Here is a 72,089-nt window from a genome sequence, read left to right on the forward strand (position 1 = left end):
GCTTCATGGGTATCATTCTGTGGGTCAGTGTTAGATGCACATGCCTATCAGACACTGCAGGCAGGGGTAACTTCTGTCCCTCAGTAATTACTATTATGATAGGCATCATGTGTTTCTATTTGTTACCCATTTACTGTAACATTGTCACTTAAGTAACATATGTTAAGATTATCTTAATATATCTCAATAATGACAATGTATTTGCACACACATTTATTAGAACTTTAGATTCATCTCAAATTATCTAGTAAGTTGAATTGACAAAATTGATATGGAAATGTACTTTATTGTTAACATTAATTAACTGATGGAAACGTGTTTCATACATCCACTGATATTTGGAGATATATTAATAATTAGCATAATTAAATGTATAGTATTTAGTCCGAACACAAATATGAATCAATTTTTATTAATAATGGACATAATTAAATGTATAGTATTTAGTCCAATCACAAATATCAATCCATGTTATTAAAAAATTGTTTCTTTAAAGAAAATATCATAAATTTTTTAAGACAGCAATAAATATTCACGATTGTAAATGTAATAAAATAAATGCTTTAACATTGTAATAATATGCAAAATATATGCACGCCAGCTGCACGCTCATCATGAGTACACGCATGCGCAGACATCCTCCGGAGCCTTGTTTTATTAACTAAAATTAACTTATTCTGCAACATAACCTGCTCCGGAGCAGGTTATCTTCAGAGAGACAGTTGCTATGATTACTAACACAAGTTACCTCCGTTTTTGGAACCGAAAGCAGAGGTTATCCGCTTACACCTAAACTTACCCGGGTAAGTCACATAACCTGCTTTCTGGAATACACCCCTGATGTGCAGCAAAAGATTGTTGAGCTACACAAAATAGAAATTGACTTTAAGGAAATAGTTAAATCATAAAAACATCCATTTGCACAATCAGTGAAATAATGAACATGTTTTAATTGACTGGAAATCTGCCTGAAAGAGGACATGTGTCTATATAATTTTAATGATTGGATAATAATTTAAGTGGACAAAGACTCTTCTGCGGCCATATGAAACATAAAATAGTTTTTTTGTCAGCATTACCATAAGATGGATTGGGTGCACACAGGTATTAAAACCTGCTCTATGTTATTGTAAATTGTAACAGTAATTGTTTTGAACCTAATTTTGTAACAGAAATCCTGGACATATTATGATGCATTGCTTCAAGGATTATATCAAATACAAACAGACAGAAAAGTCAAAACCTGACTTGCTCTGCTGTAAATCTTATAATGGGTCGTGATTCAATCTTTCTTCAAGACATTGGTTCAAAACAAACATCAAAATAAACAAAAAACAAATGGGTCACCAAGCACAAAATCAAAGTTCTGCCACAGCTATCACAGTTCCCTGACCTGAACTATACAGAAAATGGCTAAAGAGGTGAGCAGCAACATATGAAGGGTCTGGAGAAATTCTGTATGGAGAGATAATCTAAGATCACCTGCCATTAATTCTTCAACCTCATTAGACATTATATGAGAAGACTCTGAGCTGGTATCCTTGCAAATGGAGGTGGCAAAGAGGATTAAATAAAGGAGTGACAATAATTGTGTCCAGTGTTAATGAGAAAAAGTGATTTACTTCATAATGTAATTTCCCCTTCACTTTTAAATGTTTTACTTCAATGAAACATCATAACCAATCGATATCACTTTGTTTATGTAAATGAGGAAGAGTCGTATTGCTTCCCGGTTAAATACGGCGTACCACAGGGATCAGTTTTAGGCCCTATCCTATTCTCATTATATATGTTACCTCTAGGAGACATTATCAGGAAACATAACATAAGTTTTCACTGCTATGCGGATGATACCCAGCTTTACATCTCGTCACATCCTAGCCAAACCCAACAGTTTTCTAAGCTAACAGACTGCATTAGTGATATTAGAGACTGGATGGCACATAACTTTCTTATGCTAAACTCCAATAAGACAGAGATACTTATTATTGAACCAAATCGCTCCAAACATAATATGTCAGATTACAAGTTGCCCATAGATGGCTGCACGGTCGTGCCATCTTCCACTGTTAAGAACTTAGGCGTGATGTTTGACAGCAATCTATCTTTCGATAGCCATATCTCCAATGTCTGCCGCACATGATTCTTCCATCTGAGAAATATCTCTGCACCAGATGCAGAAAAGCTTATCCACGCTTTTATGACCTCTAGAATGGACTATTGTAATTCGTTGCTCGGGGGATGAATATCAAAAGTGTCTAAAGGTGGTAGATCCTTCTCCTATTTAGCCCCTAAGCTCTGGAATGATTTACCAAATAATGTTCGAGTATCAGACACAGTCGATCAATTTAAAGCTAAACTTAAGACATTCTTCTTTAACAAAGCATTCACATAAAATGTCCAGTAAATGTACTTATACACCGCAATAGTTAGTTTGACTAGAACAAAGCACTCACATACCTCATACTGGGTAATATACTTATGCCGCAATAGGTAGCCTGTCTGGAACCGAGCTGACTTAAACCACTATACTGTATGACACTTGCATTACATGTGAACAGCCCCTATGCTAATAGGATTCTGTTTCTCTCTCCCTGTCTCGTCCTCGACCCTGAGGACAATGAGACATACAGACCCAGTTCCTTCAACCGTGAAGGTCATCACACCGCTGATCTACTGACCGTCCTTCTACGAGATGCCAAGCCGATGCCTGACCAGCGACCACCGGCGGAACCAGTTTAATTCTCTTAGCCGTTCACATACCCCGATAGTATTTATATATATATAAATATATATGTATCTCTCTCAAGGGTTTCTTCCCTCCTAGGAGTTTTACCCCGGACTAGCCAGGAGGGTTTTTCATCCCCTGGAGAGTCCGCCACCTTTGGCTTAACTTACTACTTTACTGTATACGTTACATTATTACTATGCTCGTTTTTCTCTGTTTCATACATCTATTAATGTAAAGCTGCTTTAAAACAATTAACTATTGTGAAAAGCGCTATATAAATAAAATTGAATTGAATTGAATTTTTGTGATTTTTTAATTTAAAGCTTAAAAGAAGACACATTGTATAGATTGTTTATAGCTTTCTTTGCTTTACCAAGGGTGATAATATTTTTGGCCATGACTGTATGTCAACGTCTGAGACAACATAATGATGAAACACGCTCTGTGGAAGAGTTTGTCTGTTTAAGGGCTACTATACACATGATTATCAGTAATGTGACCTTATACATCATTCCAGTTGCCCGCCTCCATCTTGAGTACCTACCGAGTACTGTCTATAGCTAGCTTGCTACGATTTACAGCATTTTTTCTGCCACATATCTTATTTTCTTGTTTTAAGTTAGTATATTCTATGCATTAGATTCATATAGCCATAAATATGATGATGCATTTACATGTCATGTCATAGAAAAATAAGCCAATGTGTCGTGTCTTAGATCACTGTTATTTTTATAATCAAAAACAGCTAACATGAAAAAAACTGTAAATATATAATGAACATAACAATACAAACTTACTTTATCCAAGCGCAGCTCCACAGTCCGGCGCACCTCTGCGACGCGATTTCATTTTTATACAGTCTGGTATTTTTGCACCTCGATCAAGCTCCTTATCACCTTTTCCAAAACACTCTCAACACAAAAAGAGTAATCTGCAGTCGACGATCCACAATGGAGATTATATCTAATCTCTGGAGAGGTTTCTATGCTACTAAAACAAAACATTCGGGTGCGCAGACTGTGCACGCATGTATCTGCATGTGTAAGCGCAGATTTGCACAGAACTACATTTTACTGATGTAAGTTGAATCCTTGTAATCGTTTTATGATTGGTTACTACCCTCATCAATCAAAACGGATAGGTAATGGCTGGCTTCATTTTGGCTTCATAGTCAAATGGCGAAGGTGCGCAAAATGACACCTCGCTTACCCAATGTGCACTTCCAGGACATTTTAAGTTCTCAAACCTTATCTGATTGGACAAAACAGAAAAATAATGCGTAATATTTATCGGAACAGTCTAACGAAACAGAAAGACATGCATTTCAGTGATCGTGAAACATGGTTGTAAGCGCACATGTAAACAAAGGTGGATCTTGCGGGATTTTTCCCTATTTCTCTTTGTTTTGGATTAAAATGTGGGATGCATTTTGAAGAGTAGACCCTTCCATTGCAATGTACGCTGAAGTTTTTTGGATATGTCAAAAATGATTAGAACCATATATGCAGTCCGTCTGCATTTCATTTAATTCTTTTCACTCCAGTGTATTGATGGCAAAAACAAGCTCAGAACATGAATCTTGAGTGTTTTAGCTGTCATATAATGCAAAGTTTATGATTGAATATTTGATGTAAAACAAAGTACAGAAACACATAGACTGACTTATCGATCTTGCCTAATCAGGTACTCAAGATGGCGGCAGACGAGTTTAAGAAGTGAGTGACGTACGCGGTTGACGTCATTTGATATTCATGTATAGAAACATGGTAGTGACTTCTATGTAAGGGGACCCGCCGTGTATATAGATAAAAACAGCTCACTCTAAGGTAATTGTAATGATCTCGGAACGCAAACCAGTTAAGCAAATCGGTTGCATTAGACCATTTAAGTTTTAAAACACATACATCTAAGCACCGTGAACCCGAGTCACGCGCAATTATGCACTTATATTTAAGTAGTGTGAACTTCAATATAAGTGCATAACTGCATATGACTCAATTTGTTTAAGTCCACAGTACTCAAATGTATGTGTTTTAAAGCTAATGCAACTGGTTTACTGAAATGGTTTGAGTTGAGTTAACTTTTAGGTTTTACAATTTTAAAGTGATGTCTTTAAACTCATGTGTATATTGCCCTTGTGTTTCAGTTGTTCTTTATCAAGTATTTTTTGTTGTAATGTTGGTTCTGTTCCATGTGCCTCTCCTGTTTGGATTATCCTGTTCTTGTTTTGTTCATATTAAACACTTTCTGCATTTGGATCCGCTGCATATCTCCTTCATTACGGTAATAAAAACAATACAGTTCAGCATATAAGGTCTTTATACACCACTCATAATATAGTAAAAAATTTGAAATGAAAACAACAAACCAAAAATGGTTTACACATTGGTCTGAAAAAGAATGATTCGGCCTACTAAAACATTACATAACAGAAATTAATGCTAATGTTAAATCTTCTTTTTAATGACAATTAGAAGTAACTTTAGCAGCATTTGGACAACCAGACGAGACTATCCTGAGCCATCTGTTTAACAGATTTAACTCCTGTTACTAGGCACTAGGCATGCATGATGACACGACATCTGTCACTCACTGAGAGGGCATTAGGCAGTTTGAATAGAGACAGATGTTAGTTTTTTAACCCCTCATGTCTAAGCCCAACAATAACTGGGAAACTTGAATGTATTGACCTCTCTCACTATAATAGCAAATCCTTTGTTAAACAGAACAGGTATATAAAACACAGAATTTGTCATATAAATTATTATCTGGGTCTTTCCACATACTGGTCTCTTCCGAATTTTAGAGCCCAGTATGACATTATGAAAAAAAATGGGAGGGAGAGAGAGAGAGAGAGAGAGGGAGGGAGAGGGACTTGGGGGAAGGGGTGGTTTGTGATGGTAAATACCCCGGCTGTAACAACACACCACCGATAAGAAAGGCCAACATTTATCTTATGTTTGTGGATTAACGTTACAGGCAGGACTGCAGAAGTTCGTGCTTAATTCAAGATGGGAGATATGTAACTTAACATTAGCTATAAACTATAGCTTATATATCGATGAGATACAGGTAGTTAATCATGCTATAGATCTGCGTGACTATATTTGTCTGGATTAGGGCTCTTTAAACTCAGAGAATTAGCGTTTTTACGTCGGATCATTAATATATTAGTGCTGATCTCGTTTTAAGACATTTAAGGATACTGTTTGCGCGTGTTTTAAATGAGCTCGCGAGCTAACAATAATAGTGCTATCACAACCGGCTAACGTTAGTTAAACACCGGTGCCTTTAGTCGTTTTATTTAAACTACATAAACGATGGACATCACAAGGGATTTACCGTTATTAGTAATGCATTAAGTCGGAAGCTAGCCTTGTAGATAAGTTATATCAAATTATCAATGGGTTTGATATCATAGTTAGATGTGTAGCTTCACATTAGGAGTTAGCCTGTTAGCATTAGCAGTTTCTTTGTTATGAACGCACTGGTTTGGTTGTGACTGCTTTTGAATTTTATTAAGGGAAATTATAGTTTACATAAGTTTATATTGATTATTTTAATATTTTTAACTAAATCATTAACTACCCTTATTTCGTTACAACCTCGATTTAAGTAACTTTGTTATTAGTGAGGTACAGACGAAAGGAAAGGTTGGACGGTTAGCATATTTTAATAAACGTAAACACACAAGTACATACAGTGTATCAATAACGATACAGAGTAGCAGATTTTATCGTTATATATTGCTAGTATGGCATACACAGCGAGCTTAAAGAATATCAGTTTGATGTCGGCACATCTAATCTTCATTTTCATAGGTAAGAGACTGTTTCTGTTTTTTGTTTCATAAGATTTGTGTAACTGTTGAGGATGGTATGATTCTTGTGTCACAAATGTTAATACTTCTTAACGCAAACTTCATTGGATGTATGTAATTTAATGGGAGTGCTTCAATGGGACAATTATCACAATAATCTGTTGGTATTGTTTTCATACTGTACACATTGTGGTCTTTCTGATGTTAAAAATGGGATTTGATTTGATTTAATTTCTTTCATTGATGTATAGTAAAGCCTTCAGTTTAACATGTAAAAGAAGTAATGATAATAACTGAGTTAGAGATTAGACCATTGTAAATAAAGTTAACAAGGGTTGTTTACAGAAACCTACAACAAGTCTAAGTCTTTCCAACCATGTGATTGAATCATATCAGACATCCCCATCTCTGCATCTATTATGTTATTGGCTTTTTCTTTTACATTTTTTATTTCATAAGGTTTTTGCTTTTTCCTTTTACTTTTCATTTGTTTGAAGCATTCTCCCTTTCTAACTTTCCCTACCACATGATATGATGTTAGCATTGAATTGTATGGTGTTTTGTAAAACCATTATTGACAAACAGGGTGCTGGTTTAAAAGGAAAATGTTAAGTTAAAATATCTAGTTGTTAAATGCATTCCGGCTAAGGATTGCGTTTGAAGTATCCTACAGGACAGACCCACCTGTTCAACAAATCTGTTGCAAGTGATAAAGTTACAATAGGTCTATTGATATAAAGCCTCATTTGTATCCATCAGTTGTTGAACATTTGTTCTGCAGCAGGGTTTCATGCCGGTGTTTGCATGTGGGCTGTTGTCCCATAATGTAGTCAGCTGCCAAAACATCAGACAGAAGTTAGGGAAAACCCAGTTATTGCAACGTGTTTGAACAACATGAGCTCTTCAGGGCTTATCTCGCAGGCCGTTATTCAGCTGTTTGATGACATTCAATATTTCTTTATTTTCTCTGAATTTAATTGTATTTTACTCCAGCCAGAGAAATCATAATTCGGATCAAACATGATCCCTTTCACACAGAGATTCCGGACAATACACAGATAATTGGTTCTAGGATTAATCACAGGATCATTTGATTTTGGTTCATTCGTTCACACTGCCAGCGATTTTTCGGGAAATGTGCCCACACATCCTGTAAAAGATATGTAACATTAGGGTGTAACATGTAATGTAATTGTGCAATTTTTCTGAAGCGTCTTTAGTTAGATCTACGATTTCTTTCTTGAGAAATCTAACCATGCTTGTGCATTTTTTCTGGTTTGATAATAAATTAGCGCATGCCGTACTGTTCAATTAAGCTGGTGAATGATCTCAGCGGATAGAGAAGAGCTCTATGATCTCTGAAGATCAGAATTCACACAGAAGGCACTCTATCAATTTTATGTGTTGTGTGAAGAGGTTATATCAGACTTAAAATGTTTAATGGAGGATAAATCAAGCCATGTTTTCTGTAGCCTACATCTTCACAAAATTAATACTTTCATAGTAATTTAACAAAGGTATTATTATTCCCATGAAACCTGCAACTGATCAGTTAGAACAAGTCTGTGTATCAGCCAAGGGTTATCCAGGTGTTTTGACACTAATGGCTTGATCTCCCACATTCTTGAATACGTTTGAAGCGAGGCCGCTTGGTTCCCCAGTCTGCTGTGATCAGGGCATGAACTTAACACCCGACCACGCGCCAAATGCGGGTGGATTTTGCAATTGGCGGGTAACACTGTCAATCTACCAGCCACATTGGCGGGTAGCCAATGCGAATCAGTGATGCGCGGGTCATTGTATAAACAACCCACTCCTGACCGACATTTTCAACTAACGCGGCCGCAATTGTTCAAAATAGTCTTTAAACTCGACCGACTGACCGCGGCCCAAATATCATTAAAATATTTTTGGATGACTCGTAACCGCCACCCGCTCATTTCTTATCAACCTGCGCATATCGCCGATGCAAATTGATGGATTCATTGAGAGGATGCGACTGCTGTTTCGCAACGTTCATGCGATTGGAAAGATGATGAGGCACTTCTCTGACTACGTTTGGATGTGCGAGTAAGTATTAAACTGTTGGTGAAATGGGATGAGAATGCAATGCTGACATAGGCTACAGTACAATCGCAGTTGCACAGATGTGTAGTGCTGTGACGGATCAGAACTCTTTGATGTGTAAACTTTAGAGAGAGTTGCGCTACTGTGCCTTATACTGTAGTACATTAACATACATTTTGCGATTAGAGTAAATGAAAAACAACGTATGTGTCTCTGTATACTGTACAGTGCATCGTGAATGTGTTAGCATTTAGCCTAGCCCCATTCATTCCTATGGTACCAAACAGGGAAGCCACCAAACACTTCTGTGTTTTCCCTATTTAAAGACTGTTACATGAGGAGTTATACCAGTAAGTATGGTGCCACAAAATAAAACTTTATTTGGTGCCATGGGAATGAATAAGGCTAGGCTAAATGCTTACACATTCACAACGCGCTGTACAGTGCCCGCATTTAAAAAAGATAGGTATGTATTGGTTCGTCTGGGTTGAGGTAATAACATAGTTTAATATGGCAAAAGGGTAGACTATTCCTTTAACTGCTTTTCTCATTCGCTTTCCATGCTGAATAGTCCTGCAAAACACACACACACACACACATCACATAAGGAGGAACTGTAAGGTTAGCAACAGATTTGTATACTACTAGTTGATTGGACGGGTGCTTTCACGTAAACGCACGCAGAGTGTATTCAGAACCATGCATTAGCGGTTATATGCATTGTTTTATTCACCAAACTATTAGAGATGCGTGGTCGAATCAAACACGGTACACCGTGGGGCACGTACATGCCGAATCATGAGAGGATAACAGCAAGGTTCGATTCTTCACCAAGAACCGTTACACCCATAGTTGTTAAATATCCTACCTTCGACCTAAATGCATTCCAGTCAATCACGTGTCTGTCACATCCATATATATCACAGATATATTCTGTTAACACCTGGTATTTAAATCCATCGCTTTTGTCCACTTTCGACCGCTTCTGTCCGGATTACTTTTGAGGGGATGGTCTGTGGAGACTGTGGGCGAGTCCCTCTGTTGTCATTGCCAAAATTAGGGAAACTCTGGGTTTTATGTTTCAAAATGGGAGGTATGTTAAACCTGAGACAGCAGGTAAGTCAAGCCTGTTTCAGAAAGAGATAACTATAACCCCATTTAGGGCTGGGCGGTATGAGCAAAAATTCATATCCCAGTTTTTTTTTAATAATGGCGGTATCCGATATATATCCGGTATTTCTTACAAAAAGGATAAAAATGTTACTTGAAAGTCAAAGCCTTTATTTAAACAGTTTGCATAATCTTTGTGGCTGAAGTTGTACCATAAAGTTGTAAACACCTCCTAATAAACTATCTATTCCACTTTAAATAAAAAAAAAAATTAATGCTATACCATGCAGTACCATATAAAAATCATCTTTGTTAGAGCCTTTATCTTACCTGAAATTACAGTATGCAATGTCCTTGATGGGTGGTGAATTTTTGTCATAATAAGTTGTTTAGCTGGGTTTAGTTGACTTTATATACAAACGAGTATTTCAAACCAGAAGTTCTTAATAACTTTCTTTTTAACTTTGCTTTGTGCACATCAAGGTTATTACAGTTTTGCATTTTTCATTAGTTTTTATTTTTATTTCGTTTTGACTTTTTGTTTTCAAATTCAGTTTAGTTTTAATTAGTTTTTAAAGTGGGTTTGCTAGTTTAGTTTATTTTTTATTTTTTGAAAATGCTTAGATTTAGTTTAGTTTTTATTAGTTTTAGTGTTAGTTTTAGTCTTTTTCGTAATTTGGGTTATTTGCTGGGGCAAGAATTAAAAAAGGTCAGAAAAAGAATTGTGTGATAATAACTCAACAAAAACGTCATACAATTTTAGAAAATATTCATTCAAAAATAAAACCAGTTAAAAATTTACACATGGGCACAAATATGTAAACAGTCTCAAGTTTAACACTCCACAGTAAGATGTGATGTGTGCCAGTAAAACACTTAAAGAGCCAACAGACTAAAGAAGACATGCATGAACCGCATGTATTCAACCCATTTTTGAGCCACAAGGCATTTCTGTCAGATTGTCAGGGAGCTCAATCTGAGAAAAGGACAAATAACCAAAGGTGGAAAGAGTAGACAAAAACTTTACTCAAGTAAAAGTACAAGTAACTAAAGAAAAAAAATACTCAAGTAGCAAGTTACTAGTTACTCTTGAGAAAAAAAATATACATGCACACACAGTAGTACACACCACAAGGATCAGGACAGTAAAAATTTGCTGTGGAGACCAGAAATTGGTAAGATGAATATCAGTGTGTCAGAAGTACAGAAGTCACATTTTATTAACCTTTGATTATGTTTCAACACATACATGCTTTAACAACAAAGAAAAACAGCCTTTAATGCTGACTTTTATATTGTGCCCAAACGCAAAACTCAAAAGAAATGAATCAAACTGACACTATATGTGTGTGAACAATTAATGCATTAGGACACAGTTCATCACTTGAACACTTCTGAGTCAATGGTCTCAACGTGGCCACATTAGATAGTATTAAAATACAAACGTGTTGTGTCATTGAGTTGGAATATTGTGCATGTTAAAACAGGTGACATTTCTGTACTTTTGTCTATTCATCTTTTAATGTTTAGACATTTCTTGACTCCACAGCAAACTGAGGATTTTTGCATGTTTTGTCTGAAAACTTTTGAAAGGAACGTAGGCCTACAGTAGGCTATATATGTGGAAATTTGCAAAATACACAAACAGTACATATTAAAGAATACTTTAGACAAACACAGAATAGACAAGCATTTCTATGAAATAAGGTGTGTTCATCATCGGCTGTGGCTGGATGTAACCGATCGGCGAGATTAGCCGCGTGCAGGCGGGGAGGATCTGAAAACGGAGACGTGTTTATTTAAATCTTCTTAAACATTGTACCAAGTTGTCTGCAGGACTTTGCTCTTCTGCAGACAAACTTTTTTTTTTTAAATCTAAGAACATTAAAAAAATAATACAATTTAACAAAAATGTATTGAAAGTTTTATTTAAAATAACATATAGGCCAATGTATTTTGTCTGTCACTACAACAATGCTTCTGACAAGCAAAAGTTTAGTTTTTTCTTTTAATCATAAGACTATACTCATCTTGTTTTACTTTTCAGGCATCTGTAATAAATGTAAATATATTAGTTATTAGAATCTATGATTTAACATAAGCAAAAAATACAAATAAAACACTGCACAGTCCTCACTGTACAATTTTAAATGTGGAGCTGCAGAAGCTTGTTCAGTTAAGAGTAAGGAGTGATTTAAATTTTTGGTGTGTAATAAACATTTCTGACACAGAAAGCACCAGGTTACTGTCACTTTAAGACACAAGACAGCTTTAAAACAGCTCTGCTTCAATATACTGATAAACATCCAGCTGTTTATGTTCACTTAGACAAGAAAAAAAACTTAAGTTTAGTGATCACGCGTGTGCTGACTGCTCTCTGTGTGCGCGCTTCATGAACCTTCGTGCATGTAAATATTCAAAGCGGTGCAGATGTGCGCGTGCAAGAAAGTATAATGTACCTCTTTCGTCTGCTGTGTTTCGGGCTTTAATGAAACCTGCTTATAGTCGGATGAGGCGCTTGTCATTGTTTGCGTTGCATGACGAGAAACGGACGTATATACACCTTTCTTTAAGTCCAACATTACACAAAAGGGAAAGGTTTTCGCGCATTTCTGTCCTTTCATTTGCCGGTTAATGAGTTATAATGGGTTTTTAAAATGACTGAATCCAAAATCTGCCAACTTCATGACATTCCGCGTTGTTCAGTTAATTCCATTTGTATGCATCTCGCGATGCTGTCAGTGTTTTCCGATTGTTATATTTGATAGTTTTGAATCGAAATAATCGCAGCTCTTGCGATTCGAAAATCGCATCTATTCACATCGCGATTTCAGTTTAAAAACGATTAATCGTGCAGCCCTAATTTGAATTATACTGTTTTGAATGTCCGTGTGTGAGCATGAGTGGAACTGAAGAGGCTTACAGCATCTGTTTCTACAGGAATAAAGTTTAACATAAGCATATATTATTTAAATATCAATGTAGTGGGGTCTACGTTTTTTTCATTTCTATTTCCATTTTATTTTGATGAAGATGACACAATATAACATCGCGACTACATGAAAAGAGCTTTAACTGTTATAAAAATACAGATTTGTGAGCATTTGTGGAACTGAGGGCGTGAAAATAAGCATGAAATACACGTGATTGTTGTCATGTGGTGAATCCGACCAATGGTGAAACAGCTGTGTCGTCATTACAGCCCGTGCAGCTCCTCTTCACGAACTGCGCTGGCTAACTCAGGCGGCTGATCTGGAATCGCTCTCGCGGTACTTAAAAACCATATGACACTGTCACGTGCCTGCAGCGCCAGCTCAAGTCAGACAAAATTACTAACCGGAATGCACTGCTTCAAGTCAGCCGCCGATCGGTCTGCGCAGCGCTGCATGAAGTCGAACACACCTATTAACTTGTGTCTTAAGGTTGATGTATACAGCTTATAGCTGAAATATCAGACAAGTTAACCGACACAGTTTTGCATTCAGTTATGCATATTAAAGTTAACTCAGAAAATCTATTTACACTTACATGAAATACAACTAATTTTAGACAAAAGTCATGTTTTCTTATGTTGTGAATCTCATATCACGTGTGTGTTGTGAGAAGCACTTACATTATACACGGTACAGTATACAGCGAATCAGACGTCAATCATAGATGGACTTTCTTCATTCAGTCACGTGTACACAGTGCTTCTGGAGGTTGCGCGCGTTTAAATATTTCTGACGACGAAAAGGTTGTGCGTATATAATGGTGGGTACACGTGTGAAGCTTTGCTTTTAGTTAAAAGATTAGTAAAATCATATTCACGTAATCCAACACTCATTATGTTCTGCGTGTTTCTAGACACGCGCAAAACCGCATCAGACGATTCAGTTTTTGAAGCGATCTAAACAATTCATTTAAACTGATTCGCGAACCAATTCAAACAGTTTGACCCGTTTGCTTTGTAAAGAATCGACTCAAAAGACTCATTTACTTGCAACACCCTGTAAGGAATCAACTTAAATGAGTCATTAATTTGCGAATGTGTGTGTGTGACGCGCGAGTGAGAGACGCATGGAAAGGAATTTGAAGCTTAACGTAATTTGCTCTATGAAAGACATTAACAATACTTACTTAGACATTAGCAATAGAGTATTAGATAAATAGGTGTTACGATGGAGCATCAGACATAGTCTCCAATAATAAGCTGGTGTGTGGTGGGCGTTCTGGCGCAATATGGCTGGTTGAGGAGATTTCACCATTCATATGTAAAGCGCTTTGAGTACTGAGAAAAGCGCTATATAAATGTAATTAATTAAAATTAAATTAATTAATTAATTAATTAACATGTTGTTGGAATGAAAGCACACATATGCAGAGGTAAATTAATTCCAATGATCTCTCTGTAAAATCAGTTTGAGGAGACATTTTATTTTAGTCTTGAACTCAAAATATTACAATCCTCCGAGTGCATGTAGCCGCAGTTTTTGAATGTCCACATTCATGAGGCGCATCCAAGCATCACAGAGTTTCTGTGTGCTTCTACATGTCGCGTACTTGCTGTGACTGGCGGGCTCGCGCAGAGCGCGTGTATGCGTGCGTGAGTCGCATTAAACCATATCGATATGAACGGTATTGGCTAATTCCGCATCGCGTCGGGAACCCATATCGATATATCCCCTAAATCCGATATACCGCCCAGCCCTAACCCCATTCACACAGACCTTTGGTCCCAGAAATACCCATAAAATTGCCAGACAAGCTTCTGTGTGAACACAAACACATCCCATAAATCTTCTGGGATCATTGCCGGAAAGAGGACCTAGTAAGATGCCCTGAAAACCCTCTGTGTGAACAAGAAGCTGAAACGGGCGTGTCATCACAACAAAAGTTATGGTTCAGCTTAGAGCTGCATGATTAATCGTTAAAAGATCGTGATCTCGATTCGACCCCCCCAAACAATCTTAATCCAGCATTTCGACGATTCAGGTAATTATATTTTCAAGGAGGAAAGACCCAACACGCAATCACAGTCTTGACGTGACATTTATTATTGCGCAGCCAGATGTGCTTGTGTTCGCTCCACTGGTGCAGCGGATGCTTTCGCCAAGAAGTTAGACAGAAAGAAACAGAAACTAAAGAGAATGAGTTAGGCAGAGCAATGCGCAGGTACGTCCGTCAAGAACCTTGACGTTGTTTTAGTGCCAAAAAAAGGATCTTATTCCGGATCTTATCCCTTCCGAAAGGGTTTTTAGCACAGGGGGAAACATTGGCTGCGTCCAAATAACCACACTTGCTGTCTTTGCACTTGACCACTTACGTTAGTTTTGCTGTATTTGGCCCAAGTGTTCTAGTGGGTGTGAAAATTGCCAGTGCAAGTCATTTTAACATTTTATATAATTCGTAAAATGTCAACTTAAAAAATTAAAACATTAAATAGCAATGACTTATAGCAAATTTGATATGCTTAGGTGCAGAGACCTTCTAAGTGACTAAAATGTTATAGAGGCTCCAGACTGCGAGTAAATGGTCACATTTTACGAGTATTTTTACTGCCTATGCGACTACTTTTTATTAAAGGTCGCACTGGTGCTAGTGAAACTTTTGGGAGTACTTTGACTCGGCGCAGTAAAAAGTCACACCTGAAAAATCTGAGGGGGTCATTATGAGTCATTCAAGAGTATCCCTTTAAAATCACCTTCTATTTTGTGTAGCTCAAAATCTTTTGCTGCACACTTTGGTTTTATCCACTGTGATGAATAATTAAGGGGACTTTATTTTCTTGTAAAACAGGAAGCCATGACTGGACAACATCATATTTCTAGTCACCATTACCCTGCAGCTACCAACTGCTTGCGTAATAATAGAACATTTCTGAGTATTAAAAATAAAGTATGGTCACAATTTAGATCACTGATATAGTTTAAGAAGTTGACCAGGTTTTCATTTCACTGCGGACTGTAGACTGTATATTACTGTGTATAAGAAATCATGAAGCTTAATTAAGCTTGAAATCATTCTTATACAGTGTTGTTCAAAATAATAGCAGTACAATGTGACTAACCAGAATAATCAAGGTTTTTAGTATATTTTTTTATTGCTACGTGGCAAACAAATTACCAGTAGGTTCAGTAGATTCTCATTAAACAAATGAGACCCAGCATTCATGATATGCACGCTCTTAAGGCTGTGCAATTGGGCAATTAGTTGAATTAGTTGAAAGCTGAGGAAAATGGGTCGTTCAAGACATTGTTCAGAAGAACAGCGTACTTTGATTAAAAAGTTGATTGGAGAGGGGAAAACCTATAAAGAGGTGCAAAAAATGATAGGCTGTTCAGCTAAAATGATCTCCAATGCCTTAAAATGGAGAGCAAAACCAGAGAGACGTGGAAGAAAACGGAAGACAACCATCAAAATGGATAGAAGAATAACCAGAATGGCAAAGGCTCAGCCAATGATCACCTCCAGGATGATCAAAGACAGTCTGGAGTTACCTGTAAGTACTGTGACAGTAAGAAGACGTCTGTGTGAAGCTAATCTATTTTCAAGAATCCCCCGCAAAGTCCCTCTGTTAAAAAAAAGGCATGTGCAGAAGAGGTTACAATTTGCCAAAGAACACATCAACTGGCCTAAAGAGAAATGGAGGAACATTTTGTGGACTGATGAGAGTAAAATTGTTATTTTTGGGTCTAAGGGCCACAGGCAGTTTGTGAGACGAGCCCCAAACTCTGAATTCAAGCCACAGTACACACTGAAGACAGTGAAGCATGGAGGTGCAAGCATCATGATATGGGCATGTTTCTCCTACTATGGTGTTGGGCCTATTTATCGCATACCAGGGATCATGGATCAGTTTGCATATGGTAAAATACTTGAAGAGGTCATGTTGCCCTATGCTGAAGAGGACATGCCCTTGAAATGGTTGTTTCAACAAGACAATAACCCAAAACACACTAGTAAACGGGCAAAGTCTTGGTTCCAAACCAACAAAATTAATGTTATGGAGTGGCCAGCCCAATCTCCAGACCTTAATCCAATTGAGAACTTGTGGGGTGATATAAAAAATGCTGTTTCTGAAGCAAAACCAAGAAATGTGAATGAATTGTGGAATGTTGTTAAAGAATCATGGAGTGGAATAACAGCTGAGAGGTGCCACAAGTTGGTTGACTCCATGCCACACAGATGTCAAGCAGTTTTAAAAAACTGTGGTCATACAACTAAATATTAGTTTAGTGATTCACAGGATTGCTAAATCCCAGAAAAAAAATGTTTGTACAAAATAGTTTTGAGTTTGTACAGTCAAAGGTAGACACTGCTATTTTTTTGAAAACACCCCTTTCAACTAATTGCCCAAATTGCACAGCCTTAAGAGCGTGCATATCATGAATGCTGGGTCTCATTTGTTTTCTGAGAATCTACTGAACCTACTGGTAACTTGTTTGCCACGTAGCAATAAAAAATATACTAAAAACCTTGATTATTCTGGTTAGTCACATTGTACTATTATTTTGAACAAGACTGTACATTCCTTTATGAATATTAAAAAAAATAATTGAAAGCAAGTGTATTTGCTTTGGGTGTTTGAACCAAGTTATGCTCAAAGTGTTACAGGGTTGGTATGTTATAGTGGTTTGATATTAACTTTTCACAATTTTAAGGACTGTTGATGAAATTTTAGCCTTGCAGTCATTAAGCGCGGTTGAATCACTTGGCACCAGTGGTTTTAGCTTTTTCCATCTTAAAGGTCTTTGTTGATGCGTTTTTTTCTGTAATTCAATCTCTTCTGCATCTAATTAAAAGTATCTGTTTGTTGTTTTTGTAGGAAATGCAGTTTCTTCCCAACACAATGAGAATGTATATGTGTCAGGGATGTCAAACGGTAAGTCTCAACTTAGTTTATTTAAAGGGAACATATCATGAAAATTTGACTTTTTCCATGTTTAAGTGCTATAATTGGTTCTGCAATGCTTTCAACTTAGAAAATGTGAAAAAGATCAATTCAATTCAATTTTATTTATATAGCGCTTTTCACAAGTGTTAATTGTTGCAAAGCAGCTTTACATGAGAAGATGTAGAGGAGAACACAGAAAATCAATAGATAATATAAGAAGTAGAGAAAGCGGTTAAACCGTACAAGCGAGCATATTAATAATGTAACGTATACTGTAAAGTGCTAAGTTAAGCCAAAGTTGGCTGACTCTCCCTGGGATTAAAAACCCTCTAGGAAAAAAAACCCAATGGGAAAAAGTCCTAGAAGGACAAAAACCCTTGGGAGGAATTAATATATATTTATATATATATATATATATATATATAGAAACGGTAGGGATAGGAATAGGGATAGCGAATTAAACTGGTTTAGCCGGTGGTCGTTGGTCGGGCATCGGCTGGTCATCACGTTGAAGGACAGCCAGTGGATCAGTGATGCAATGATCTTCACAGCAACCGGAACTGGGTCTGTTTGTCTCATGGTCCTCGTGGTTGAGGACGAGACAGGGAGAGAAAAACAGAATTCTATTAGCGTAGGGGCCGTTCGCATGCAATGCAAGTGTCAAGCATTATATCAACCCAGTAAGCATGTGAAAAAATAGCTCATTGAAATTTGGCTCCCCTTGTGATGTCAGAAGGATAATACTGCCTCTTAATCTACACTATCCAACCATGGCACTGCCATTTAGTGCAGAGATCAACTAATTTGCATTTAAAAGGACACACCCAAAATTGGCAAATATTTTACTCACACCTACAAAGTGGCAGTTTTAACATGCTATAATTAAATTATCTATATGGTATTTTGAGCTAGCACTTCACATATGTACTATGGTGGACATCTTATCCTGAAGCTGATAAATGTTAAAGGTATAGGGGAAGATTTTACAGAATTTTAGTAAAGAACTGCCCCCCACTTTTTAAAAAAAATGCACAAGCGCAACACTGCCTGCTCCTGGGAGGGAACACCTATTAAACGCTTTGTTTAGAAGTTGCATTATTATACTGTTCGATTGAGTGAGGACTCAAGAAATGACATACAATGGAGAAGTAAAGTCGTGGCCAAAAATATTAGCACCCTTGGTAAATATGATCAAATAAGGCTGTGAAAATTAATCTGCATTGTTAATCCTTTTTATTTTTTATTTTAAAAAATTCACAAAAATGTATTCTTTTATTGGATAATAATAATTTAAAATGGGGGGAAATATGATTGTGAAATGAATGTTTTTCTCTAGTGCACATTGTCCACAATTATTGGCACCCTTTTATTTAGTACTTTTTAAAACCTCCATTTGCCAGTTTAACAGGTCTAAATTTTCTCCTATAATGCCTGATGAGGTAGGAAAACACCTGACAAGAGATCAGAGACCATTCCTAAATCCAGAATCACTCCAGACCTTTTAGATTCCCAGCTCCATGTTGTTCCTTCTCCTCTTCAGTTCACTCCTCTCATTTTCTGTGGGGTTCAGGTCAGAAGAGTGGAATGGCTTTAGCAGAAGCTTGGTTTTGAGCTCAGTGACCCATTTTTGTGTTGTTTTTGAGGTTTGTGTTTTGGTTATTGTACAGTTAGAGGATCCAAACATGGCCCATTATAAGAATTCTAACAGAGTCAGTCACTTACGGATTTTTTATCTGTTGGTATTTGATAGAATCCATGATGCCATGTATTTTAACAAGATGTCCAGAACCTCCAGCAGAAATATAGGCCCACAACATAAAAACACAGCAGTATATTTCATTGTACACATGGGGTACTTTTTTCTCTGTGTTTACTAAACCGATCTTGAGTGTTTGCTGCTAAAAAGCTAATTGTTTAGTTTCATCTGATCCTAGAAGCCATTCCCATTTAAAGTTCCAGTCATGGCTGATAACTGAATATGCTTTAGTTTGTTTTTGAATGAGCTAGGAGAATTTTTCTTGTAACCCTCCCAAACAACATGTGTTGATGTAGGTTCTGTTTGACAATTTTGTTTTTAAAGGTTTTCTGAAATAGAGACTCAACAATTTTCTGCAAATCTCCAGCTGTGACCCTAGGAGAGTCTTTAAACTTCTCACCGCACATTAGGACGATATAGGCACACGTCCTCTTCCAGGCAGTTTTGTAACATTTTCTGACGGTTGGAAATTCTTAATTATTGCCCTGATGATGGAAATGGTCATTTTCACTGCTCTAGCTCTTTTCTTAAAGCCACTTCACCAATTTGTGAAGATCAATTATCTTTTGCTGAACATCAGAAATATATTCTTTGGTTTTTCTGATTGTGATGGATGATTAAGGGAATTTAGGCTTTGTTTCCCCTCCTCTTTATATTTCTGTGAAACAGAAGCCAGAGCTGAATGATTTTGTGTTTACAATCATGCTGGAGTTCTCAAAATTGTGAGTATGAATGGGAATATACTTCAGAGATATTTTACCAATAAGAATTTCTAGGGGGGCTAATAATTGTGTCCAACGAGTATTTGAGAGAAACATTCATTTCATAATGATATTTCCCCTCCATTTTAAATTGTTATTATCCAATGAAAGGATACATTTTTGTCATTTTTTTAAAAATAAAAAATCAAAAGGATTAACAAAAGCTGATGAATTTTTTACAGCATTATTTGATCATATTTACCAAGGGTGCTAATATTTTTGGCCACGACTGTAGCTTGTTGCATTTGTGTAATAAATACTATGGTGAACACATTGGAATTATCAAAAATGAACACACAAGGTTTTAGAAAAGTTCAGCGTGATACCTTTTACCATTTGGTCATAAGGCTACTTTAGACAAATTGAGATGTTTACCGTGTCTGCGCAGTGCGTGTCTTGTGCCAGGGCTAGCATTTCTAATCATAGCTACATCAACTTTTACTAGCAGTGATGGATTGCTCCAAATAGCGTGCCAAACTTTACCTGTCGGGTAGAAACATTTGCGACTAAGGCATGATTGGGAAGCCCAACCTGTGCTTTTAGCGCACGCCAGCATGTGAAATATTCTCCCCTATAGCTGTATTGGCCAGCTATACAGTAGTGATGGGCAGTTCTGCTCTTTTCATAGATTCAGGCTCTTCTGATAGATTTGGCTCTTCTGGCTCAGCTACCTTAGAAGAGCCTGCTCTTACGGCTCTGACTCCGGCTCTTTATTTAGTATCACTGGGAGACTTATTTTTTTAGCCCAATTTAGCATTTGTGAATGGTTTGTGTGTTGGTATGCAATTTTTGTATCAATTGTTTTTATAAAAGCCTTATTTTTATAATTGTTTCGTTAGAAAAAACACAGTTATATTTAAGATTTTTATATAACTTTAATTAAACAATTGAATGATGAACACAGAACCATAGCAAACAAACCTAATAAATAAAGGCAAAATTAGTCTTTTTCCGTTTTCACTCACTACTTAACTTTCTTCTTCTTTTTGGTAAATGGCTTAACTTTCTCCCAATGTGCTTACGTTTAAATCCAGTTCCCCTGCTTCTCTATATGGCTTTGTACCTGGCCTGTACCACTACATTGGCTTTTTGTAGCGTCTATCCCTCTTTCTTCTTTTACATAGTGGTATAATCCTAGTCTGTCTTCCCATTTGATTGGACGCATTGTGTGCCACATACAAATAGGTCCCGCCCCTGCCTACCAATGAAGATTCGGCTCTCTTGCTGATGGGAGTCGGCTCTTCTCATTCACTAAAAATAATCGGCTCTTATATTCTTGGTTAACTTTTCAAGTGCAAGAAATGCAAATGACAGTAATTCATGTTATTTTGGCATCTTAATTTGGCTATTTGTTTCTTTATGGTATTCATACCTTTTAGAAGAAGGGTAAATAGTCGGCGGTGCCTACACTTAAGTTCCCGCAATAACACTACCACACACTGTCACAGTTCACTGGGGATTTGGACCTGAGCTATTTAAAAAAAAATACATTTGCTTAATCCTAAACACTATTTTTGTGGTTTCCAACAGCCTGTGGAGATGTGGCTGAGCAGATCAGGGCTTCCAGTGGTGTAATAACCAGTCCTGGCTGGCCCTTTGAGTACCCATCTCATATTAACTGCAGCTGGAACATCAGGGCCAACCCTGGAGAGATCATCACCATCAGGTAACTTCTTATTAAGAAACTACCACTCCACTGACAGGATCAGGAATGGAAGTGTTTTCAATCAATCCAAGTGTAGTATTCATGATTTACCTAATAGGTTTGATCATTTGATGGTACCCTAAAACTCCTAACCCTTCTGTTTGAGTAGTGGCCTTACTCTGCTTCAGTGGTAGAGTCAGTTTGTTTTTGAATTAACATTGAGCTCGTTTACATGTACACCAATAATGCGATTATTTCCAATTATCAGAGTAAGGACTTAATCGCAGTAAGATGTTTACATGACTGGAGCTAACCTCTTCACTCCTGTTTACATGCAGTTTTTATTTTCTGATTATTTACACATAGCCCAATGCAGAGCACAAATGATGAACTCACATATGTGGTCCACTGTTTTAATTTACTTGCGTTAAATGACAAACACGTTGTTATAGATGTATTTCATTATCCGGTGCCGTGAATGAAGACAGAAATATTATGACAGTGCCTGTAAAGGTCGTTCACATTAAAACGATAACTATAACTATAAAAATATAGTTGTAAAAATCGTTTTGTATTAAAGATAATAGCAGAGTTCACACAACAACTATAACGATAGTGATTTTGGCACATGATGAACGAGAAACCATTGACAGCCAATCAAATCTATTTGAACTTGAAGTGCACGCGCACTTAAAATGCAGTAGAAAAGCTCATTCGTTGCTGAGGTCTATAACATAAAATTACCTCAGGTATCCAGTGCTTATGCAGTTGCTGTGAAATTCAATACTTAATGCTTTTTCTACCACACTGACTACGCCAAAAGGTAAGATATTATTACACAAACTACTACATTTATTATTTAGTTACGCGAAACGCAGCGAGTTGAGGACATGTGCTGGTTTCCCGCTGTGTAAATGCAACAAGAACAGCATATTCAGTGACATGTAAACAATTGCAAAAAAGTTTTTATTACAAGAAATATCCAATATTAGATAATGCCGCACTCGTTGAGCGAATTAGCAAGTTATCGTTATGATGTGTTCACTAACATATTTATCGTTATAATTATTGTTATAATGTCCCTTAATGGTTTAATACACTGCTGTCGTGTTATTTGAGCTATTTCTGAATGAAGACAGACTGCTTACAGCGAGTCGTGTTGGCAGAGTTCACGTAAAACTTCCTAATGTCAAGTTTAAAACGAATTTGTGCTTAAGGTGCGTGACTAAAACACACGCACACTTCAGTTAGTGCGGTATAAATGCGATTAAAGTGTTTACATGGACGCATACTGCAATTAAAAACGGCGTACTCCACCTCTTTTAATGCGATTATACTTACTGCTATTATGAGCTTAATCGCATTATTTTTATCGAATTATTGCGTTTACATGAGGTAAAGTATAATCGCAATATTGACAAAATCCCATTATAATCGCATTATTAGGGTGCATGTAGTGGTCATTGTTTCATTGCATCAACTACATAACTGCTCTTCTTTATGCAGTGAAAACATTCAGAAGAAGTGGAACTTTGAAGATCTGGGGCCGTATTCACAAAGAATTTTATCTTACCACTAAGAGTACTCCTAAATCGCACTAAAAGATTTTAGCTAGGAGTTTTCTCTTAAAAGTTATTCACAACGCCTTTCAGACCTACTTTTAGTAAGGAAAAATGATTACTCCTAAAACTAAGAGTGAGTCTTCGTTGCTACGGATGACGTCAATTCTCATGCACGAGCTGACTCGCAATGATCATATTGACCACGGTGATTGGTTGTTAGATGGCTGTCATGCGGAACATAACACTGACGCACCAAATCAATTACAACATCAAAATATGTCTGTGTCCTACACAAAATAATAATAGTAATTCCATTGAAATGCATATATAAAAGAAAAGTCGTGAATGAAATTAAATTATATCAAGGTAGCCTAATACCCAAATGAAAACCGACAATTGCCTAATAATAAAAAACGACATTGCATTAACACTTGCTTGATTAATTTACATCCTATTAGTCTAAATAGACTACTTAAAGCAAGGAAATGCTGCCCATATTGAAGAAGCCTACTGTAATAAATAAATGTGGATTATGAACTCGCCAAAACTGAAAAGAAAGCCCAACTGGATGCAGGATCAGTTACTGCTGCTGTCCCAGTTGGTGCTGGAAAAAAGAAACATCGGCACTGAGATATCAAGCAAAACTAAGCGTGAGACATGGGAGACAGTGATGCGCGGGTCAATGTACAAAACAACAAACGTTTTCAAATAACCCGCCCGCAACTCGGACCGCAAAAAATAAATATACCCGACCCGCTCCCTGGCCCGCTTTTTTTTTTAAAGTAGTAATTGTTTAAAATAGTTAACTGGCATTTTTATTTTAAACGACCCGACCGACCGCGACCCATCATAAAAAACATTTTTGGATGACTCGTAACCGCAGGCACACGCTCATTTCGGATCAACCCGCGCATTACTGATGGGAGAGGATTTGTTTGCAGATCAATGCAGCATTCCCGCTTATGTCGCGGACTCGGACGACTGTGAGAGGCGGTGATATGAATTACAATCGCAGTCAAGGGTTGAGATTGCAGCCTTTAAACGGGCAAGCATGGCAACAGGTTGGCGTACAATATTAAATATATAATATCATTATTGTTTCATGTAATTCTAAAAACTTCCTGCTTGTCATGAATGTAATGAATTATGAAACAAATGTCATAAAAATATGCTTACAGTGTGCTTTTAAGTCTAGGCAATGCTTTTGAGTTGGTGAAACTGTCCATGTATATGTGTTAATCAGCATCTAAGCGATTTTACGATCCTTTGTGAATAGGTCTTAGTGAGTTAGGAGTCCTCTCGACTTCTTTTAAGCTGTCCCAGACTTAGGTGCTACTTTTAGGGCTAAAATGTTTCGTGAATTACTTTTAGTGAAAAAAATTAGGAGTCCTAAAGTTAGGAGTGACACGCCCATTATTTTTAAGAGTTGCTCCTAAATTCGCCAGTTAGGAGCTACTTTTAGCCTTAAAATTCTTTGTGAATACGGCCCCTGTTGGTTTGTAGTTTGTATCATTGCTGTACGACAAATATATTTTTAAGCAGTGCAGCCAATGTCTATTTTTTATGAAAGGGTTTGGGTTGCATTTTGGCTTTGCAGTTAAATGAATGGTGGTATAAAATTTGGTAAGAGTTATTTCCACCTCAAAAAAATACTAATTTAAACTGGTGGTTTATTTCTGTATAGTCTTTATCTAGCCTAGAAATCTAGACGCACCCTAGCGGCCGCAAAATATATTTGCTGCCAGGGTTTAGTCTAGGCACTCACAATACACTTAACAGCTCCAAAAACCGAAATTTGGTCAGGCCAATCACATCGTGTGTAGCGTCTGTGGGGCGGGCTTAACATGATGACGACAGAGCTGCCTGCGACGGTTCCTACTTGAAAAAAAAGAATGGCTGCTGCTGCTGGCGAACAGCTTTCTTTTGAAGCGGCTTTGGCCGCGACTCTGGAGGACTTAGACTTATGTTTTTCTTTGAGTGAAGAGCAAATAACCCTACTGAAGTCCTTTTTAAGCAAGAAAGATGTGTTTGGAGTTTTGCCGACTGGTTACGGTAAAAGTTTTATATACCAATTAGCTCCACTGGTGGGGAAACGCATGGGACTCATACGTCACCTTCTTCGTTGCTCTGATTGGTCATAGCGCTATCCTATTGCGTGCAGAGGCATTTTGAGGGACAATCTTATATCCCGCCCCTTGCATTGAGCCGTTTGTGTGAAGAGTTGCCAGACCTTACATTTTGATGTAGGTCTGGCTAACCAGGCTAGTCTTTATCTGCTCTGCTGCTGAACTGCTTGTATATTTGTTTACATTCTTTTCTGGTAACCATAGTGTCCATGGTTACCAAGACTGAAATAGACCCAAAGGGTATTTTTTCCACAGGATGCGATTTTGTGGTAAAAATGTCAACTCACTAAGTCGGTCAATGGGAACCATGCTTTATAAAGCTTATTGGTTCAAATTTTTTAGACATGCATCCCAGTTTTACCTCTTACTTACAAAGTCTATAGTTCGGATCCAGCAACATGTTCCTTAAAGGACAAGTTCGGTATTTTACACTTAAAGCCCTGTTTTCAGTTTGTTTATGATGAAATAGAATGGTTTTGACACATGATGAACGATAAACCATTGACAGCCAATCAAATCTATTTGAACTTGAAGTGCACGCGTAGATGTGCTGCGAGGTGTCTATAATTCAAGCTCTCAACGGAAGAATGTCAGGTGTGAGGCGTTTTGAAAAATAGGTCCACAAGTTTACAACGAATGCTAAAACACCTGTTGGAAAGCATCTTTTGCAGCGATTTGTGTGTGAGCATAATCTGAAAACAGGGCTTTAGGTGTAAAATACCGAACTTGTCCTTTAAGCTGGGTACACACCGCAAGATAATCAGGCTGAATTTGGGCCGATTTTCCTCCTTACGACAGTCCTAGGTAAAGTCCCGATCGTCTTTGTGGTTGAACCGATTACGAAAGCACGTCGGGGCCGCTATGACTGCAAATCGTAAATATTCAACATGTTGAATATTTATGATCTGAAATCTTGTTATGTGGGGGAAACCCCGAGGACAAACACACACACACTGTAGATTGTCACGTGAAATGAAACGATACCCAATTAGAAAGCGAGCTGATGAAAGATGAAACCATAACAACTACATGGATCATGAAGCACAGTCCAAAGTAAGATGAACATCAGAGATGTACATAAAAAACAGTCCATTGTATTAATGCCATTTCTTTATGCCCGTTGTTCGCCATGTTTGTTTACTGTTGAAGGCACATTTGGCTGCGAGAAACATCATGAGATCTCCGTGAGATTTCCTGTGTTCCTAGTTGAAACTCGCGTTGTTTGTGAAGTTAATCTGTGCATAGTTTGCTGTCATAACCACGTAGCGGCACTCCACACACAATAGGAACAAACATTTTAAATCATCTTTTTTTCATCATGTTTGTGGTCCCTCACATTTTGAAAATCTGATAAGATCTAAAAAATCTTTTGGTGTGGCCCTAGCTTTATTTGATGCTTGATTGAATATATCTAAAAGTGACATCTTGCTGTTTGAGGTACATAACACAAGATGCCAGTCCTGTATCATATTTTATTAACGCAATACATGATTAATGAGTCGTTTCGGATTAGCTTGACGATTTTAGGGATGCTGTTAGGCATAGCCAAACCTGAAAGATCTTTGTACTATTAGTTTTCAGGATTTTGAGATTCAGAGCTCACACCGATGTGGTTTGGATTGGATCTCCATTGGAACCTACAAGAATCTGGATGGGTACCGGGCATGTGGCACATCAATTCCAGCCCCATACATCTCCTCCCAGGATCACGTGTGGATCAAGTTCCACTCTGATGACAGCATGACTGGAAAAGGCTTCAGGCTTTCTTACATAACAGGTAGACCTGCTATTTATATCCTATAATAGAGTTGCATCAGAGATGATGCGGTCACAGAGCTGTCTGACATATGCAACTTATTCAGGCTCACACATACAGGCTGTTTTTTTAAACAGTATTCGATAACTGGAAAATCATCTGCTTTTTAAAAATAATACACAAATGACTTTGTTCTTGAATTTGTTTTTGTTGCTATGAGAAGTTTCGCTATTACTATGCTTTATATGAATCCCACCAAGCTTTCCAAGCTTCACCTTCATAATTTTCTGTAACAGCCTTCTGAGATCATCTGATGATCTCTTTAACATTACGGCCGACCTGAGTTTAAAGTCCTTGCTCGGGAACTCTTTCTCAAATCCTGAGTTGTAAACCATTTTGCTTACTTGTCCCAAACTTCTTATACTGTGAACACAAGTAATACTTTACATATTGCAGCTTGTCCAAGAGAGGTGGGCTTCGGTGATGTTTTGCCTGGTTGATAATAAAATCAAAACAAAAGGGGCTGTTTCTACCTGGTATTAAAATGCATTTTGGTCAGTTGGGTCACAAGTGGATGAGAGGGACACAATTCCCATTTACACATGGTATTTTAGGGCGGTTTCACATTTGGTGCGATTGCCTGGTCCGAACCCGAGTTCGATTGCTCCCCCCTCCCCATGCCCCCCATGGACTGTGTTCACATATTATTTTGCATCCGAACCGCGGTACGCATCATCAAGCTGCAGCCGGCGCGTTCTCATGTTGCTTGGCAACCGCTGTAAACGAGAAGACGACAAGCATGATTGACGAACTGCAAGCAGAGAGATGATTTCTGAATGCCTCTGCAAAAATTTACGTCGGCGGACAGGCCGTTGTCATCGAAACAACTTTAGTATGTTTGGGGCAGACAGACACAAGTGCGTTTCTGTATTATTTCTTTGAAAACAAAACCAAAGGTTTAAAAAAATAAGAACAAAAGTCAAGCAAGCATTCTATGCATTTTGTTGTCAAGGTAAGTGCATGCATACAAATACACGCGTCTGTTTTGGTGGGACATTCCATATAATACGTAATTAACAGCGGTTCACTTCCGCAATTTGGAACGATTGCGCTCACATCAGCAGCGAACCGATCTGGAGTTCACATGAACCGGACCCCAGACCACCCTTTTTAAGCGGACTCGAGTACGTTTCGCGGGTGCGCACCTGAGTTCGGAAGACAGCGTTCACATGATCCAAATGTACCGAACTGTGATGTCAATCGAACCCGGGTGCGCACCAAAAGTTCTAATGTGAAAACGCCCTTAATCTTTCTCTTTTGTCCACTTTTAACTGCCTCTGTCCTGATTACTGAGGGGTTGGTCTGTGGGCGAGTCTGTCAGCTTTCGTTTAAAATGCTCGCAAAATGAAACCAATGAAAGAGGTGGAGAGCAGACACTTCAGTTTTATCAATGAAAGGCTAAAGATTACGCTGAACACCGTGGGTTTGCTCTTAAAATTCATGTTTGATGATAAAAAATTGTGCTCATTACATTAGATCAATAGGTGAAGAATAGGCACTCTTATGTGGCTGCTTAAACACATTGGACCGCATGCAATACACACCACAAAAACAATCAGGATGAATGTTTTTAACTACCTCTGAATGTGATCGAAAGTGGATGAGCTCAAAACTTTTTATACCCTGTTTACACCTTTATTTAGCGTCATCCATTTCTGATCCAATCGACCAAATTGCATCTTCATACCAGTTGTAAAACATAAGACTTGTTTAAAATATAGCCTGCTTTTCACTAATAATATCATTTGTAAATATTGGTCATTGTAATTTGTAGGGAAATTGGAGGAAGCCAGCTGCAAGCCAGACCAATTCCACTGTGCCAATGGCAAGTGTATCCCAGAGTCGTGGAAGTGCAACACTATGGACGAATGTGGAGATAATTCGGACGAGGAGCTGTGCGTGCAGCCTAACCCCTCTGCATTCTTCTCTTTCCAACCATGCGCCTTCAACCAGTTTCCCTGCCTCTCACGCTACACCCGTGTTTACACCTGCCTGCCAGAGTCCCTAAAGTGTGACGGCAGCATTGACTGTCAGGACCTGGGCGATGAGATCGACTGTGACGTGCCCATATGCGGCGAATGGCTGCGAAACTTCTACGGCACTTTCAGTTCGCCCAACTATCCCGACTTCTATCCACCTGGCAGTAACTGCACCTGGCTGATCGACACCGGCGACCATCGAAAGGTTGTTCTGCGTTTTATGGACTTTAAACTGGATGGCACGGGCTACGGCGACTACGTTAAAGTCTACGATGGGCTCGAGGAGAACCCCAGGCGCCTGTTACGTGTTTTGACCGCCTTCGACTCTCGAGCCCCCGTAGCGGTCGTGTCGTCCTCGGGACAGCTCCGGGTCCATTTTTACGCAGACAAAATCAATGCGGCTCGAGGTTTTAATGTGACTTATCAAGTAGATGGCTTCTGTCTACCATGGGAGATTCCTTGTGGTGGAAACTGGGGCTGCTACACCGAGCAGCAGCGCTGCGACGGCTACTGGCACTGCCCCAACGGGCGGGATGAGCTCAACTGCAGCAACTGCCAGGAGGACGAGTTCCCATGCTCTCGAAATGGCGCCTGCTACCCACGATCGGACCGCTGCAACTATCAGAACCGCTGCCCGAACGGCTCGGACGAGAAGAACTGCTTTTTCTGCCAGCCAGGAAACTTTCACTGTAAAAACAATCGTTGTGTGTTTGAAAGCTGGGTATGTGATGCTCAAGATGACTGTGGGGACGGAAGCGACGAGGAGAGCTGCCCGGTAATTGTACCCACGCGAGTCATAACTGCTGCTGTTATCGGGAGTCTAATCTGTGGCCTGCTGCTGGTCATCGCTCTGGGCTGCACATGCAAACTTTACTCACTTAGGATGTTTGAGCGAAGGTTAGCTGTTTAAGTTTTTATTATGAATTGCATTATAAGGTTCACTTTATTTAAAAAGGCCTTTTGCAATTTAGCTAGAAAATAATCTTCACCAAGGTTATAAGTATATAGGGCCCTATAAAATCCCAAATTCCGTTTTCTCCGTTTTAATTTTTGCAAATTCCGTTTTAATCCGTTTTAATTTTTGGCAATTATATTTTTTACCCTTTACTTTTATTTTAGTCATAAAAATAGTGTGCCTTTAATGTTAATGATTAAAATGTAAATGATTTGGGGGGAAAACTGGATAACAGGATTACTTAATGACTATAAAAGATGCATTTACACACGCACATACACGCGCGCGCACACACACACACACACACACACACACAACTCAATTCAATGCATTGTTTAGTGTTGTTGCAGGAGGCTACAACAAGGTGTCAAAGCAGTGGTGCCTTCAGAAGTGCCTTAAACACATTAATCCAGCGGAACGCGATCCATATTTTATACACAATCGCTTGAAATGCATATAACTTTACAAACATACACAGGATAGTGATCTGAGGACAGCATGAGCACGCAGCTCTTTGCACGTGCGAGCGAAAGAGAGACAGAGAGCGGCGCCATGATGCAGCTGATTATATTTTAAATGCGAGGGATAGTTAGTTTGCCTCAGCTCGATTGAAATGCATAAAACTGAACAAATACATCAGGATTTGTGTTCGCACTTCGTACAGATGCAGGAGCGCGTGCACGTGACAGAGGTACAGTGAGACAGACGTGGATGAGAGAGTGCATGTATCTTTGCGCTCACCGTGAACAGAGTGTTGACAAAACTTCCAAAATAACAGTTCTCCGGTCATATAAAAGTCATGTGAAACCTGCTTAGCGTCGAGTCGTGGAGAGCCGCTTCGCCATGGTTTCAGTGTTTTGGAGGGGGTCTGAACTGACGGGAGGGGGCGTGTCGCCCAGATTTACTTCCCCCGGTCTGCATTTCCCCCAGACATACGTTCGTCTCCCACACAAAAACATAATTTTATTCAAAATATGTAAAATTCCGCGTTAATACTAGATTCCGTGTTAATTAGCAAATTCCGCGATTCCGTCCACGATTCCGTGATCGCGGAAATTATAGGGCCCTAAGTATACCCTTCTGACTAAAATTACTTTTCATTTAGAAATTTTTTTAATGTTGATGTGATGCATGAAAACTTTTAGATTCAGATTTGCTTTTCTGTGATGATTTCCATGGCAGCAAGATAAAATATGGGTTTGTACCTGTAGGTCATTTGAGACCCAGCTCTCGAGGGTAGAAGCTGAGTTACTGAGAAGAGAAGCTCCGCCTTCATATGGGCAGCTCATCGCTCAAGGCCTGATCCCACCAGTGGAAGATTTTCCTGTTTGCTCTGGAAATCAGGTAAATAAATATGTAGAATAAAAGTTGTTACTCGAGCCATTTACCTAAGTGGGATTGATAAATTTACATGGGTGCAAAAGCATGGCAGCTTGTGCTTGCTACTGCTGTATGGTTAGTCAAAAATATATTGTATATATTTAATTTGTAAATATTATTGTCGATTTATTAATGTGTGCAGACATTTCACTTTCCTGTATTTTCAAAATGATCATCAAGAATCATAAGAATTTGATTTCATCAACTTAAGGGAAATTTAGCAGGTCACAGCAGCAAGTCTCACCATATAGTATAAAAAGTAATAGTAAATAAAAACATAAATACATCATAAAAAATACCATTCACAACAACACGCCATCCAATTTTTGTACAGTATGAATTTGATTTCATGTTTTTATTTGTTTTTAGAGTATTAAATGATCTGTAAAGTTGCAGAAATTTAAGTTTCAAATCCAAAAGAGAAGCCTCATCCACGCCTACCTAAAACGGCTCATTGAATACGCCCATGCAGTTATACATCATACTGGTTTGAACATTTGAATAACACCACCCTAATGTACACGCAAAGATAGAGGGTGTAAGTTTCGAACCCTCTGTAGTAATTAATGTTGCTGCCGCCATGTCTTGGAGATGTGTTTTCCCCTGCAAGAGACAAACAACTTTGTTTGGCCTTCCGATTTAGTAAGCATTAAGAAACCAGGGGTAAGGTTTTATTTACAAATGATGTTTCAGAATAGTACAGCTCAAATGTTTGATTGTGTACTGCACATTTGATGAAAAGACTACTTTCTAAACACAGGGGAATACAAGGCTGGCCCTTTAAGGATTTGTGCAGAAAATAGATAATTGCATCATCCTCCACTATTCCGGTTTTATAAGCAAATTGTAAGTTGTCATCAGCTTCCCTTAATACAGACTTTAAATTGACAGCACAGTTGATGAAGGTCTTTGAAAGACTGGTATTAGACAAAGCAATTGGTCAATAATGCGAAAACTCTGTGGGTGTTTTTTTACCTTGGGAACAGGTACCCTATGTAAGAGCAAACTCAAGTTAAAAATATAATTAATCACCCCACATATCTGGTTGGCACAGACCTTAAGGACTCTAGAACTAATGCCATCAGGGCCAGGAGATTCTCTGTAGTGATGTAGTCATATTTTAATAAGCTGGTAAGCTAATTCCCTTATTTCCTCTACATTCAGGCATCTGTTTTGGAAAATCTAAGACTGGCAGTTCGTTCTCAACTGGGATTTACCTCAATCCGACTGCCCACAACGGGACGCCACGGCAACATCTGGAGACGCCTGTTCAATATCACACGTTCGCGGCGGTCTGGTTCTCTAGCATTGGTTTCTGCAGACACTGAAGAGGCACCTGCCAGCAACGCACCAGCCCGTGAGTCTGAGAGGCTCAGCTCTCATCGTGGGCTCCTGCCTCTAGAATCAGATGACACGGACACTGAGAGCGAGCACCACAACCGCAGGGACGTTGCTGGGGCTGTTGGAGGCCTGATGGCTTCCCTGCCACAGAAAACACCCCCTGCAACAGCCGTGGAAGCCATTGTCTCTGTCTCTGCCGGCTCTGCTCCACTAGTTAGCAGGGAAAACAGCATCTCTGAAGGTATTTCGGAAAGCTCTGTCAGTAGACCTTTATGCACCCCTGCCTTGGTCTCTTCCGGAAGAAGTCCGTTCGGCTCCGCTTTAAGCCGAGTCACCCGCAGTCTGCGCTGGATACGCTTTTCCCTGGGCCGCTCTGGAGACGGAGGGTTTAGCGTTGTAGGTCAGAATCACAGTCCGCTGCGGCAGCTGGAGCAGGGAAGCGCTGGCTGCGCCGGCTTGATGGACGAGGAGGAAGACGATGATGATCTCCTCATATCCATCTCAGACACGGGCTCCCTGGATGGAGATGAGAGTTCCAGGACTCTGCTAGAGCCAGGTATGGAGCAAGGTTTTGGGCCCCACCTGGACCCCACTGCTGTCTCTCTCAGGGGCCGGTTGGTGGGTAGAGATGGGCCCTGTGAACACTGTGGAATGGTCCACACAGCACGGATTCCTGATGCTTGTCTGGAGGCAACAATGAAAACAGAAAGTAGTGATGATGAGTTACTTCTGCTCTGTTAAGACACTCGGTGCATGACCCGAAAGCGCCCCTGCTCACAGCTTTGCCATTTCTTTTATCGTCCTCTAGTGGAGCAGAGACTTGAATCTATTCAGACATGTGTCGTCTTCTAAAACAAAGAGCTGCAGAATTCAGGTACTTTTAAAGACTGGGTCTGTAACCATTAACTGGAGTACAAGATCTCCCCAATCCCACGCTCCTTTCCACTGTGCAATATTAGTATTTGTTGATGTTTACCAGGTCAAAGTCTATTTTTCTGAAAAGTCCAATTAAAATCACACAGAGAGTGAACCAGTCCGCAGTTTTCAATCTGGAATAGCAGCACAAATATATGCATCTGTCCTGTGCAATGTGGAACAACGAAAGACTGAATGCATCCAAGCTCCATGAGAGATTTTGTTACCTAACCTTTAAGTTATTTTTACTTTAATGAAACTAAAATGTCTGACATCAAAGAAATGGTGTACGCAAAAACTGTAATTGTGTCATTTCCCTACGCTCATGCTGTTCAGATTTTTTTCTTTTATGAATTACAAAGACATATTTCATATTTCGCATGCTGTCCTACCAGCTCTCTTTCATACAAAGAAAGTAAATGGGGTTTGTGGCTCCAAAATGGGGGGGAAATATTTTTCGGAAAGTAATTTCTACATTTTGTGTGCTAAATTGCTAGTCTTCTGAATAGCATTGTGTGTGGAACAAACCAAAATAATTGGTGGGAAGTTTCCTTTGTGGTAGATCTTATTAACATTGGCCTACAACTGTTGTTTGTTTTGAAATTAGTGAATTTTTAGGTTTTAACAAAGCATATTTGCCAGTGAGCAAATCTAAATGATTCGAGAGCTGTGGGGAGGCAAAGGAATTTTAGGGATTTTTTGCAATGTTTAGTCATAAGGACAATTTTTGTTTTGTAAAATGTTTTGTACTTATTGTACTGTTCACTTTTGGTATGAAAAAGAGCTGCTTAGACAAATTTCACAAAAGTTATGCAGGTTTGATGTGATGATACAGGATGATGTAAGGGTGAGTGATGACCCAGTTTTAGTTTCTGCATGACCCTTTTCTTAACCTGCTAGCAAAAAATAGGAGATCAAATAATATAATTAAAATGGTACATTGGAGCGACGGTAGGTATGTTACATGCGGCTACGGGCAAGTGACATTTATTTATAACAGTATAATCTAAGAGGGAGCTACTATTTTTTAAAGGAAACTGCATTGTATAAAAGTCACTTTTGTTTGTTGTATTTATTTTGTTACCGTTAACCCTTTGGTAACCCTAAAGATTTGGTACTGAGATTTTTTGTGCGAGTGTGTATATTTATTATTGGCATTTATTTCAATAGCGTTTACTTGAAAAGCATGTCCAGCTGTCTTATGCATATTTTTTTCCATTTCATAAAGCTGTGTTCAAAAATATTATTACACACACACACACTCACACATAAACAAACCAAGATAAAAAGACAACTGTTTACTGCACTATGACAATAAAATGTTCATCCTACGTGTTTGTGTCTGATATTTTTTGTTAAGTCTTGGGAAATTGTGGGATGTGCAAAAGCAAAACACTTTCAAACGTATCTATACATTTGTTTATTCTAAGTTTTATTTTATATTGTTTGTGTTATACAGTTTTAGGGATAGGTGAAAGGGTGTGCAGAAAAAAAACAATGTTCTGGTCATATACAGGGTGCTGGTCAAGGGTGTGCAGAAAAAAAACAATGTTCTGGTCATATACAGGGTGCTGGTCATATAATTAGAATATCATCAAAAGGTTGATTTATTTCACTAATTCCATTAAAAAAAAAAAACATGAATATTATATTCATTCATTTCACACAGACTGATATTATATTTAAAATGTTTCTTAATTTTATCTTTATGATTATAACTGACAACTAAGGAAAATCCCAAATTCAGTATCTCAGTCTAATGCTGCGTACCAGGTAGGTTTTTTAACATTTGAATTTCGACTTCAAAACCACGACTCTATGCGTTCCAGGCAGCCTGTAACCCGTGTTTTTACAACCTTCTACCTGTAAAAGTGCACTGGAACAGCAGTCAAACCCGTGACTTCCCACCCATGAACTCGTACTAGATCGATGTACTGTACTCCCAGTTCAGAGTCGTGAGTCGTGGTTTTGAAGTCGTGATTTACGGGTTACAGGTTACCTGGAACGCAGCATAATCACTCTAATCAGCTAATTAAATCAAAACACCCGCAAAGGCCTTTAAATGGTCTCTCAGTCTAGTTCTTAAGGCTACACAATTTTGGGGAAGACTGCTGACTTGACAGTTGTCTAAAAGATGACCATTGACACCTTGCACAAAGAGGGCAAGACACAAAAGGTCATTGCAAAAAAGGCTGGCTGTTCACAAAGCTCTGTGTCCAAGCACACTAAAAGAGAGGGAAAGAGAAGGAAAATATGTGTTAGAAAAAAGTGTATATGTGTTAGAAAAAAGTGTACAAGCAATATAGGGATAGCCACACCCTGGAGAGGATTGTGAAACAAAACCCATTCAAAAATGTGGGGGATTCAGAAAGAGTGGACTGCAGCTGAAGTCTGTGCTTCAAGAATCACTACGCACAGACGTATGCAAGACCTGGGTTTCAGCTGTTGCATTCCTTGTGTCAAGCCACTCTAGAAAAACAGACAGCGTCAGAAGCATCTCGCTTTTGGACTGCTGCTGAGTGGTTCTCTGAATAAGTTATGTTCTTTGATGAAAGTAAATTTTGCATTTCCTTTGGAAATCAGGGTTCCAGAGTCTGGAGGAAGAGAGGAGAGGCACACAATCCATGTTGCTTGAGGTCCAGTGTAAAGTTTCCACAGTCAGTGATGGTTTGGGGTGCCAAAAGTGTCATCTGTTGGTGTTGGTTCATTGTGTTTTCTGAGGTCCAAGATCAACGCAGCTATATACCGGGAAGTTTGAGCAGTTCATGCTTCCTGCTGCTGACCAACTTTATGGAGATGCAGATTTCATTTTCCAACAGAACTTGGCACCTGCACACAGCAGAACAACCCCAAACACAAAAGCAAGAGGGCAAAATCTTGGTTCCAGACAAAAAGGATTGAGGTTCTGGAGTGGCTAGCTCAATCCCCTGATCTCTACCCCATTGAAAACTTGTGGGGTGACATTTTTATGACGCAAAACCTAAAAATTGACAGAAACTGTGGATCCTGGGTTGAAATATCTGTTTCTGGGTGCCAAAAGTTGGTTGACTTGATTTGACACAGATTTGCAGCAGTTATCAACAACAATGGTTATGCAACTACATACTAATAATTCAATAGTTTAAAGTGGAGTTAAATCTGTTGACACTGCTATTTTTTGAACAGCTTAATATTCATTTTATTTGCTTCCTTTTAAAAGAACAAGACAGACTTGTATATTATGTTAATGCTTTGCTTTGTAATTGAATGTGTAATGTTTTCAATACATTTAAAATATGGAAATAAACTCTTTATAAACTGTTTTTAAAATGTTTGCACTTTATTAGTACACTGCTATTATTTTGAACATAACTGTATGTGAGTGGGACAATTTTTAAGACCAATGATACTGGACCTACCCACTTTCTCTCTAATTTAGCACATTTGTCTGTTCACTTGTCAGATGTCGTCGGTCAAATCCATTCCACTAGAGCAGGGGTGCCCAACCCTGTTCCTGAAGGGCTACTGTCCTGAAGATTTTAGCTCCAACTCCAATCAAACACAGCTGAAGCAGCTAATCAAGGTGTTCAGGGTTGCTTGATAATTAAAGACAGGTGTGTTGGAACTGAAGTCTGCAGGACAGTAGCCCTCCAGGAGCAGGATTGGGCACCCCTGCATTAGAGGAATGCCCTAATAAATTAAACTCCGTTCTGTCTTTTAGCTATGTTGCAAATTCATTCCACTAGCCTGATTTCGAGTCCATACAAATCAAACTCTATTCTGTGTTTTCACTATTTTTGCTTGCTGGGCTCCTGTGACACAATAAGGTAAACACACCTTTTAGGCCATAAAAGCAGTTTTTTAATTTAAAGGCACCAGAATTCAAGAAAATGGCATCTTCTCCAGTAAACCCACCCACATTTGGCTTCTGACGCCCATGTTCAAGTGTCTTTACAGGATCTTTATGGCATGTGTGTGAATGCATGCTGTAGATATGGGCCCTAGGATGGGTTTGTCCACAGGTTCCACTATGGCCCCATCCTGATTAACCCATATGAATCTTAAAAAGAATCTGACTTATGTGAGGCCCACCTGGGCAACATATATAAAACCCATATTGCCCTCACTTTATGAAGCCCATATGTGATATACCAGGTCCCGGAATGGGCTTTATTGGTACTTGACTGGCCCCTCATAATGTATGTTTGTGTGTTTACTGATGAGTTTTTAATGCATTTGGCCTGAGAAGTGTAATTATTTTTATTTAATATTATGTATTAATTACAATTTTAATGCTAGATTGTAATTTACCTGATATATTTATTTGATTAATACATTTTTTTAAAATTAATAACCAATAAAAGCAGAAATTTCAGTTTAATAAATGTCAGTTTTCAGCATAAATATTTCATCTATGTAACATCACAAAACATGAAGAGGTGTAATCAGAAAAATAAATTCAGATTCAGTATATCCTTATTTTCTTTAAATTTCATTTCACTTTCAAGCAAAACAATCAAAAACTGTAATGCAGGCAATAGTATTCAACTGCAGCCCTGCAGCGCCCACAATTCAGACCACACGATTCAGACCCTCGTCTCAGGCCGTAAGTAAGGGGAGGCCCCGCAGCAGATGTTTTATGAGACATGCACAAATTTGTGAAATTATAAAAACATAACAGACAACACAGTTGCTACTATAAACAGTTCACTTAATATAGTGATTGTTTATGACATAATAACAGAAAAATTATAAGCAATTCACTAAGTACTGATTGTTTGAACATCTTTTACATTTTATTTTTAAACATTAACCCTATTGTCTTTTATGGTGGCTCTGAACCTGAAGTAATGAAACAAATACCTATCTCGTTATTTCAAGATAGTAATTCATTTTAATAAAATACTAATTGGTCATAATGAAATACTAATTCGTCATAACAAAATACTAATCCATTTTAACAAAATACTAATCCGTTATAACGAAATACTAATCCGTTATGGTCCGTGTACTTTTGCGTCCATTCATTTTTCCTTTATAAACCATGATATGAAAAATAAAATATAAACGGTTGTTGTATTTTTAAAATGCAATATTAAATTTCAAATTTTAAATTCAAACTGTATTTAGAACATCCTACACTCTTAAGAAAAATGGTTCTATATAGTACCAAATAAGGGTTCTTCAGCTTGTAACAATAGCAGCACCCTTTCTGGTACTATATAGAACCCTTTTTAACATGGTTCTATATAGAACCTTGCCTTGAAAAAGTGCTAAATAGAACCTCAGTGGTGCTATAAAGAACCCTTTCATTTATCAGCAGTCAGGAGGATTATTTTTTATTTGTTTTTTTCTTATTTATAGCACTTTATAAGGTTTAACAGTTTAAAAACAGAATTCAGAACATACTTTTATTTTCACTTTTTCATTACATGAGGTGTCATACAATAATAAATATGTGCATTAAAATCACAATCAGAATAAATATATTAATTATTATGCAAATATAACAAATCACTACTCAAATAAGATATGGCTGTTAAATAACAGATTCAATATTAAATAAATTAACAATAAAAATTGGCAATTAAAATCATTTTAAATAGACAACAATTACATGAAATCAATAAAATCATGACATGCAACATCAAAACATGCATATGATAATAAATCCTGAATATTAACATATTATTGACATTACGTTCAGATGTATACATTTTAGCACAAACAGATCGATGACATAGAATACAAATGAATGGGATGTTTATAATGCATTATTAACTGTAAAAATAAAAGACAATAGGATTGTGTCAATCTTTGTAGAATCTCACCAAAAAAGTCCATATTATTTTCTTTACGGGATCATCCAATACTCCAATACTCCATCCAATGTTCTTTGTTTTGTTGCAATGATGCTGAACATTTAGTCAGATAAGAGTAAGATAAGAAATGGTCTGCTATTGTCATGTTGATCTTGAGATGCAGGCTGTGATTAACACAGATCTCCATCACCTGGCTGTGGTCATCATCATACAAGGTTGAGCATCGGGCTGAACAAGATTTGGATCTGTTGGAGATGGGAGAAAGGATAAGACATGGAGACAAAACAAGTTAATATTAGCCTGGAGTTTGCTTACATACTGTATGTAAAACATGATTTGACAGAAGTTTTAAGATGACTCTGCTCAAGATACCTGTTTTGTCAGTAAACATGTGAATGCTTGGTGAAAGATTTATTTATAAATTGAATTCACATAAACCACTGTTATCAAGCCAATGGCAGACCTGCAGAGCTTCACTCATGATCCACCTACAACAGATAGACAAAAATAATTCTGTTATCACAAGTAAATGTGCCACAAGATCACACGCACAATCTCCAAAATGTTTAAACAGTAAATAACTATTATTTTAATGCCAGCATTGAAAGTAACATGCATACATCACCTTTTAAAACAGGATGTGTCTTTCATATCAAGCAGTCATACGCACTGCCTTCACTCCCAGTAAGATTACCTCACATATGAAAACTCTGAAATATCAATAAAAAAAGTAAACACATGTTGTACCACATTCTTTTCATAATTAGTTTAATAAACTTAATGTAAAATATACATGTATATGCTTTATAACAAACACTATAACAAATCATTATCCTAAGTCATTGTTAAAGCAGAGTCTCCTATCATTAAAAAAAGTATGAAGCTTACTTGCTTTAAAGGGAATGAAGCTTACAGTATAACGGTTACCTGTTATAAAATAAATAAATTACAATAAGAACACAAAAAAATACAATTTTAATAATGTTTTTAACAGTAAATGATGATTATTTTCCTCTCTTACCTGTTTGTGTTGTTAGTCTGCAGGCAGTTCAGCAAGACTGATGATTCAGGGCTTTTACAGGTGAAAATAATCAGGAGGCAGCTTGAAAATAACTGACTAAATTTAAAATCAAAAAAGGAGGGAAATAAAGAACCCTTTTGCCAAGACAAAGAACCATTTCAGCAAAAAATGGTTCTTCAGTAAGCTATGGTTCTATATAGAACCTTTACCATCGTTTCAGAACCTTTGAAGAACCTTTTTTCTTAAGAGTGTACCCCAAAAAAACAAATATTGATGTATTTTCAGATTTTTGTTTATGATTTTGGCACCTTTATTATACATTTAAAACTAAAATTAAAAAACGCGATTATTAGCTATTTCACATTCAGACTTCTTTGGCAGTGATCGCAGTGCTTTGCTTCATGCATGTAAACATCATCATTCTACGCATTTTGTACATTTCTTCAAGTTTTGTCAAATTATGTTAACACAGCAAGCAAAAACCGAGACTCTATAGTCCGGCTTGTGCAATAGGAACACACTTCTACCCTAAATAACCTTGAATTTGGTTACATGCCGCTTGCCAAAATAACTTGGAGAAGTACTGTATTCCATCATGTAAGCAACAGGTGTTCAAGGTTTTTGCTTTAATTTCTTTTACATGTTGTAAACATAAGCATCGTCTATTCTTGGGCTATTATACTATTAGACTTTCACTGACAACCTAAATTTTGCCTTGTTTTAGCCAAAATTGCTTGCTGGGAAGCCGGTGAATGCGGAAGACAGATACACATTTTATAATTAACGGCTATTAAAATGAACATGCAGTGTTGCAGTCAGAAACAATTAATTGACTAGTTTTAGATTCAGCCTGTGCGCATCTGTCATCGCAACAAGTTATGGTTCAGACACAGGTATTTAAACGCAAAACAACATTCATTCACAACGAGAAATGTTCAAAGTGAACGGGAAGGACTGTGCGAAAATAGAGAGATTATGTAGTATAAAAAAGACCGACGTCCGTCTGAAACAGTAAAAAAAGTAGTTTGTTATTTATATATATATATATATATGATATAATTTTCACAAATCAGGCTCTATCTAAAACAATCAAATTGGCATGAACACCGACTGCTTGTTGATTGAAAATAGCCGTTAATGGTAAAACCCCTCAGTTGAAACTGAAAAACTAAGCGGAGGAAGAAGATCCCCAGTTTAAGATTAATGTAAAATAATTGTGTTGTTTTACACTTGTTTTGAAATTATTTTTTTTCATTAAAACCTTTAAAACCCGTTTTCATTTAGTCATGGAAGTACAATCTTCTTCTTTCTTTATTTCTTAACCCCATTCCAGCATCTACGGCTATATTCATGGCGAGAACCAGGTAATCCATACACAAGTTTATTCAGACAAGTTGATTTATACACAAGTTGGGGGAGGGACATTTGGTATCTCCAACTTGCATGTTTTTGGGAGGAAACCGGAGTACCTGGAGTAAACCCACGCTGACACAGGGAGAACATGCAGAAACTCCACACAGAAAGGCCACCTGCCCCATGGAAGTAAAAAAGCAGGCTTTTAATTGCTTTAAATGGCTATCTAATATATCATCAAAAAATAATTTACAAGTATGTAAGAAAAGGTTTGTACTGTAAAAATACTTTATTTGTTACGTTGTTACAAACAGGAGATAAAGAATTTACAAACCGCAAAGTCTCCGCAAGGTTCAGCTCTTGGACAGCGTCAGTTTTTTTAAGCATTACTTAAAAATGTTTCTCATCTCACCATATCCACAGGTACAGAGTCATCATATACAATAAATCCGTGAGGTAGCATTTAAAAACATTTAAAAACAGATGCATTTGTTTAAAGCAAAGCATTTATTTACCAGGCTGCAGGTGAAGCAGCTCTTTGTGCCTTCTAACGTCTCATAATTAGTCCTCATTTATGTCCAAGAGACTCAATAATAATCTTTCACATTCAATCCTTAAATCTTTTATATTTAAAAGCGTTTTCGTGCTGCTGTGCATTCATGTATCCTATGTGTTAAGCAAACCCGCGTTGTCGTCCCGTTTCGGCGCATATTACTAATGCGCTCTTTCACGAGTTCACACTTACAAATAATTCAGAAGAGTTATTAATATGCGTATTTGGCGTGCTGTCCGAGGAGAGGGCTCCGAGCTCGTTAATGGACTGAGCCCGGAGCGCTTCCTGGTGGGGAGAGGGTTCCGGGCTCAGCCTTAGGCCCGAACCCAGAACAATCCCCCCTGTTCTGGTTAGTAAGGTGACTTAACCGTTATAATGAAATACTAATCCGTTATAACGAAATACTAATCCGTAATAACAAAATACTAATTTGTTATAACGAATTAAGTATCACATTATTTCGTGATTGCATCTCATTATGTAAGTCCGTGTACTTTTGCGTCCATTCATTTTTTCTTTATAAACCATGATATGAAAAATAAAATATAGACGGTTGTTGTAATGCAATATTTAATTTCAAAATTTAAATTCAAACTTTATTTAGAACATCCTACCAAAAAAACAAAAACAAATATTGATGTATTTTCAGATTTTTGTTTATGATTTTTGCACCTTTATTATACATTTAAAAAATGCACAACTAAAATAAAAATAAAAACGCGAGCTATTTCACATTCAGACTTCTTTGGCAGTGATCGCGGTGCTTTGCTTCATGCATGTAAACATCATTACTCTACGCATTTTGTAAATTTCTTCAAGTTATGTCAAATTATTTTAACCCAGCAAGCAAAAACCGAGACTCTATAGTCCGTCTATGTGCAATAGGAACTAACTTCTACCCTAAATAACCTTGAATTTGGTTACATGCCGCTTTTGCCAAAGTAACTTGCAGAAGTACTGTATTCCATTATGTAAGCAACAGGTGTAAGGTGTTTGCTTTAATTTCTTTTACATGTTGTAAACAGCAGAGGCGTCATGCCCATTGAAACTGAGGGGGCAGTTGCCCTCTCGGATTTTTGAGCCAAATGGATTTTGCAAGCAACCTTAAAAATCAAAAAGCATCCATTAATTTTTTAATCTGTTTAAAATGCCCAAATTGTCAATTTTGTGCTGCATCCGTGTCACTTTTCATAGTTTTGATAGTGTTTTGATCGTGTACATTACTTTATTCTGGCGGCAGGCGCTCGGCGCAGCCGCAGACGTCAGCGTCTGCGCGCACTCACGAGCTTAGATGTTGCTGCTGGCTGCATTTGGCTAGCGCTCACGAGCTTAGATGTTGCTGCTGAATTAAAACGTGTAAGAAACGCTCACAGGTTGCTTCAGGTTGAGTTGTGATTTTAAAGTGTAGTTGTGGTCAGAGACGAGGCGAGCAGAAGAACTATTAGTTTTAAATTGCCCATTCCCCTTTCCCCCTTTTTCCCTTTCCTTTTTAAATATTTAATAAAGTTTATTTTAAACGTAGTTTACTCGTCTGTCTGGTCATTGGGGTGGTCTTGGGAACCTCCTCGAGGTGGAAGAGTTGAGAGGGGCGTGACCTTTAGTCTATTCGGGTCCGCCCCCGGCCGTGACAGTAACATTATACACACAACCTTTAACTTCAGTGTTAAATAATACGTTGTTTAATAGGTCATTATCAATATCTGAATGAGAAATGAACTGACATTCTAGCATCTGAAATCTCAGTAACTTGTAGGAATCACGTGGGCTACTGTAAGAATGCAATGTATTATAATATCTCGTTGTACTATCGTAAATATAAAAATATAGGTGGACAATTAAAACCATTCAAATAGTTGCATTTTATAAACTAACGTTACTGATCTTAAGTGTATTTGTAGAACGGACTTCACAAATCTAACTATAGGCGAACGAGCACAAAGTTAGCTAAGATAGCTTACCTGAAACTGGCCACCTTTTAAACACCCGGCCGCGGCGTGGTTTAAAGTTACCGGAACATCGTAGTCGAACCATTACTTGGGATAAGGGTGTTCCTCAGTTGGCTTAAAATTGGTAAGAAAGAAACATAAAGGCGCTCGAGTGAGCTTTTTAAGCTTAACGCGTCGCCTTCAGTCACTGCCTCAGCTGCTCATCGTCTATGCGGCCGGAAGAACGTTGACAAAATGAGCGCAATGGCGCCGCCCTGGTTGTCGTGAAAAATAAGGTAAATACTGTACACATAGCTGAAGCATTCAGTTTCTCAAAGTGACAGGTTTGGAAGGAGGGAAATGGTACTCTAATGGATAAATTAAATAGGCCTGTTTACAATTTATAGTTGAGCTCAAAAGAAAACATTTAAATAAAAATAAATAGGCTACAAAAGATGCAGGGATCATACATTATGTAGCAAACATTGTGTATAATGTTTGCTAATTTGGGTTTTGACAACCAATAGGCCTAATAATCATCGACTAGCCTACAATCGGAGACGACTACCCATCAGACTATGGTCTCTTTTATTAATGGTATGTTTTTAATTATCATAGCAGCATTAGCATAAATAGATAGTCTATGCATATAAGCCCAAACAGAAATGCACAGTTTGTGTGTGTGGCCAACACCAGGTATTCATCAAGGTGTGGGGTCTGTTTACACAGCCAGAAACAAACAAACAAACAGCTTTATTTTATCTAACCCCAGGGATGGGCAGTATTTCAAATACATGTATTTCAAATACATGTATTTAAAATACGTATTTGAAATACAAAATAGTATTTTGTATTTTGTATTTTAAAGCCTTTGAAAAATATGAAATGTAATTTGTATTTAAATACATTTAAGATGAGTATTTTTGTATTTTTAAAATACTCAAAATACTTTGAGCCATGCAGTCAACCAATCAGGGTGCTGTTTTCATGCATCAACTAGTTCAGACCAGACACCAGAGTTCAGGTAAGCAAATATATCTGTGCAGCTTTTAGTGGGTAATAATTGAAATGTTGGAGTGGGAAAAAAAGCAAGGGCGATTGAATCATTGGGTGTGATGTTGCACGACTGAGACAGAGTGTGGAACACTGACAAAAAGGCCTACACTTTTGACTTAAAGGAAAACCACCATTTTTTTATGTTTTGCTGTGTTCTTGCCTCAACTCGGACAGATTAATACATAACTATCTATTTTCAATGCATGGAGGACGAGCACTTTGTTTGCAACATTTCGACCTCAGCGCACAGGAGTGATGATGTTACTGCGCCAGAGGTCGGAGTGCTGCAAACTGGGTGCTCTTCCGCCATACAATATAGTTCTAATTTTTTATTCACTTAAAAATCACGTTTTATTTTGTGCCACCATACTTACTCGTGTAACTACTCATGTAACAGTCTTTAAATAGAGAAAACATGTAAGTGTTTGGTGGCTTCTAAATTCTTCCCTGTGTAGATTCTAAGGAATAAATGGGGCTAGGCTAAATGCTAACACATTCATGACACGCTGTGCAAAGATAAAGTGCACATATTCAAAAAAGATGGGCATGTGTTCATTCGTCTGGGTTGAGGTGGGAACATAGTAAAATATTGAAAAACTGTGGTGTTTTCCTTTAAAGGCCCTTTCACACGTGATGCGGCAAGTGGTGGAATCAGCACACAGTTGCTGATTTCTTTTTAGCTTTGTGCAGTTGAAGCCTTGTTTACACTTCTGCAATTCGCATGGCTCTACTCTACGGCGTGAACCTGCAGCCTCCTCAGTAAACCTACAAGACTTTTATGATTGACGTGCTCTCCGTTGTATAATTCTGTAAATGACAGAGGGCGACTTGGAGCATGGCCGGACTTACCATTGGGCTTGAGTGGGCTTGAGCCCAGGGGCCCCGGCCAATAGGGGCCTCCGTGCCGGCTTGCGTTCGTTTGATTTGTTCAGTCGTTTTCATTTTTTATTTTACAGCCTATTCACCTTATTTTTCACGACAACAAGGGCGGCGCCATTTCGCTCATTTTGTCAACGTTCTTCCGGCCGCATAGACGATGAGCAGCTGAGGCCGTTACTGAAGGCGACGCGTTAAGCTTAAAAAGCTCACTCGAGCGCCTTTATGTTTCTTTCTTACCAATTTTAAGCCAACTGAGGAACACCCTTATCCCAAGTAATGGTTCGACTACGATGTTCCGGTAACTTTAAACCACGCCGGGTGTTGAAAAGGTGGCCAGTTTCAGGTAAGCTATCTTAGCTAACTTTGTGCTCGTTCGCCTAAAGTTAGATTTGTGAAGTCCGTTCTACAAATACACTTAAGATCAGTAACGTTAGTTTATAAAATGCAACTATTTGAATGGTTTTAATTGTCCACCTATATTTTTATATTTACGATAGTACAACGAGATATTATAGTGCATTGCATTCTTACAGTAGCCCACGTGATTCCTACAAGTTACTGAGATTTCAGATGCTAGACTGTCAGTTCATTTCTCATTCAGATATTGATAATGACCTATTAAACAACGTATTATTTAACACAAGTTAAAGGTTGTGTGTATAATGTTACTGTCTCTTTTTAATGCATCTCTCTCTTACACACTGTTCTGTTTAAGTATGGGTGCCATTTATATATTAATTCTTATGATGCAAGTTTATTTTAAATACTAACATAAAAATGTTTATGGTTATATTGTTTTCACAGATGCATTGATGTGATGTAGTGGACAACTGTGAGGATGATACAATCAACATGTTCCTAAACTGTGATGCAGAAACACAATGGGAGGATCCATCCGTCTCTGACCACAACTACACTTTAAAATCACAACTCAACCTGAAGCAACCTACATCTGATATGGGAAAACAATGGTGCGGTTTCCCTGACAGGGCTTATGCTGGTCCCAGGCTAAAATGCATATTTAAGCTACAATAATTTAAAAACACCTTTTACTGACATACTTCAACATATATGAGTGCCATTGTTTTGTCACAAGATGCGCACCCGTCTTGTTTTTTTTGTAGGGTTTGTTTTAAAAACTAAAATGTCCTAATATAATAAAATCCTAGTCCTGTAAACCCTGTCCGAGAAACTGCTTCAATGTGTTGAGCTGGCACAAATGTACATATCTCTGCTGAGAAACAACCATCTTTGGTTCAGCTTTACAGAGGGTTGATATTGCATCCATTACACAGTCGCCAAGCACTTTACCAGTACATACACCAACAGCTTCCAGATAAACACTTGGGATCAGCTCCTGATGACTCCGATAAAGCTGTGTCTTAATTTATTGCAGGGTGGTCTTGCTTTACATGTTGTAAAGTTACATTAAACCTTCATATGTGATCAGATGTCATGCAGTGATATTAAACATTTACTGTGTGATCAGATGTTGTGCATTTATATTAAACCTTTACAATGTGATCAGATGTTGTGCAGTTATATTAAACCTTTACTATGTGATCAGATGTTGTGCAATTATATTAAACCTTTACTATGTGATCAGATGTTGTGCATTTATATTAAACCTTTACAATGTGATCAGATGTTACCTGCCATGCAGTTATTAAACCTTTACTATGTGATCAGATGTTGTGCAATTATATTAAACCTTTACTATGTGATCAGATGTTGTGCATTTATATTAAACCTTTACAATGTGATCAGATGTTACCTGCCATGCAGTTATTAAACCTTTACTATGTGATCAGATGTTGTGCAATTATATTAAACCTTTACTATGTGATCAGATGTTGTGCATTTATATTAAACCTTTACAATGTGATAAGCTGTTACCTGTCATGCAGTTATATTAAACATTTACTATGTGATCAGATGTAACCTCCCATGCAGTTATATAAACCTTTACAGTGTGATCAGATATTATCTGTAAGGAATTTCTTAAACCATATGTAAGCTTTGTAGATTCCACTTAAAAGGATTTAAGTCGCCTGATTTGAAGGAATAAGTGTTGGCAAGTTTGCAAATGAATTCTATCATGGTACCACATAAAAACGAAATAGTTATTGGACTGGCTAAGGTGCACAATTGCTTTTAAAAAGACGAAATCACTGTGTAAATATTGGTAGACATACTTTTAATAATTTTCAATGTTGCTCCATCAACTCCTGACAGGACGAGGTAATAAAATATGCCAGGTTACTTGCCGCGGCCGCTTCATATCGTCTAACCACGAGACGATTGATGGGACAATATAAGACTATCCGAGCGTCATATGAAGTTTTAACCGTCCTCCTAATTTAAAACATTTACAGCAGTAGCGATATTTGTCATTTCGCTAAAGTTATAGTGAACTACAAACAATCTTCTAACCACCAAACTAACCACCGAATGCACTGTGCCATATTAGCAGCGGAAGTCGGTTGACAAAATGCGGAAGAGCGAAGAATTAAAAAGGGGCGTGGCGGAATAAGGTGAATTGGTTGGTGCTGCATTTAATTCGTTAATATATGTCAGTCATCTTGGTGCTGAATATGACGCGCTGAGTTTACTGCTTTTGAAACCCAAAGATGCTAGTATATAGCGAATACGCGAAATGAGAGTCATGAATGAGCTTTACAGATAACGAGAAAGAGCAATGCAAAAATGAAGCGATCAGCATGAAAAAGGATTACTAGAGTAAGCTATGGTCTTGTAACTCTGTTTTTTCTTGTTTGTTTGTAATCTAACGTGATACGCAGCAGGTATACGCAGTATACCCACTAGGAAAGGTCAAGGATTTCCGTATACCCATTTAAAAAAGCGTGAAAATACTTAACAGTGTGTGACAAACCTTTGACACTATCATTCATCAATTGACATCTGAATCACTCACCATTCGCATGCTCCACTTGCTACTTTGGCGGGTTGAACCTCATATACAGTCGGCGATTTGATATTTGGTACATTTGACTTCATGCGGCACTGCGCGATCCGATCATTAGCCTATATGAAATCAAATTATCACGGCGCAAAAGTGACTGTAAAGCAGACGGGTGTATTCATGTGGTTCAACAACAGCCAAAAGAATGACATCAGAGTACCGCGAGAGCGATTCGAGAAATCACACGGAGAAGTCTGCTTTCTAATCGCTCTCGCGGTACTTTGACATCATCACCAAGCGGTCTGCGTAGCGCCAAATGAAATCCAATCTGCTCGCAGTCTGCAGCTCACACGACACTGTAACCAAACTGTGAAGGAGTGGAGCAGAGCTACGAAACATAACAAAATCCAGAGAGTTAACCACGCACATATGATTATGTCAACATTTAAATCATCAGTCCAGTTTATTACTTCATCTGGAGGTGAGAATGCACTAAATCATGGCCATGTTGATGTTCTGATGGTTTTTGATATAATCCACTAGCTAGCCTACTGACTGTAGTTTCTCTTTCAGCATGTTTGCTTGTGCTTAACAGAATCACAGTTTAAACTTCTGAAAAGTGTTCATTTTTATATATACGTTAAGGTTTTAATGTATTACGTTCATATCAGACGCAAAAATTAATGAATGATCATCTTCTCCACTTTGGTTTTTGGTGTCTAATATTACTGGTCTTGTCATAATTATTATATTACATCCTAAAATATTTTCTTTTCACTGCACCACTTAGGCTATATGCACAAAATACGCTTGTTGATTATGTTTATAACTTTAACATTCACCTTATTACACACCATATAATCAAAACATATCATTCTTTTCTTAAGCTAAGTCTAACACAATGATTTTAAATGTTGTTATGGGGTATTTTTTAATGCGCATGATTAATTTGGATTTGTGACATCCCTAAAATACATGATTTAATTTTAGACTGGGCTTATGTTCTGCTTTAGAGATATAGGGGCAGTTTCCTAATCAGGTCTTATCCTAGTCCAAGACTTAAATGCATGTTTGATCTGTCTTAATTTAAACACATCTTGCACTGATATATCTTAACATATATCATTGCCATTGTTTTGTCTCAAGACGCACACCAGTGATGTTTTTTGTAAGGTTTGTTTGTAAAAATTAATTGAATGCCCTAATATAACCTAGCAATAGGCCTAGTGCTAGATTAATCTAAACCCTGTCGGGAAACTTCCCTAAAATGTAGTTCTATGATATATTTTTTATTTTAGGTTGTTTACTGTATGTGCACTCTCAGAAGATAATTTACACAAGCTGTCACTGGGGTGGTTCCCTTTCAAATAGTACAGCTTTGTACCTAAAGAGTGCATATAATGGGTACAAATGTACCTATATCTGTACCTAAATGGTAAATATTAGGACCCATTTAAAGGGTACCGTCCCAGTGACAGCTTTTGTACCTTTTGTTCTGATAGTGTAGGGCCCAAAATTTATTCAAGCCCAGCGGCCTCCACCCTGTTAAGTCCTGCCCTGCTCGTGAGTAATTGTTCTCAAAACCATCAAAAAGCAGTGATGAGAGAAAGTAGTTTGCCGAATAATTTGTCAAACACTCATCTCGTGAGAAGTAAATACATGGATTTCTTCACATATAAACTGTTTAGGTTGTTGGTCGACGACACATGAAAAAGTTTTTATGATGTTTTTATAAAACATCACTTTACTTGAATGGGTGTTCATAGGGCTGACATGACACGTGTCATGAATATGGGGGAGATTTTGTGCACATTTATGACAACTGTCATTAGGTGTCATTTGTTCAATCGTCATTTTTGTTGCAAAGATGACATTGTTTGAGATGTCTTTGTTGTGACAACTTGACATTAACAAATACATCATAACTTGTCATGACAACTTGACATTAACCAAGACAACATAACTGACCACTTTTTACCAGTGATGCAAATATAATTTGTCATTAAAATGTCATTAATTGTTAATACTCTGTTAAATAGTTTTATAACAGCATCACGAATATTCTTCAGTTCATAATGTTTATTTGACCGAGTATTAATAATATTTGACATAGCATTAACACTTAATGACATTTAAATCACAGTTTAATGCAATGTTAACCCACAAAGCTAGGTAGTTTTTGGGTTTGATAATTTTTGTTTATGATTTATAACAAGTTGTGTTGTATTGGTTTATGTGTCAAGTTGTCATAACAAAGATATCACAAACGATGTCATCTTTGCATTAAGAGTTACATAATTGGGTAGGTGACACTTGGTGGCAGTTGTCGTGGACGTGCGTGGAGTCTTCTTCATGTTCATGACACGTGTCATATTATAATTATGAAGGTTTCATGTCAGTCTTATGAACACCCCTTCAAGTGAAGTGTTACCAAGTTTTTTTTCTAGTTTTTTAATTCCTTCAGGGCAGGGGAAAGCAAGAGGTACGTAAAATAAAATGAAAGTTTCTAAGCAGTTGCACACATCTAAATGCTTTTTGGCATTCATAAATAGACCCAGATAGATTTCAGCCTTATATGGCTACTTGCACTGAATCACCAATTTCACATGTATTTTGTGTATTTTCAAAATACAAAATACTGTATTTGTATTTAAATACATTTTTCTTCACATTATTTTGTATTTGTATTTAAATACATTTTTCGACACAGTATTTTGTATTTGTATTTGAAATACATTTCCATGTATTTATGCCCATTTCTGTCTAACCCTAACCTTATTGAGCCTTCAAAGTGCTCTCTGAAACTTCTCCTGAGATGGCTTGTGTACTTGAAATGAGAACATGAAAAGTTTGTTGTAGAGCTAAGCAAAATACATCATTAGAAAGGTCTTGACCTGCAGAATAACATATGTCAGTATAAAGGATCCACATGGCATCTGCTTTGAAATACGGACCTTTGAAACATCACCTTGGTGCATTTTTGAAGGGTTATAATTAGGCAACAAAAGGGGCTATAGACATGGGACAAACTGTTAATGAGAGCTCTTGACCTCAGTTATAATGTCAATATAGTCAACAACTTGGGACTTTATCAAATATGGTTAAAATTTATTTAAACCTATTTAACAATTAAATATTTAAAATCTGATTGCATAAGTGGGTTAACAATCCCCCTAAACACCTTACTGTACTCTCAACTCACTATTTACAACCTCCAATTATAAGAAAAACACAAATGTTTTAAAAAACTACAATTCCCTACATGTGTGCAATGCAGCTTGATACAAATCAGTACTAAAATTGTACTTTTTCTGGTTTGCAAAGTAGGGCTGTAAAAACATATGTCTACTGAATATATAAACACCTAGTTCAGGCAAACTAGTAATTAGGCTGCATCTAGATGATCTGCGTTAAGAAAATAAAAAACTACTTTTTCACAAAGATATTTTAGCAGAAACAGAGTTTTTTGCTAGATGGGATACAGCTACGCGATTTAGGGTTAAGTTGGGGTAGAATTCGGATGTAAACAGCGGATCTGTCTAGATGTGATACAACTTGTCTTAAATCGCGTGAAATGTTTGGTTTAGGGTTAGGTTTTGTGGATAGGATTAGGAAAATAACAGCGCTCATCCGCGAGATTTTGCTGTTGCTGTATCCCCTCTAGCCACAACGCCGAAACAGCAGAACACGCAAACCCCGCCTTCAACACGATGCACTTCTGTAAACTTTTGCTACCAAAAAACTAATTTCTCAAAATCGAATTAACATCAATCCCTCGCTTTTTTAGACTCCTCGAAACATCATCTTCTTCAATCTAGAAGACAAAAGAAAACAAAATGCTATGTTATGTTACCAGGTGGTTTCTAATATGATTTGCAGGTAGTTAGTTTGTCAGATGGTTACTAGAGTGACTGCTGTGTGGTTACTAGGGTAAAGTAATTATACTTACAGTGTCATCAAAGCAGAAGTGGACATGCCAAGAGGATTTCTGAAAATCAATTGTCGCAGGTAAGAAGCTCATATGCGGTGACCATTGAATGCTGTTGTATTCTTTTATTGCCTGTCTCAGTCTATTGTTGGAACTGGCTACCTGCTTGGAGAGTCTAATGGCAATGCTCTGCCCATCTGAAGCAAAGCTAGAAAACAAGCATGCAGAAAAATGAATGTATTAGTTTGTAGTATAGTCCTTTTTAAGTTCAAACCTAATGTCATATTGTACCTACTTATCCACTTATAGCACTATACCTGGATATATTCTTCTCAGGTGGAGGAGGACTGCTCTCTCCCTTGATTCAGTTCTAGCCTTGCAGTTGGACTCTGAGCTCACGGCCCACATCTTTAAGGGTAGACTGGAAGTTTGAATCAGACTCTTGCCATCTTCTCCCAATACAGTATTTTTTCCTCAATGTTCAGCAGAGTCCTCAATTCTACAATGGTCAGCAAATAATTAGTATTAAACGTTATGTACACACTTGATCAGAGAACAGTAACAGACAGATTACTGCTTACTCTGTTTTACCCTTTTTGTGTGACTCACAAGTCCCATATCTACACATTACAAAAAGTACAGCACAAAAGTTCAGTAGCTAGCAAGCAGAAAGCATTACCGTGGTACACCTGACCAAACATACTTGTAAGGCCTTGGTGGTAATAGATTACTAATTACACCACATGAAGAATTGCAATAATGCTGCAATACTTTAATTTATAACCACTGGTGACAGTTTCCTTCAAAACTATGCCATTACTATAATCACACATTCAAGCACATCAGCAACACCGTTTTTCAATATTTTACTACAGGGCTATTCAGATCTTACCCTGGAGGGCCAGAGCACTGCATAGTTAAGCTCCAACCCTGATCAAACACACCTGAGCAAGCTAATCAAGGTCTTCATGATCACTAGAAAATCACAGGTGGTTAATGGTACATAAACTCTGTAGTGCTCCAGCCCTCCAGGGTAAGATTTGAATAGCCCTGTTTTACTATGTTCTTACCTCAACTTATGCGAACTAATACATACCTCTTTTTTCAATGCGTGCACTTTTAATCTTTGTACAGTACCTTGTGAATGTATTAGCGTTTAGCCTAGCCCCATTCATGAGATAGGACCAACTGCAGACGCGCAGAACCCTACGTCATGAAAGTCTGGGACTGACAGCCCCAGCCTGACAGTCTGAGGCCGGAAGTGGCTGAGTTGTAATCTCAGACCGGAGAGGGACGGAGAATTATTAAACATTAAAATCTATTAAAATGCTTTTTCATTCAAATCAAATGCTCAAGCTTTATTTTTTAAGATTTGTGTTACATTTATTTTTATTCATTTATGACACAGTCTGAGGCCGGAAGTGGCGGAGTTGTAATCTCAGACCGGAGATGGACGGAGAATTATTAAACATTAAAATGTATTAAAATGCTTTTTCATTCAAATCAAATGCTCAAGCTTTATTTTTTAGGATTTGTGTTACATTTATTTTTATTTATTTATGACACATAAAAAATGGATAATAAACTATACATTTAACAAAAAACAAACAAAAAAACTATTAACAATTGTCTGTAGCAAATAACAATTCTTACGTTTTACATTATTTTACACAAATACATAAACAGACATAACTTACATACATACATACGAGTGTGTATATATAAAATATAATTCATCTCATAAGGCAAAAAGTGCCTCAGTCATTCTGAAATCGCCCTATATATTTATAAATAATATACAGTTGCATCTCAAATATCGTAAATATCTTTTTAAATTAAATCTTTTTAATACATTTCTTAAAACAAGCAAAAAACGCACTCTGATCTCACGGTACTTTGATGTCGAGTGAATCGCTCTGCAAGCCCTGCATTTTTTTTATCGACGTGGGTCTTGATCATAGTCCATGCTTTTGATATAATGGGTATGATTTTCTAACAAAGTTAGCGTCCGTACGGAGCATAAAAGACAGAAAACCCGCATGCCTGCATAATCATATTACCGTATTACTTACAACGACATAGAAGTAGCGGAATGCCTTATAAGGCCCACTTCCGGCCTCAGACTTTCAGGCTGGGACTGTCAGTCTCAGACTGTCATGACGTATGTGTCTGCGCTTCTGCAGTTGGTTAGTATTGCCATTCATTCATATGGCTCCAAACAGGGATGAATTTTGAAGCCACCAAACACTTCCATGTATTTAGACGAGTAAGTACAGTGGCACAAAATAAAACTTTTGTTTGGAGCCACAGGAATGAATGGGGCTAGGCTAAATGCCAACACATTCACGAAGTGCTTAACAAAGACTAAAAGTGCATGCATTGAATAAAGATAGGTATGTATTAATTCAAGTTGAGCTAAGAACATAGTAAAATATTGAATAACTGTGGTGTTTTCCTTTAAAGACGTCTGTAATTACCATAGTCTTACATAAAAACATTAAACTCTTACTTGAACTTGTAGAACTGAATCAGTCTGATGATGTAGTCCCTTTTCCATCTAAAGACAGTATCTGAAGAAAAGACGACATTACTACCACTCTAATAAAGTAATTCATTTCATGTTACTTCTAATAAAGTAATTCATTTCATGTTACTTCTGTTTCTTTGTTAATAGTATTCATGACATTCTTACAGTATTTAAGACTTTAACTTCAGTTCCTTACTTATTGGTTTCTGTTGGGCTAGCTTTTTTCCATCTCTCAATGTCTCCTTCAGAAATCACACTATACAACAACAATAACAGAAAACAAGACACACATCAATCCTAAATACTCTTGTGCAAAATGCACTTATAAATGTAATGTTATATTCTCCCATCTATAACTAATTGTTACCTGCTTCTTGTGCATTGTTTACCTGGTGCCTCTCTGATGTCAGATGAGATATCTTCTTGAGGAGCGAGAATCAATATTTTCTCTGCTTTGTCAACTCTTTGCAGGAGCTACACCTCTGAAAAGACAGTTTTATCTACTTATAGTATGCTTACCAATTTGTGTGTGATCGGCTTCACTCCAGAAAATATAAAATGTATAAACAGTGAACCACCAGCACAGAATTTTGAAAGGTTATACAGCAGTAGACAGACCTAGGTCAGTTGATTTCCTCCGTCCCTAATGCAAAAGGGCATCAGTCAGTAGGTCAAGGCGATGAGATGGAGTCATCTCCTTTGTGACTCTGGCAAATCTTTGGAGGAAAGATCACAGCCTTTCCATTCCTTCCCCGTCTGTGAGCCCAAACCCATCAAGCCATCTGGTACTGTACTTGATCTATGATTAAAGCAAAGTGGTCAAATATCACATACTGTACACAAAGCATGACCATACTGCTTATAGAGATCTTATGGTATTTTATCTTTTAATTTGTAAAAATAGCAAAGCTGTTCTTTTTATTACTTTATATTAATGTAATTATTATACAAATTAGGTAATCTGCATAAAAAGAAACAAAGGAAACCAATTTGGTTATAACAATCCTCTGCTTATAGTGATTAGTTTGACCCAGACAGATTTGAGATAAACGGTTTCCACTGAATTGTCTTACACATTGCATCTCTGAAACAAGTTTAGACAAATGTCTGGTTTGAAAAATGTTAGATTAAAGATTATTTTTAGGTATTTCTGGCTAATTTCAGCTTTGCAGTGCATATACAAGAAAATTTGAGACCAAACAGGGAGTGAATGATGTGTGTTACATGTCCTGATATCCCTATAAAGTAGGGATGCACCGAATCCAGATTTTTTAGGTTCGGCCGAATCCCGAATCCACCGTTTGAGATTCGGCCGAATCCGAAACCGAATACCGAATCCTACTCGCATCCTTATTCCATTAACACAGTAAAACACATTAATGAAGTAAGTTAAACAACGTCCACAGCAGTGTATTTTTCATTTTATTTAATTTTAACTGTACATTATGCCAGGATGACAAGTTGGAAAAACTATTTTGACAATTACCATAAGCCTATGCATAATGAAAGCGATGCGTTGCGACACGCTCGTTTTTCCAATAAGCAAGCAGCTCTGCGCTGAAAACTATATTTAACTTTGAGTGAGAAGCTCCGCTCGTCAATGTCAGTTTTCACACGGCCGTCCAATTACAGTGGAGGAGGGGCGGGACATTACCACAGCAACCAACCGGCTCACAGCTGAAGCATCACCCCCCAGTCACATTAGCTACAAGCGACAGAGACAGAGCGACAGGCTACCATTCATTTTCAATGGGAGTGGCTGTTTGCCAGCGACAAGCGACGAGCTCGCCACTACGCGAGCAAGGCGGGGCCAAAATAGACAAGCAGGCTATTTTATGCAAATGCTGAGCGATGCGACAAAGCGACTGCCAATCAGAGTGAAGGAGCAGCGTGACGTAGGTCTGTGGTCGCGTCTGAGAAAATAATTCAAGATGGCGGAAAATGCGTATTTATGTATATATCTGATAAGTTTGGCATTTTATCTCATATATTTTGTTACTTTTATCGAGAAATAAATACTTTTAAATCCAAAAACACAGTTCTTGTAACTTAACAATACCTCTAAAGTGACTTTTAATACCGCTTTGAGAAACTACCCAAGGAACACCCATCAAGCGAGTGTGTGTCGCTCGGTGTCGTTCACTTTTGTAGCTAATGTGACTGTAGGGTCACAGCTACCAAGCGCTCGGCTGAAAAACAGCTGGCATTTGGCGTCCTCAAGGCGTTTTCAGCCGTATTTAAAAGTTTTGGTCTGTCCAGCCCCTAAGGCTCACCGAAAGAAAAAGCTCATCTCCACATCAGCACCCGATGTGTGTAATCAACGGCCGCGTGACGTCAAACAGCGTAGCGCAAGCCAAGGGTTCGGTTCGGTGGAAAAAAATCTAGGATTCGGCCGAACCTGAACCCCATCAAAAAGCCCAGTATTCGGCCAAATCCGAATCCTGGATTCGGTGCATCCCTACTATAAAGTCAATGAATTACCTGGCAGGGCAATTTGTGTCCATAAACATGAAATGCTGGTAAGTCTAAGGAGATGTTGTGTGATATGCCCTCCCCTGATTTCTGATTGAACACAGTATGACATAATTTTGAGTTAAAGGTCTTTTCTCAAAACAATAATTCAGTTTTACACAGAAAAAAAGGGTTCTTACCTGCAAATGTGGGGCAACAACACAGGCAATGTCTAAGACTACTCGCAGGTGTATGTTCTTGTCCTCACATCTTTGAAGTAGTGTATCAGTGACATACAGGGGATAGGCTTATCTATTTCAACACAAAAATGTGAATGATAAAACACTTTATACTGAAGAAAAGTGAAAAATAATTATACAATCTCCAGCATCACATTCAATACCTAAATACTCAATAAGGGCACTCAGAATAATTCAAAAAAAAATTCATGTTTTCTTATATAAGTGAATATTATAAAATTGCTGAAAAGTTTCACAATTATATTTGGTGACTAAAAAAATTAATAAAATATGGCTTATGTTAGGGTCATGCTATTTTAGGCATTATTGGGGAATTATCATTCATATATATAAACATAAACTTTGTAGATTTACCATGTTAATAACTGTGGAAATGCATCATCACAGTCTGTGAAAAAAGACCATTATAATACAAAGAGCTTTTCAATTGGTAAATGCATGTGTACAAATAAATACCTCTTACAACAGCCTCATAAAGTCTCTGCATGACTGGTACTGAGTGATGCCTCTGAACATTGACGTTTTTAACGAAAACTTTTGTGGAGCGATGCTGGCCTCTCTGTGTTGTAATAAAGAGCATTGGAGAGAAGCCCAGTAATTCCATCTTACGAAGCTGAGAAGAGAGAACAAAATGTTTCAAACAAGAGTACACAGTCAATTGAAAAACTATGCTCTTATCCACTATCTACTTAAATAAACATGTTTTTTGTTTACTGAACTGAATTGTAGTTGTAATAATTATAATAAATAAAAAATATATATATTTTATAAATGAAACTTATAAAACGGGTAGTTCCAATCCTTGATTCTGATTGGTCAATAGGTGTGCTTTATTCACGATAAAACACTGCTATGACCGTTTCACCCAACGGTTTTGTTTAATATCACTGCGCCCTTAGCAACACCCTTAGCAACACATAAACATGTAATGAGACAAAGGCCGTTTCACAATATGCGTTCTTGTCTGTACTTGTGTTCTTGTGGACTTGTGAAACGTCATCAGTCGCGGACCAAGTACTGTTCCAAATCAAAGTTCGCATCAAGCCCAAGTTTACATAAAATCCCCGGATGTGTTCTCGATCCGCCCATTTTATCGAGGATGCATCAGAGGAGACTTGTGTGAACTTATGACAGCGAAGTTTCCCAGAATGCATTTCGCGTCAGGAGTTCGTTCTTCCGAGTCTGTACTTGCAAGTTCGAACTACGAAGGACACAAGTCCGAGTTTGGCGTACTTGGTATTGAGAAATGGCTAAAGTCTGAGAACAGTTTGTTGTTTTTATTTGAGCTTTCATGTTGTTGTTCGCAGTCAGGGACTATTTTTTCTAGCAGAAGGAATGCTTTTAGTGATTTAACTTCATGAAAGTTGCACTAATATTTTTTTTACTTTAATATTGTGTGGTAACCGTTTTATAAAAGCAATAAGGTACTCGAGGCAAGTGCTGTATCGTGAATAAGTAACGGCTGAAGGGTTTGCAGGCACTCCGCTTCACGTCGTGCCTAACAACGCCCTTCAGCCGTTACTTATTCACGATACAGCACAGCCTCTCGTACCTTATTGCTTACTTACAAGCAAGTCCACACAGTTCATCATTTTGTTAGAATTGGCATGTTTTTTTTATTTGGCTGCCCACTGATCATCAAATTTTACTTTTGGGGCTTTCAAGTTTTTCTTTTGTATAATCTTTACTCCACAGTATTTGCAGGTTTTGGAGGCACCGCCAATTTCTTTGTAGCAAGAACTACACTGGCGTGTTCTGGATCCAGGTGCCTTGTGTGTGTCAGTGTGTGAGTGAGTGAGTTGGAGAGTGAGTGAGTGAGTGAGTGAGTGAGTGAGTGAGTGAGTGAGTGAGTGGGAGATATTTTTTAAATTCTTTACTTACTAAACATTGTATGTGTATAACTATTTACAACAAACCCCCAGATCCGCCCACTATCATAAGACTATATAATAAGATAAATAATTAATAAAACGGCAATAGAATAAAACTGACCAAAAAAGAAAGATCTGAATGTCTAAAGATTTCTGAATTGTACATCAAAAGTATTAAAAGCATGGTGCTGTTGTTACTGTTTTTTACTATGTATGAAAGGGCTGAACTACTGTGCATAAGGTTTGCTGTTACTGTACTACAAAATACCACAGTAGAAGTCAGTGGGGAACCTTCAGGGCCTTCTACGCCTTCAGAGAAGGCCTAAAAAAATGTATAAAAATATTTTTTATTATAATAATACAAATAAATAATATTCAATAAAAATATGTTTTTATATTTTTTAATTTCTATTTAATTCAATTCAATACAATACATGTAATATATTTTCTCTCATCTATGTTCTAACGTTAAGCTTACTGTCAGGTTCATGTCATGAAAACATCTAATCCAATCAGAATCGTCCGTCTCTATTAAGGCCCGGTTAGCTGGCTCATTCATTGGTTAGGACTTCATGAATCCCAGGGAAGGCCAAGCTATGTGTTTTGGTGTGGAGAGTGACAGGCAAATCGACCAATCACGTTTTGATTTCAAGTGGGCGGGCAAAAAACAAAACATTGTAAGCCTTCATGAAGTCCTAATCATGCAACAAACTGGATGCGAGCTGCCGTAAAACACCAAAGACGAAGATCATAGACCGTTAATATTAATACAGTCTAATGGCCCGAATCTCTGCGGTGAGAGTGGTTGAGGTAAATGGCGGAAAACGTGATTGACGTTGTGGCTAGCTTGATAGGGCTGAGGTAAAAACGAAATTACTTAAGCGCGTACTCGTGAAGAGCACAGCTGGGAGAAGCGCGTGCAGAGGAGCCTGTGCATATGACGCGAACACGAGAAAAATAATGGGTTTAATTATACTTTTACTTCCTGACAGTTTCACTTGTTACGTGAGGATAGTAATGACTGACAGACAACGCCGAATTACATACAATATAATTTCCTAACTAAATCTGAGAGAACGCGAAAAAATATTTTTTACCTCGCTATACCCGATGGGCAGGGCGGAGATACATTTTATAGCCCGACAAGAATTCGCAATAGCCCCGGGACCTGGGGGCTCGGGCTAGCGATTTTGCGAGCCCTGGATATCTTATAACAACAGTTATAAGCCACAAGGAAGTGCACTGAGAACGCAGGGTGCTATATTTCCCTTTATGAAAAAGATTAACAAGGTATCCGACAGCTAAATATATATTTCCAAAAATAAAATATAAATTAAAGAACATAATTTAAGCTTGTTAAATGCAAATTAACAGAGCCCCTGTCATTACAGAGCAGCAGAATCTGTATTTGTGTTTATCAGTTAGATTAAAGTAATTTAAACTTTAAAACTGCATTTAAAGACAGACAATGCCCATTCTGTAATTTAACTTTGCGTGCTCAGAATTTTTACACGTTCACTGTATGATTTAACGAAAATACGAATAGCCTAGTATATTATGGATGGAGAGGCATTTGCACTTCATTGCATATTTTGAAGGCCCAGCTGAAGTACCCACGGTTCGCCACTGGTAGAAGTAGACTAACTGCGTTAAAAACATGGTACGATTTGTGTACTAAATACACACAAAATACACACAAATACACAAAATACCACAGTAGAAGTACATTGGTAGTTAACTGTTAATTCCAAAAATATGAATATAATAAAATGATCGAGGATCTGTCACGTTATGATAATGGTGCCTAACATAACGTGACTAGCTTTTAGAAAGAATGTAATATAGATGACCAATACAACTCAGAGAACATTTAGAAGCCGATCTGGATTAAAAAAAGAACATATAATGAATTTAATATCGAACAAACAGACACTTTATGGTGTACTCTCCGAGATGTGGCGACGTTTGTAAACAGATGATAAAGGTTTTTTTCTGGCTACGGGTCACGCTTCTTGAATGCGATTAACAAAATCGTATGGTATAATACGATTTAATTAGCACAAAATCCCTGCAACACAGGGCTGTGTTAAATGCGATGTACTAATCGTACGATTTCGTACGAGCCAGCTCTAATATTTTCATACGATTTAGCCACTTGGTTAAATCGTTTGAATTATTACGAATTCGCCGTGGTAAGATCTCATTCGCTTACAGTCCGAGTTTTGAATTTTATTTCTTTTTTTATTATTATTATTTATACACACCTTTATTACTCTATGGGGCGGTTTCCCGGACAGGGATTAGACTAGACTAACACTTTTAAGAGCTCTCCAAACTGAATACAACTTGCACTTACGTATCTTAAAATACATCAGTGCCCTTTGTTTTGCCTCAAAATGAACACAAGTAATGTTTTTTGTAAGGCATGTTTGGTAAAACTAGTTATATTTCCTAATTGAACTAAGGCCTAGTCCTGGATTAAGCTAATCCCTGTCCGGGAAACCGCCCCTTTAAAGAGAAAGAATTGTAAATGTTTAATGTTCATTTAACTTTGAACAAAATGTTGCCAGTTAAAAACATACATTTAAATCTACGGTAAATTACCGGCAACCCAGCTGCAATTTCTACGGTATTTTTTTACAGTGCATTCAAATTCCGACAACGATGGGTGAAAGCGCTCTCTTTTAAGGTGCACTCGTAGCATCATCGGGATGCAAAGACATTGCCAGGTTTACAGGGCATATTAAAAAAAAAATTCACGGTCAACGCAAAATGTAACAAAGAAACATACATTAAATATGGCAAAGCATATCACTAAGCAACATATAAACATATCACTAAAAAACATATAAACCTATTTTCTGCCAAACTATTACAAACATTCTTGCAGGTGTACATGTGATCAGAATGAAGTGCGGATACGCCGACGCTAACGCTGTCAAAAGATGTCGGGACTAGTGCGCTATTGTCAGTCAGGGCTGCATTTTCCAGAAGCATCGTAACTTAACACAGCTCTACCGTGATGATGTTTCAATTCAATGCAATTTTATTTATATAGCGCTTTTCACAATACTTAATTGTTTCAAAGCAGCTTCACATTAATAGAAGCAGTAAAAGCTCAGAAAAACGACAGATAGCACAACATAATACACAATAGCATAAGCAGTCAAATTTGCTGCGGCTATGACTCGACATTATGAGCGAGCGTATTACTAATGTAACGTCTAGAAGAAGAAGCTAAGTTAAGCCCAAGCAGGCTACCTCCCCGGGTTAAAAAAACCCCTAGGAGAAAAAAAACAAAAACCCCGGGTTGTTTAGCCGAGGAAATAAAAAATAAAAAGTCCTAGGAGGGAAAAACCCTTGGGAGATATACATGTATATACACACATATAAACGGATAAGGAGATTAAGCAGAGATTAAGCGGAGATTAAGCGGGTTCTGCCGGTGATCGTTGGTCAGGCATCAGCTGGGCATCACATTGAGGAACGACCAGTAGATCAGAGCTGTGCCGACTTTCACATCTACCGGAACTGGGTCTGTTTGTCCCATTGTCCTCAGGGTCGAGGACGAGACAGGGAGAGAAAAACAAAATCATATTAGCGTAGGGGCCGTTCACATGTAATGCAAGTGTCACACAGTGATGTGGTTTAATCAGCTTAGTTTCAGACAGACTAACTATTGCGGCATAATTATATTATCCACAGTTGAGGATTTTGCAAATTGGGGGCCCACTGCGACGGTATATATGGTAACTAAAGGTCACCTTCCGATCTTTAAGAGAAAATGAAACCTGTCGACCCCTTTGACTAAGGCCTGTAACCCCACTGTCGTCGTTAATGCAGGTTCAGTGGCAAACGGGTCTATATTGCATACTATTTACAAGATCACGAGAAAACGCCAACATCGCAACCTGACCATACATGTCAACCCGTTTGACTAAGGCTGGAGGCCCCACTGTCGTCATTAATGCAGGTTCAGTGGCAAACGGGTCTGTATGGCAAACTATTCACAAGACACATGAAAGCGCCAAAATCGCAACCGGACCATACGTGCCAACCCGTTTGACTAAGGCCGGAAGCCCCACTGTCGTCGTTAATGCAGGCTCAGTGGCAAACGGGTCTGTATGGCATACTATTCACAAGACACACGAAAATGCCAAAATCACAACCCAACCATACGTGCCAACCCATTTGACTAAGGCTGGAGGCCCCACTGTCGTCGTTAATGCAGGTTCAGTGGCAAACGGGTTTGTATGGCATCCTATTCACAAGACACACGAAAGTTCCAAAATCGCAATCCGACCATACGTTAAGATAAGGTTTTTATTTATTTATTTGGTTGGTCTGTGTTATGACCGCGAGTGCTTTGTTCCGTAAAAATAACTATTTCGAGTTAAGTACCTTTACTAGACAAATTATGCGAATGCTTTGTTGAAGAGAAAAGTTTTAAGTCTAGATTTAAAATTATCGACTGTGTCTGATTCTCGGACATCGGTTGGTAAATCATTCCAGAGCTTAGGGGCTAAGTAGGAAAAGGATCTTCCACTTTTAGACACTTTTGATAGTCTAGGGATAATCAAGAGACCAGAATTTTGCGACCGTAGTGTGCGTGATGGATTGTATTCTGATAGTAATTCTCTAAGATATGAGGGTGCTGGGCCATTTAAGGTTTTGTAGGTGATTAGTGATATTTTAAATTGTATGCGATATTTAACTGGTAGCCAGTGTAAAGATGCCAGAATTGGGCTTATGTGGTCGTACTTTTTAGATCGAGTAAGTACCCTTGCGGAAGCGTTTTGAACTAGCTGAAGCTTGTTTACTTGATTTGCATGGCATCCCCCGAGTAGCGAGTTACAATAGTCTATTCTAGAGGTCATAAAAGCATGGATAAGCTTCTCTGCGTCAGATGTAGACAGTATATGGCGTATTTTCGAGATATTTCTAAGATGGAAGAATGCTGTGCGGCAGACGTTGGCGATATGACTATCGAAGGATAAGTTGCTGTCGAACATCACACCTAAGTTCCTAACCGTGGAAGATGGCACCACAGTGCAGCCATCTATGTGCAACTTGTAATCTGACATATTATGTTTGTAGCGATTCGGTTCAATAATAAGTATCTCTGTCTTATTGGAGTTGAGCTTAAGAAAGTTATGTGCCATCCAGTCACTAACATCGCTAAGGCAGTCTGTTAGCTTAGAAAACTTATGTGTTTCGCTGGGATGTGAGGAGATGTAAAGCTGGGTATCATCCGCATAGCAGTGAAAACTTATGTTATGTTTCCTGATAATGTCTCCTAGGGGTAACATGTATAACGAGAACAGGATAGGACCTAAAACCGATCCCTGTGGTACACCGTATTTAACCAGGGAGTGATATGACTCTTCCTCGTTTACATAAACAAAGTGATAGCGATTGGTTAGATACGACCTAAACGAGGCTAGCGCCTGACCACTGATACCAACATAGTTTTCTAGTCTATTGAGTAAGATTGTGTGATCTATTGTGTCAAAGGCTGCACTAAGGTCTAATAATATAAGAATTGAGATTTCACCACGATCGGATTTTAATAGGAGGTCATTTGTAACTCTAAGCAACGCTGTCTCTGTGCCTGAATGGTGGGGCCTGAATCCTGATTGGACCTTTTCATATATGTACTATTATTTGTCAAGAATGTGCGTAACTGGCTTGCCACTACCTTTTCTAATATTTTTGAAAGAAAAGGGAGATTTGAGATTGGTCTAAAGTTATTAAGCCCTCCCTGATCAAGCTGTGTTTTTTTAATCAGCGGTTTAATAACTGCTAGTTTGAAAGCTGTTGGAACGTATCCTATTTCTAGCGATGAGTTAAAGATATTTAGAACCGGGGTTGACACTACAGGGAATACCTCTTTAAGTAGTTTAGTGGGAACGGGGTCTAATATACAGGACGATGATTTGGATGATGTAACTAGTCTAGAGAGCTCATCTATTGTAGTAGGTTTAAATGAATCAAGATGTTCGTATGGTAGTCTAGTGTTAAGTGAACTAATATGTAGAGTGGTGGCTGCCTGGGTAGCTACGATGTTTCCCTTATAGCCGTAATTTTGTTAGAAAAGAAGTTCATGAAGTCGTTACTATTGTGTTGAAGTTTACTACTGGTTTCTGTTTGTTCTTTGTTTCTAGTCAGTTTTGCAACTGTGCTAAAGAGGAAACGAGGGTTATTATGATTCTCATTTATAAGCTTGCTTGTCTGTAGTGTTTAACACTCTCTTTCCATGCTGCACGCCATAGCTCTAACTTTGTGCTTCTATAATTTCTTTCCATTTTCCTAGTTGCCTTTTTGAGTGCTGCGGTGTGATGGTCATACCATGGAGCTGGCGGTTTTTCTTTGATTCTCATTTTTCGAATGGGAGCAACGGCATCCAGTGTGTTAGAACAGACATTGTTTAGGTTTTCTATTACAATATCTAGATCGTCACAGTTATCTGCTACATGTTTAATTTGGGACAGGTCTGGAAGAGTGCTAATCTGAGAGAGTTCTGGCTAATCTGTAGCATGTTGTGGATTGAGTGATCCTATCTAGAGGTACAGTGTATGACACAAGGTAATGGTCAGAAACTGCATCACTCTGTGGTGATATTTTGATGTCATTAATATTGAGTCCGAGTGACAGAATTAAGTCTAATGTGTGCTTACGAGTATGCGTTGGCCCTGTCACGTTTTGTCTAATATTGAGAGAATTTAGAACATCCATAAACGCACGTCCTAATGCATCTTTTGGGTTATCCACATGAATATTAAAATCACCAACAATAAGAGCTTTATCTACAGTGACTACAAGCTCAGACAGGAAATCTGCTATTTCTTTAAGGAAATCTGCATGGTGGCCCGGAGGTCTATAGATTGTAGCTAAGGCAAAAGAAAGCTGTTTGTAGTTACGATCAGTTATTTCCATATTTAACAACATTAGTTCAAATGATTTAAATTTTTGTTCAGATTTTTGGTTTACTTTAAAAATTTTGTTGTATATTGTAGCTACACCACCCCCTCTCCCCTTTAATCGAGGTTCGTGTTTATAATAATAGTCTTGTGGGGTGGATTCGTTTAAACTAATGTAGTCGTCTACTTTAAGCCAGGTTTCTGTTAAACAGAGTGCATCTAAGTTTTGGTCTGTAATTATTTAATTGACAATAGGTTCTTTATTGGTAAGCGATCTAATGTTAAGAAGGCCGAATTTTAACATTCGAGGTTCATCTGTTAATGTATTTTTTCTAATTTTATATTAATCAGATTTGTACCAGGTGTGGCAAGCGGTGCTCTGTATTTATTTGTTCGGGGAACAGATACAGTTGAAATGTGTTGATATTCTGGTAAGATTGACTCGAAGTGCTGGGATATAAGTGATCTTGACATATCACGGCAGCTAACAGACGGACGGTTAAGCCGATCCGTCTGTTTCCTGACCTGTACCCTGGATAGTCAGACTGAATTAGAAGTAAGACTATTGGTCAGATTTATAGAGAGAATCGCCCTTCCTTCCTGAGATGGATGGAGGCCATCTCTCTTTAGCAGGTCAGGTCTCCCCCGGAAATGCTTCCAATTGTCTATAAACCCTACGTTATGCTGAGGGCACCATTTTGACATCCAGTCGTGAAGAGACAGTAATCTGCTGTAAGTTTCATCCCCCCGGTAGGCGGGGAGGGGACCAGAGCATATTACATTGTCTGACATTGTTTTAGCAATTTCACATATCTCTTTAATATTATCTTTGGTGATCTCCGACTGGCGGAGTCTGGTGTCATTCGTGCCGGCGTGAATAACAATTTTAGAAAACTTACGCTTAGCATTAGCCAGCACTTTAAGTTTTGATCTAATGTCTGAAGACCTGGCTCCCGGTATACAATCGACTATGGTGGCTGGTGCCTCAATGTTCGCGTTTCTAAGTATCGAATCTCCAATAACCAAGGCACTATTAACAGACGTCTCAGTCGGTTTATTGCTTAGAATATCGAACCTGTTAGAAATTACCAGGGGGGTCTTGGGTGGGCACCGGACACGACTGTGCCGCCTGACAGTCACCCAGTTAGTCGGCCGCCTTGACTCAGATGATGGAACCAAGCTATGTGTATTATGTTTAATACTAGGCGCACCCAAAACAGTGTTTGTAGCATTAGCGTTATTAGCGTTTGTAGCATTAGCGGTATTAACGTTTGTAGCATTAGCGGTATTAACGTTTGTAGCATTAGCGGCATTAGCGTTTGTAGCATTAGCGGCATTAGCGTTTGTAGCATTAGTGGTATAACTGTCATCAACTAGCGTTTGGATGCGCGCTGCTAGTTCTGCAATCTTATCCGTCAGCCTTACTACTTCAATACACTTAGCACAAGTAAACCCCTCTGTGCTGATGGAAGAAGCTAAACTGTACATGTGGCAAGTAATGCTGGTTACAATAACAAGCGGAGTCTTACCGCTTTCATGTTGGGTGATGGTGTCTTCGGTCACCTGGACGCGGTCCGTGAAGCTACATCGCGAGGGAAGCTCGCTCGCAGCACGCCCCGATCGCCTGCGGACGTCTGTAGCCAGGGTGATGTGAGGCACGCTGAATCTGCGAAGGCCGGGCAGCAGCTCCTCCACGGCTTCCCGATCGCTTTCATTCTGGGCGATGGCTTCTCCGTTCCCTCGAGCGCGGTCCGTGAAGCTGCACCGCGTAGGGTGTTCGCTTTTTGCACGCCTCGGTCGCTTGTGGACGTCTGGAGCCTGGGTGAACTGGGCGCTGTACGTCGCGTAGGATCTGCGATAACCGGGTATCAACTGCTCCACAGCTTCCCGCTCAGGTGAGGACAGGTCTGAATAGCATACATTGGATGAGTCCGCCATTAGATCGGCAAATGGTAACCACACCGGCACCTGTTTGTTTATGCTAGCGGGCTATATGCTAACACTGGGTGTTTAGTAGTGAAAAATTGTTTCACGTGGAAGTACTGCTCAATAGTCGTCACGGTAAAGTATTCTTGAGATAAACGAATATGTTATATTATATAAATAGGAACAAGGTAGTCAGAAAATAGGATTTGGATGATAAACTCGATGGAGCTCTGATCTATTCTGTCTGTACGCTGGCAACTACGTCAGCAATTACTCTTATTTATACCCTTAAATTTAATACCGCACCACAAGAATCCGACAAGAGTCGGACTGTATAAGAGAATAAGACTACAGGAGAGCATGATTGCTCGTTGCTCTGTCATATGCACAACCTTTTTAAAATGTCTGTAATCTGTTACCACAAAAGTACTTGATCTGTTTAAAATGATTTCATTGGCAAATGTCTGCTAAGGTATTAAATTAAAAAAATCAAAATTAAAATTTGTCCTAATCCTGTTATTCATATTTTGTATTTTTGATCTGAATGCACAATCCAAAAATCGAAAAACAAGTCGTTATTTGTTTTATCATTTTTGTTTTTAATTTGAAAAATCGATTGAACGAACGATACACGGATTAAAAAGCCTTTAAAAAAAATGTTTTTACAGATTCCTTTTCAAGTTTGGTATTGGCTGTCTTGCCTCAAGATAATATGGAAAATGAAATGTCAAATCATCAATTAATTTTTTTTCCCGATTTGGCCAGAATGCTTCATCATGTTGAAAATGAAATAATTTAATTTAATGTTTTAATTTTGATTTTATTTTAGCCTAGACATATTTTGCGATTTCATTTTTTATTTTATCATTTAATTTATTAATTTAAAAAAGACCAAAAATACCTTCCATAGTCATGAGGGTGATTGACCACACAATGAGATTGTTTTATATCAGTTTCTTTGAAAGTTAACTATTCTATTCAATAGGAATAAGAACCATATATACATTTTGCAGTCATTTAATGATGAATACATTCGCGCCTCAGGTTCGAAAATAACCGAGGGCTTTGAGTAGAAAAGATTAATAAAAATGTCACCTGAATTTAAGGTAAGTGTACAAACATGACCCTTTACAATTAAACTAGATGTATTATGAGTGTCATGATCAAAAAGAAATGTCAAAAACTTCATTATGAACATATGTCTCTTGGTGGTTTGTAGATATGGTTTAATTGTTGTTTGTCCGCATGAAACAGGGGACTGTGACAGATGTTTTGCCAAAACCAAAAAGACAATTATAAAACGGCAGTTCTGGTTCTTCATTCTGATTGGTTGAAACGCGTTCTAAGCCGTGATAAAATACCCCAGTAACCCCACGGTTCAGATCGCATTACATAAGTATCACTGCGCCACAGTTGCTGCTTACTGATTTATGAAAATAAACACCACTTTAATCATATTTTTAATTTGTCTACAATTGCACAATTATGTCGATATCCAGATAAATGTCAATAAATATTGTTGAGTCATCTATAATAAAGAGAAAACGCTTCCTGATGAGTTTCTACCTCAAATTCATATTTCCGCTATCCACTGGGTGGTGATCTTACCCAACTTAAACACTGACACACTCAACACAAAAAACACAGTGTGTAAGTTTAGATGGCTTTGTATCTGATCTCTTACAAAAGTTATTCACAAAAATGAAATTATCTCTGCTTTTAGCTGAAAATTTGAGAGGTGATAAGCAGGGTTCTAAATTAACACCCGCCAAATGCGGGTTAAAATTCATTTTGGCAGGTGTTAATTAAAACTTACCCGCCAGTTTGGCCGGTAATGCAAGAGGCATTGCATGAATGATACATAAAGCTCTGTTCTCGGACATTTATCCCTCTGGTAGTACTTCCTACATTTCCCATGAACACTGTGTAACGTCATGCTACGTGATAATGTTTCATACACCCACTGGCTGCATGCAATTTGAGTGAAACCAACACGAGAAACCGTGGAGAGTGGAGCGCGTCCACCAAAACACAAGGAAGGCAGAACCTGCCCCAGCGTAATTCTCAAGTTTAAATTTTAGCAGTTACTAGTGTATTAATAGCGGCAAAACGAATCTATATTAAATGTAGTAAGCCAACTTATGCTTGTAAAAGCGACGCAGCAGTCGCACGTACGCATACAAGCACAAATCCATGTCCGCGCGCGTCTTTGCGGTGATGCACGCAAAACCGCATTCAAAAGGTGACGCCACGCGATTGACTAAGCAGCTTATGAAAACATGACGAAACTAAAGTAAGTTTCTAAATAATATTGAAAATCTTAGTTTAACTATGACTATGATTATTGGCTTCAGATGGACATCTGAAATGTTTTGTGCAAAGCAGTAAAAGGGAAGCAGAAAGGAGACGATGAGTTTAAGGGAGGTAAGACAAATTACATCCTTACTCAGTCAGGTCTCAAACATTAGAGGAAATATCTCCTCTTGTCAAGTCTATAGGATTGCATTGTTGCTGAGAAAATTAACACATTTAATATCTAATATTTAACTAGAAGACACTATACAGTTAGAAGTAACTATGACTAAGATTATTTTAGTATAGCAGTTACCGTATAAAATGACTGGTTTCTTAAAATATTGTTAAAATATTCTTGTAAAAATAAGTTATTAATCATTGCTATCATTGTATAATGTTGTAAATATTTCTCTGCTGTCATTATTTCCAAATATTTTATGCCATTTATGCCTCCAAACATATTAATAATGTTAGGTATGATAAAGATGAGGGAGACTTTTGGGAGCAAGAGGAGGCAAGGATGTAGACAGAAAAACAAAGAAAGCTTGTTTGATCACAAA

General features: G+C 38.0%; 1 protein-coding gene and 1 long non-coding RNA gene across 4 annotated transcripts; one reads left to right on the forward strand and one right to left on the reverse strand.

Annotated features, from left to right (window-relative positions):
- Positions 1-5,617: 5,617 nt before the first annotated feature.
- lrp12 (low density lipoprotein receptor-related protein 12) lies at positions 5,618-35,171 on the forward strand. Of its 2 annotated transcripts, none has more exons than XM_055219600.2 (7): positions 5,618-6,552; positions 17,536-17,596; positions 21,652-21,787; positions 27,029-27,231; positions 29,045-30,146; positions 31,416-31,548; positions 32,749-35,171. In XM_055219600.2, exons 2-7 carry the CDS (start codon positions 17,539-17,541, stop codon positions 33,664-33,666), a joined length of 2,550 nt encoding a protein of 849 aa, XP_055075575.1. In that variant the 5' UTR covers positions 5,618-6,552; positions 17,536-17,538; the 3' UTR covers positions 33,667-35,171. The 2 variants fall into 2 exon arrangements, with proteins under 2 accessions (XP_055075575.1, XP_055075574.1); XM_055219599.2 differs by having other exon boundaries at positions 17,536-17,592.
- A 17,864-nt stretch (positions 35,172-53,035) lies between these two features.
- On the reverse strand, positions 53,036-59,134 carry LOC129455504 (uncharacterized). Of its 2 annotated transcripts, XR_012359511.1 has the most exons (9): positions 58,974-59,134; positions 58,458-58,569; positions 58,288-58,368; positions 56,425-56,605; positions 56,196-56,288; positions 56,003-56,062; positions 55,789-55,849; positions 53,597-53,778; positions 53,039-53,487 (listed from the first exon to the last, which is right to left on the reverse strand). It is a non-coding gene; the product is annotated as an uncharacterized lncRNA (long non-coding RNA). The 2 variants fall into 2 exon arrangements; XR_012359512.1 differs by lacking the exon at positions 58,288-58,368 and having other exon boundaries at positions 53,036-53,487.
- Positions 59,135-72,089: the final 12,955 nt, after the last annotated feature.

This window comes from Misgurnus anguillicaudatus, chromosome 20, assembly GCF_027580225.2.
Source record: "Misgurnus anguillicaudatus chromosome 20, ASM2758022v2, whole genome shotgun sequence".
In the NCBI taxonomy this organism is placed as follows: Eukaryota; Metazoa; Chordata; class Actinopteri; order Cypriniformes; family Cobitidae; genus Misgurnus; species Misgurnus anguillicaudatus.

Coding starts and splice junctions, on each gene's coding strand:
- lrp12 (XM_055219599.2), top strand. CDS start 6,486: ATGGCATACACAGCGAGCTTAAAGAATATCAGTTTGATGTCGGCACAT. Junction 6,553..17,535: donor TCTAATCTTCATTTTCATAG/GTAAGAGACTGT, acceptor TTGTTTTTGTAG/GAAATGCAGTTTCTTCCCAA. Junction 31,549..32,748: donor CTGTTTGCTCTGGAAATCAG/GTAAATAAATAT, acceptor CTCTACATTCAG/GCATCTGTTTTGGAAAATCT.